General features: G+C 40.9%; 1 pseudogene; it reads right to left on the bottom strand.

The window, feature by feature from the left end:
• Positions 1–18,365: 18,365 nt before the first annotated feature.
• LOC127207640 (actin-4-like) lies at positions 18,366–19,592 on the bottom strand (annotated as a pseudogene).
• Between the last annotated feature and the right edge of the window lie 52,497 nt (positions 19,593–72,089).

Below are 72,089 nucleotides of genomic sequence, written 5' to 3'. Positions count from 1 at the left end.
TAGATAAATGCTTTGTTTATTCACTTACTGATTTACTTTTTCCAGGTGTATGCACATGTGGTGTGTTTGCATGCATGTCCAAATGTGCGTGGGTACATGTGTATGTGTGTGCATGTGCTTGTGCATGTATGTGGCATGGGTGTGGAGACCCAGACTGAGGTCAGGTGTTGTATTTGGTTGCGGTCTGCTGCTCTCTGAGCCTTGCTGATTTGGCTGCTTAGCTATCCAGCTTGTTCTAGAGATCCCCTGTCTTCACTTTGGTGTTTTTGGGATTATAGGCTGGCCACTACATCCATGGAACATCTGTCTGGGTGCTGGGGATTGGAACTCTGGTCCCCGTGCTTGCTCTACCCACTGAGCCATCTCCCTAGCCCTTAGGTAAACAAATGTTCTTAAAGGCAAATTTGGTAAATGATTTTTACTGCTTCCTTTGTGTTATGGGGGATGGCCATTTTGATAAGGGGTGAGGTGTAATGGTTGCTCCATCTCTCATGAACAAAGGAGAGAAAGAGAAGAATGCTTCACGTTTCCTGTCACAGTCCTTCTATGTGCTTTGGTGCTCTTTATAGTAAAGGCGGAAATATGATTTGCAATCTTTTATTCTTCTATTTCATACATCCTCAAAGTGAAACTCTGAAATGATACCCACAACAAATCAATAAGTTAATACCTGGTATAAAATAATGGAAGCAAGCTCTATTTTTTTTATTACTTATATGTCCAAGCTGGGGGATTATGAAGAATTTAGAAATAGGAATATTTTCAAGGTAATGATCTATTCTATGGCATCATTTAAAAGTCCTTACAATACAGAAGGTAGCAACACATTAGGTAATTTCCAATTTTAAATGCCTAACATCTATAATCATGAATAAATTATATAGAATATGCAGAATACATTTCTCCCTCTGTTCTTGTCGCAAGCTAGAATTTATGATAAATACATGTCTCTATCAAGTTGGAGCCATCAAAAGCGACAGTTTAAATGGCAGTGAGGAGTTGGAGAGGAGGGGGAGGAATCACTGCATGGCTGAGCACATGCACTTATGTGGTAATTATACTTTCAGTAATTTCAAATGCTACAAATTGGATTTCTCTAATCCAGAGAAAAATGTTGAAATATGAGCTTTCACAGGTGTTTTATGGTCGGGTCCAGATATTTCATTTAACAAGATTCTTATCAAAGTATTTGTAACGGACATTTATTTGTATCCTGCTCTACTTCCCTCCTTTCTCTGCTATCTGTACATCGGTTAACTTTTCCAAGGGGATAATTCCAGTGACACTCTCAGCTCATGTGCTTGAGGCCTGGGTACCCTCCAGGGAAGATGTCAGCAGTTACAGTGGAGGTGTCAGCATTAGGGATATGGTGTAAACTGAGCCCCTGAGAAGGCCTGGCAGTCATGACACTTGGGCTTAACTACCAGAGAGAAGACCAACTTAGCTGAATGGAGGTTTTAAATTTATGTGTGGTCATGTTTTTGGGAAAAGCTTGTCTGTTAAAGAAGGCAACAGAAGAAAAAGGGCAAGTGTGTGTGTGTGTATGTGTGTGTGTGTGTGTGTGTGTGTGTGTGTGTGTGTGTGTGTAGGTGGTGGGGTCAAGAGATGGCAACAGATTACATTGACACCCTTTGAGTAATTAGATTACCAAGCCTTTGAACTATTCTACCTGTGCACTCTTCATCTCTGCTAACACATTCTTTTCAAATTTAAGGCAGCATGATTTCTGTCATTTGCAAGTGAGAGGTCTGATTAGTAAATGCTCACAACATTGGAAATCTATGAAGTAGACGGAACCCACTTTAAACTCTGACAAATAATATACATCTGCAGAGATCTAAGACTTCCAAGAATTCTTATTGTAAACCTCATATGTGAATATACATGAATGTTTCTACACATGACACATTTATAGGTTAAGGCAGACATTAGGGCTGGCGCTGCTGTGGCTGGCTAGGCTTTGTGTGCTGTAGCAATCTTTTGTGACAGAATGAAGACATAGCTAGCACAAAGGTTTGTTGTGATCGAAATTAGATTTTATCACTGTTATAACGGTGTCCTGGGTAGACCCTCATAATGCCCCAAATCTGCTTACTGACCATCTATTCATTGGTTTTTAATGTGCATAAGAAACAACAACACTGAGGCTGGAGAGTTGGCTCAGTGGTTAAGAGCACTGTCTGTTCTTCCAAAGGTCCTGGGTTCAATTCCTAGCACCTACATAGCAGCTCACAACTGTCTGTAGCTTCAAGATCTGACACCCTCACACCAGTGCACATAAATTAAATAAAGATATATCTTTTAAAAAGAGAAACAATGACACTGCTCTTAGAACTCAAATTTGATGTTCGTATCAGGGGCTTCAGCGTCTCCAACTGCAAGGCCCTCTGCTCCAGCCACTCAGAGCATAAGCGACCCTGTATCCATGAACTTATTTTGGGACATAGTAGTGAGTTTGTCAGTAATGAGAAACTATTTTCAGGATCTGTTTATCATGAGTTTTTTTTTTTTTTTTTTTAAGAGTTTAGCTTAGCTTCTGGGTGTTCCTTTAAGAAGGCACTTACTGTCCAGGACTTTGTTGCTGTTTTAAAGGTGTGTGCCTCTTACTTTTAAGTACTAATTACCCTATGCTTGTAGCCATCTACCTGATGAACATCCCACCTACTCAGCAGTTATTTTAAAGCCATCTTACCACTTTATTTTCAAACACTGCCTCAGTGGTAGAGTTGTAGTTAAATCAACAGAGTTGTAGCCCACCAGGCTCTGGACCACTGTGCCTCATGCCATCCTGGCCCAGGAGGCCAGGGATATCAACATCAAACCTGAATTCCAGGAATCAGTTGTGTTGTTTCTTACACACAGTAAAAAACAAATCAACAGACGGCCAAATAAACAGATTCTGGGAAGTGAGTCTCATGTGATAGTTACCCGGGAGGCCCTGGAACACTTTGTCTCATGTGATCATGACCTTAGTCTGCCAGCTCACCATCAGCAGAGATCGTGGGTAGGAATGCCAGTGAAGCAATAAAGGAAACACATATGATCATCCATGGAATGTATGGGCCACCATTTCCCTCATGGTTCTTCCATTGCACCGTGCCACTACCCAGGAGAAGTGACACTTCAACAAACAGGGATGCTGCCTGATGGAGTCTTCCTCCATCATACTGAATTGGATAGCTGATGAGGAAATTTACAAAAGCATGTGTGTGAATGCCGTAAAGACCTCTGAAAACCTGAGTATAACTATAGTTCATGCAACTATTTACTAGATGGCGTAGCATCCACTTAAAAGTAGTTGTTTATTTAAAAAGGAAATGACATCAACTAGATACTTATATGCAGAACCTGTGCTCATATTTTCCCTTTGATGATTATTCTTTCTATCACCTTCTTTTTAGTGATTCTGACATGAGATATTATATGTTCTACTGCCAATTATTAACTCCATCTCTTCCTCTTTTTGTGAAGTGTAATTGTATACATGTTCATGAAGGAGAGAAACCTGTTCTTTAGGATCCCAAGTATGGGATCGGAACGTTCTCTTGAGAGAACAGGTGATATTAATTCTCTAGAAGACCAACTACCTCGTGCAGGAGCTTAATTGCTGCCGGCTGAAAAGACCCCATGAACAGACTCTGGGAGGAGATATATAAATGAGCCCAGAACTGGCGGTGGTGGGGGATTGGAGACTTGGGATAGATTTGGCTGTTCATCGCTGCCCTTCAAGACGCTCCTAGAGAAAACCGCTTGAGGGCTCCAGCTCCTGCTGAGGCTCTGGGGCCTGGTTACCCCAGGTTCCAGTGGAAGAAATCCTGCTGCTCCCAACTGGAGAATCTTTCCTCGGAATCGATATCCTTAAGGTTTTGTAATTGTGTCCATTAATCCTCATTTCCTCCTGTTTTGGTTAATTGGGTTATAATTGATGTAGGCTCGGTCACTAAGTTGTTAAAAAATATTTTGGTTAAGAAAATTGAGTCAACATGTTCATGTGTGTATTCGTACATGTGAGTACACATGCATGTGTGTACACATGTGTGTGAAATTCACACTACATGTCTATTTCAATTGCTCTGCATCTTATTGTTTTAAGATGGTCTCACATTGAATGCAGAGCTTGCCAGTTTGGCTAGACCGGGCTGAATGCAATTCTTAGGTACCCACATGTCTCTGCCTCCCCAGTGCTGGAATTACAGGTGTGCTCCACCCACAGTGCCGCCTTTAACACAGGTGCTGAGACTATCCATTCATATTCACACACGCTGGTTTTGGTTCTTGCGTTGGTTCCCACAATTTAGTATGAGTGATTTCCCTGCATGTATGTCTGTGCACCATATGTGTGCCTGGCCTGGTGTATGTGGAAGTGAGAAGAGACGGTTGAGTCAGCTGGAGTTCGGTTGTGAGCCGCCATGTGGGTGCTTGGAACTGAACCCAGTTCCTCTGCAAGAGTAACAAATTCTCTTAGCTACTGAGCCATCTTCTAGTTTCTCTTCTGTAATTTTAGTCATAGTTTCCATTATGCCAGAGATAGCCATTTGTGATTTACTTTCACGATCTTCTCCCTGGATATAAGTGCTTATAAATTTTATTTACTGGACCATCACCTTTAATTCATCTTTATATTTAAAGGATTAATTCATATAGAATTGGAGGATGACAATTATTTTCTTTTAGCAGCTGAAAATAGTCTCTGTCAATTCTATGGAGAACTTTACTGTTATTTCTTTGAATTTATGTTTACTATGTGTTTAAAGACGTTAATCCTCAAATATTCTGACATTAAGTGAGGAAACATTAAATAACAACTTCTAGTCATGTTAATAGGAAATGTGATGGGATTAATCTCAAGCTAAATTACACAAATAATTTAAAGTGAATAAAACATTTTATGTGGTAACAAGTCAAATATCAAACACAAACAAGTGAATGGAAGCTTATTGTGCCCCCAAGAGACTATGAGGCCAAAGCACCGGTAACGAAACATGTGTCTGTGTCACTGTTTGTAGCACTTTCATTGCTATTAAAGTTGGTTTTAATGTCAATTGCCACAGACTGGAAACACCTGAATAGAGAGCTGCAACTGAGAAATCATTCTTATGGTCTTGATTGATATGGGAAGACCCGCCCTGTATGTGGATGGCACCCATTGGTAGGAGCCTAGACAACAGAGGGCACAGCAGAAGGGCGTATTTGCCTTTGCTGCAGTGGCTGTCCCCTGTTGCTCCTGCTTTTTCCTTCACCGACAGTAGAACCTGTGTTTCTAGGTCTTTACAGTGGACTAAGTAACTCTCCTGGTGGTCCAGGCTTTGGACCCCAGAAGACCCCCGATGTGTGGATTGAGCCACAATTCAGCTTCCTCACTCAGCATCTTCAATACCATCGGGTCCATAAGTTAGGATTCCCCTGACTCATCCTTTTCTAGAACCTTGGCAGAAGCTTCATATAGATGTGTGTATCTCTCCATATATATCTACATGTACAAATATCTATATCTGTATCTTTGCTTACATAAATAAGCAATGCTTATACCTTTGCATGCCTGCAAAGCCAGTTTCATATGATAACTGTGATGGTCAGAGTAGAAAATGTTGGAACCTAAAGAGAAAGAAGAAGGTTTTAGTAAAAAAGAAAAGTCTTTATACAAATTATAAACTTTTCCAAGTGAAGCAATTTACAACATGAATCTATCTGAGAAATTTTGTTGATAAAAGAATTTGAGATGGGAGTCTGATTGTAAGAGACGATTCTATCTCCTATGACTGGAAATATAGGGACCTAAGCCTTAGAGGATAGACACTTTGCAAAGTAAAACACAGCTGTAAAAAAGTCAGAGGATAAAAGTCAGAGTTCTCACTGCTCCAACCGTGGCCCACTTGACCTGAACCAGTAACTACCTTAAGCTCAGTCTCCTTACATTTCTTCCTTTCAGCATCTGGGTGGCTAAGGTCTGGGGCTCCGGACAGTGGCGAGTCTCTCTCTAAAGGCCTTTCCCTGCTTCCACTCCACCTGCACTATCAGCGTGATTTTCAAGTTTTCCTCCCCTTTAGTACTTCTATTGATCTGATTCTCATCGGTTTCCCCTGTCTGAATTGACTTTGTCTTTTGTTTCCCTGTTGAATATGTGTGTGTAGGATCTTTCACAGCTTTTCTTTTTTCTTTGAACAAGTCAAGGTGATTTATCAGTACACAAAGAGAAATGAAAAGCAGAGTTAGTGGGGTCATCTTATTGACTAGATGCATAAAGGTATGATAGATTAACCCTTGCATCTGAGGTAGAATCGCCAACGTGATGGTTTTATCGGCTTTAAGAGGCTGGAGATTTGGAAGGAGACATCAAGAAATGGAGAAGCTTAGGTTTATTTGCTGGACAAAATGAAAGTCACCAACCATAGTCAAGAACTGTACAGTTATCTAGCACCCACACATATCTGTTCTCAATCTTTGGGATTTTTTTTTGGCGTTTGAAATGACGTAGATTTGCCAGGCTCTTCTGGAGGAACTGAGCATCTTTCTGCTGGAGAAGAGCTCAGTGACAGGAAGAGATGCTGGAGAATATTGGCCCTTAGGTGTGGTTCTGATGAGAGGCAAGCTTGGGGCTGATTGGAACCACTTATGCAGTGAGAGCTTTCACATTACAACAAGCGATGCTGATCAATGGCTAAAACTTCTTTACTTAAAACCCCTTTGGTAATATTAAACAAAGCTTGTTTTTACAAATTCTATGTTCATCCCAAAGCAATTGAAAATGCTGACAGAACTTCCCTTGAAATCTGATTTTCTCTTACTGTCAAGGAAAAAAACTAGCCAGTGGAGACTCTGGGAAACAGAGTCAGTTACTGAAGTCGGGGAAGGGGATACAGGCCAGATGCTTACATGGATTTTTCTGGTAAACTTGGCTTCTAGAGTTCTGAGGAAAGTGTCAGCTTGAAGAGGCAGAATGTTAGGGGCTGTAGCTACCGAGAGGCAATAGAGGACTTATAGCTAGGTGCCTGAGTCTCAGGGAGCTGCTGTGGGGGGCAGCTGAGTTCCAACCCACAATGGACCTGCTCCACGTAGAGCCATGTCACCGAGTAGACAATGTAGGGGAACAGGGAGCATAGTTGACAGATCACATTTGGTTGTTGATTCAGAATAAATTGTGTACATTTGTACACGTGTATGATATATCTAGGCATCATATATCTGCAGGCATTTTATAGGGGTGTGTGCAGTTTTGCGTTAATGAGAGACAGTGACTTTTGCACCAGTCTTGGAGAATTCTTAACATTTGTTTCCTATGAACTCAGAAATATGAATTATTTTTGTTTTGAGATGGTTTATAGTCTCTCAAATAAAAATTTTACTAATTAGATTAGTCTAAAAATGAATGGTGCTTGGGAAAAAATCATGAAGTTTTCTTTCACTGATTAGGCAAAGGGAAAGTTCCATCAGGGAAATTACAAAAAAGAAAGTGTGACTATATTGAAAGGTTCAGACAGCCTCTAGGAAATACTGAGCATATAAAAATATAAGAAATGTAGTGGAAATACAGGAAGCAATGGATGAGTGAATCAAAGTGAGCCTTGCGAAGGCCATAGTTATTAAAATATAATTTATATGAATGCTGTTGTGTGTTTCTGGGTACGATTTAAACATACCAGCATTTAAGGCTATTCATTAATTTGCAGTAACAGTGCTCAGCTGTGCTACAGAAGTAAGTTTATTGCTGCCACACTTGGAGGCTGGGAGTCTGCACTAAGAACTCACATAGAACTTGTACCTCTGTTAACTCAGCTGCTTCTCAGCACTTAGTTCCTTTCTACTCCTTCCCTGGCTACATCACTTCCGTCTGGGTCTTGCTCACTGGTAGATACCAGAGGCTTTTCTTCTGCAAGCAACCCTCACACCAAGGGCACACAGGAAGACACTTGCCCTCTTAGGTCTCCATGTGTCCTTCAGGAGTTAGATCAAAGATCTCCGTGAACTCAAACGATGGGTCTTTCAATCATCATACCTTCAAAAGCATCTTCAAGATGGTGGCTCAAGCCACTAATGCATGCTCCTTGTCCATTTTGTATTTCTAGCTACTCTGGGCCCTGAGGTAAAGCTCATCCTTCTTGGAGTTTCTTGCAGCACACCTGCTACAAGATGTATGTTATTTAGATTAATCACGACATTATAGCAAAGCCCTGGTCTGGAAATTCTAGTTGGGGTAGATAGAAGACCTTTCCTTTCTTTTTTTTAACGCTGCATTTGACACACTGCACGGAAATGGTTTTCTAACACATTTGGTGTCTTTTTGCAGAGTTTAGACTTTGAAAACCTGGTTCAAATTTGTTCTTGTCAGCAGCAGTCTTGCAGAGTATTTTTTTTTTTTTCCCTTAACTCTGTCATGCTTCTTGTTGTGAGTGAAAAGCTCTGCTTTAGGGTGTACTTTGCTATTTGTTCTCCATCACTCCAACATGAGTGTGCCACTCTGCTGTAACTTCATAGATTATTAGGGAAACAACCCTTGGTCCCTGATTATTATTCCTGTTATGGAGAAATCCTCTGGATCTGGGTAGAATACAAACAAACTCACATTCGGAGAAGATAGCTGGAGAGATGTTTTTCTCTTCCCATCAAAATACTTTAAAAATCCATTTTACTGTTTCTACTTCTGAAATCACTCCAGTGATGTTTTTGAAAAGTAGCCATTCAAGTTTGATTGAGCACATACAGTATAAGTTTACTATGCAAAAGGCTCCATTTTCATCAGAGCTCTTAGAAAGCCTTTCTGCACACTGACAGGGCTCTCTTAAATTTTCACACTTTGTTTTTAATTTTCAGATTTGGTGTTTTACAGAATAAGTTCAATCTTACTTCTATGTTCAATAATTCTATAATATATATTATATATAATAAAATAATATGTAATTTATTTAATAACACATATCTGAACAATAATGAAGTCTTTAATTGGTTACCTTCACATGTTCTTTTTCGGGAATAACTACATTCAGTTTCTAACTATTTTGGGTATCCTCTGAACGTGCCTCAACTCAATATCTTTTTTCCTTGTTATTATGAAATTATGTTAAATTCAGAGGAATTTACAAAGGAATGTATAAGAAGTCTTATTCTTCCTTTATCTATCCTATACAAAATTAATATTTTTTATAACTATAGTGCTCTGTCAAACATGTGTTTTATGCAGGTGTGTGTGTGTGTGTGTGTGTCTGTCTCTGTGTGTGTGTGTGTGTGTGTGTCTGTCTGTCTGTCTCTGTGTGTGTGTGTGTTAAACAAGCACTAAATCCAACGGAGAACTAGTGTGGGAAAATGAGCCTTGAGTTTCAAATTAGTTGGCTTATACATGGACTTTTGAAACAAGTTTTAAGTGTGCATATGCTGACTTGTCATAAATCTCAATAGCACAGTTTCATCAAATTTTCAAGATTTCAACAGTATACTTCTCTAGTTGTTGCTAAGACTATATACTGTTCTGGAAATACATTATCTACCATGACAACCATGCAACCCAACAGCAAGAGGTTCTTGACAGCAACACTACTCAGAGTCAAAGTTCAAGTAATTAGTTTGTTTGGAAAAGGATAGTGATCATCATTTAAAGATGTGATGAGAGTACAAAATTTCTGTCACAATAAAGAGATAATTAACAAGAGCTACGCTGAACTAAAGTTTAGTCCTAGGAAACAAACAATGCTCCTTTTGCACCTGAGAAAGCATTTCCTGTAGGGACAAAAGCAGGTTATAGTAGAGTGACCTGCAGAGGCTGAGGATAACTGCACAGTCAGTACTAAGATGAGGCAAGGTATAAAGAGCCCATCTATGGACACAAGGAGTTTTATCTTCTCATGTGTAACACTGCCCTTGCCAGTAATCACTTAGGCACTACAGATGGGTGCTGAGGGCACAAGTAACACTTCCTGTGCACTGACTGTTGCACACATGCTGTCGTGTGTTCACTATCTGAGTGAAGTTCCAGTGACCAAAGTGAGTAGGTTTCTGTTTTCTGCATTGCACAGGTGAGGTATTTGAGTCTTGGCGTGGTTATGTAGCTCAGTAAAAATTTTGTGCTGGAGTGCTGACTCAGGATGCCTCATGCAAAAGCCAGCCCTGTCTTCTAAGCTATTCTGCGATCACAGCAGCGTAGGGCTAGGGAATAATGATCAAGGAATGTCAGCCTTTCACTAAGATGCATGATTCCTTGTAGCTCTCTTGAAGTCTTGTGAAATCACTGCCAGAGTTTTAGGGCTAGACTGGAAGGAATTGAAAGACAAGAATGAAGAACATATAAGCCTTAAGTTTTATAGTTCCTATATGCATCTTTTTGTCATCTTATATTCCTCTGTAAGAAGTTATGTACCAAAAGAAAAGATTGAAATGACTAGTTCTTATGATTAATTATGTGCATGGATTTATAGCCCATCACTAAAGAAAAATTTCTGATCTGGAGTTTTAAACGTATTATCCATTCAATAGCTTATTTATTTTGTTCAATAACATTTAGCTATTTTAACAATCCAACCTAGAAAAAAGTAACAAAATGGTTGAGTGACTGCTGCATGGAAATACTACAGTAGTTAAAAGGAGATACATCTATGAACTAAAACCTGTTGAATCGCTGCTTCTGAGATTAGGGAGGTCCTTCGTGGCTCCTTCAGGAAGTGAGAAGGAGGGAACTCTGTGTGGGGCATAAGAGAACATGTGAAATAGGTTCTTGTTTTATTTGGCTTTACCTGAACCTTTGATGTGTTTAAAGATGGTTTTCCTTTTCAGTGTGATTTGCTCTCCCCTAGACTTTTCATACTTCAATAGTCTCTTTCACTGGCTCTTACCAACTTTGCTTATAAGGAGTTGCCAACGGGCATTCTGATAATAGGCCATGATGTCGAGCATGCCATCAGGTGACATTCTCAGAAGATGGCTATTTGATTGACTGATAAGCTGCAGCTCACCTCTAAGATACTCTTGTAATTTTACCCTACAGGCCAGTTTACATTAGGGAATGCTGCCGTGAAGGCGCGTGGTTGTCATTAAATGAACATAAATCCTGAATGTGTTTTGAAAGAGTTGTACACTTTAAAAGTATTTAAGATTGATTTTGTAGTTATCATTGGCATATAATTCCTAAAATATGACAGGAGAAAATGTCCACGGTCTTTGATTTACAAATGATTTTCTACAGCTACATAATGAATGCATAATTTACAATGAGCCCTGCAAATATAGCAATGTGGTGACACTGATGCTGTGTGGTCTGCTTGGCTAAGTCTTAGGTGACATGTAGGTGATGCAGATTGATTGAAACAGCATGCCCTGTCCCATAAATATGCACTTCTCATAAGACATAGGCTCACTAAAGAGAAAGGCAAAGTTCAAGGAACTTCTGTTTTGTTGTCCAGACCTTTTGGTTACTTTATATCCATACCCAAGCTTATTTTCATGATACTCAGGGAACTGAAAATCTAAGTGACCATCCCAACAGTCTGGGGTGTTAATATGCCATAGACAAGGAGCTCCAGTGTTGGGATTTGAACTCTCACAGACAAAAGGAGGCACTTCTCATCTTCAGTGTTCTTTCTTGTCACTGCTAAACTAAAACCAATGATTCTGTAATGTGTGAGCAACAACAACAACAACAAAAAACAAACAAACAAAAAACAAACAACAACCAAAAAAAATCAAAACAAAACAAAGTATTTTTCTCATTAGATTTCCTGAAAAGAAATCACAACTACTAGTCCCTGTTCACAGTCTAATTGTAACCAGCGGGTTCACCTGCCTCATTGACTATGCAGTTTGCAGTGGTTTCTGGGTTGAGCTTCTAAAGACATTTAAAGTTTAGATTCTCCTTCCCTCCCTCCTCTTCTTCCTCCCTCCTCCCTGCCCTCCCAAGTTGCCCCTGTAGTACTCATCAAAAGTGAACCATGTATTTTTTAATGTGGAATGTACTGTGATAGGAAGTGAACGTCCATCAGGGTGGTAAACATGTGTAGCCGGCATTATGTATTTATTCCACAAATGCAATTCTAGAAAAAGAAACCCTGTGGCAAGCAGTCAAATGATTTAAACACAAAATTTAATACAACAGAGCTGACATATTTTAGTACAAATTAATTAGATTAGTCAAATGAAATGGCCCGAGTCAGAAGAAAAACAAAATGAGCTGCATACATGAGATACTTTGCTATAATTCTTAGGTTATCACTTCTGTTATTTTGTAATTTGAATTCTATATAGATCATTTAAAATCATATAAAACCAACTCCTGCTTCTTCTGGTTGATTATAGAAAAATATGACAATGAGCTCCATTTATTTGGAAAATGAACAGAACATCACTCTCTGTAGTAAAAACATTCTGCTTTGTAAAACAACTTTAATCATCTCAGTATTCCTGGTCTATGTTTATTCTGTGGGCCTTCTAATCATCATGTTTATTTGATATATATATATATATATATATAATTTGATTTATATAAATAATTTGATATATATATAATATATATACTTTGATTTACAAGGTAAATCATCCTTCAGCTTGTTTTGTAAGTAATCTCTATGTTTTATAATTGAAATTAGAAAAAGTAGCCATGAATATATATTAAAGGGTCACATCCATAAAAAACTTATGTTATTAAAATGAGTGAGGAAGTATGGGCCACTGAAACACACAATCTTTGTAGTTGAATTTGATCCAAGGACTAGAGCGATGGCCCAGTGCTTAAGAGCACTGGTTACTCTTGCAGAAGACTGGGGTTCAATTCCCAGCACCCATTTGATAACTCACAGCCAGCTGTCTGTAAACCCAGCTCCAGAGTACCCTATGCCCTTCTCTGGCTTGCTCATAAATTGCAGGCACACGATATAAAAACATGCATATAGGCAAAACACTCATACATATAAAATAAAACTAAGTAAATCTTTAAAAAAATTCTACTGCCACTTCCTGGCAGTGAAAACAAAGATTGTAATATGATTACATATACAGTCTTTTTGATTATAAAGAATAATTCTATTTGTTCATACATGTTACAATATTTTAACTTAGAAGTAAAATAGAAATCAAAACTCAAACTGACCTACCAAACTGAAAATAGTCACAAAGCAGGCAGTAATAAGACATGGTTTAATTAGAATGTGGTTTGACTGGCTCTGTGGTTCTCAGCTTTTCTTTGTTTTAAAGTTTATTTTGTGTGGGTCCCACCATAGATCTCACACATATAAATGGTCCCTTCTTTATTTTCATTTTATTCAGCAGCCAGACATTTATCTCCCTAGACTTATCATGTCATCAATAGCTTATAATAAAAAAAATTCCATGAGTATATTGGCTTAGGTTTAATTTCTTCAACCCAAGAAAACTGGATCAGTTTAAATCAGCATGTGGTCAATTTTATTGAACATTCATTAACACAAACACTGTACACACTCAGACTCAGACACACACACACACACAAACACACACACACAGGCACATAGACACATACACCTTCTAGGAATATGATCTGTGACCTTGAAGACACTATGTTTTTTTTTCCTTCCGATACAGGGTTTCTCTGTGTAGCACCGACTGTCCCAGAACTTGCTCTGTAGACCAGGCTGGTCTCAAACTCACAGAAGTCTGCTTGCCTCTGCCTCCCGAGTGCTGAGGTTAAAGGTGTGTGCCACCGCTATCTGGTATGAAGATACTAATTTTTAAATAATATTATTTTCTTTTTTAGAAATCTGTAGGTTTTTCAAAAGTGTTAGGGTGTTGCCTTGAAATGGAATGCAAAATAGAAAAAAATAAATGTTTCAAAATAAAATAAAATTTAAGGTTGAGTTGCTGATAATAAGCTGATTTTGACAGCACAGATCGTGTCCTTTACCCCATGCTTGTCTTCAAGGACACTCTATGTTCAGACAATGGCTTCAATTTTTTCTAAAGTGTCTTTGGATTAAATGATTCTTTTCTTTCTTTCTTTTGTAGACAGTGGTCTTGGCAGGTTAATCAGTTCCCTGCTGTAGTTTCTGAAATGAAAACTTCAGTGTTTTTTTTTTTTTCTTCCTTGTGGTAGAAGTACAGGTCAGTATTTTTTATTATCTTTTCCCCCAAATTATGACACCCAGTGTATTGTGGAATTGATTTAAGACAAATTTATTTTAAGGTTTAAAATAGAAAACATAAGAGAAAATGAGTGCTTGCACCATCCATAAATGTATCAACGAAGTTGCTCAGGGAAGCTTGGAGATGGGCAAAGTGATGTCACAGCCACAGCAAGTGCATCTCATCTTCTTCATGACTGGTGCACTAATGGAATCCCAGGCTGGCTCAGCTTACTGCTGGTACCTGGTTTCATTTTCCATCCCAAGTACAAAGTAGCGTTCCTGGTTTGACCCGTTGTCCCAAGCTAGGTAGAGTGTTTCCTTGGCATGGGCCCAAAGGACAATCGGGATGCAATCTAGCTAAAATTACATATTGATCTCCCTTCAACCAGCATCCTCTCTAGCTAAATTACTCTGCTCTCCTCAAGGGGTGACTATGAGTTTGCAAAATTTACTCACTCAGCTTCTTGGGTGGAAATTTTTTGTCTTAGCTTCTGGTTTATATTCTTACATTTAAATAATCTTGTTACAAAAAGAGCACAGAAAATTTAAAGTGATAGCAGCAGAGACAATCAGTTAAAAGTATCTAAAAGAGGAGAAACTCAACATTTGCTGATAAAGACCTCTACCATAAAAAAACGCTACGGTAGGAAGCTTGAGTTATCTTCCTGCTTTTCTCACTGTGTACAGTGGTCAGTTACTAAGATTTCTTTCTTCACTGATTTTTAATAATTGTTAAGTCTTTGAGATGTGAAGGAATATTGCTGTGTTTTTCTTTTTTCTTTTCAACTTCAGATGTGCACACTTGAGTTATTCATATCCCTAGGCTGGGGGCCCAGGCAGCCCTTGCCTTGGTGCATGTCACAGGTGCTGGAGAGTTCCTTCATGTGACCTAAGTTTCAGCACTTCAGACACTTATTTCTCCATTATGGGACACAGAAAAGAGGATTGTAAACTAACCAGAATTGCTTCATTTGCCATACACATGACATTACTGGGGTTGGGTAGGAGAACTGCTGCGGCTTTCTCTTTTTATTGCATTACAGATCTAAAAGGACCCATTACTGCATGTCTTAGTTTTCCTACAGCAGTGAGGAAGTACTCTGATCAAATGAACTGAAGGGACGGAATGTTTACCGTGGCTCACAGTTTGAGGGTATTGTCCACTGCAATGGAGAAGTCAGTGTGTCAGGAGCTTGAGGCAGGGCAGTTAAGGGGAATCCACAGTCAAGGAGCAGAGAGCGACAAACGTTGCACTCAGCTTAACATTTTCCCCTTTCCTGCAGTTCAGGAGTTCAGCTCAGAGAACAGTGAGTTTCCCCTCTACAACTAACCCAATCAAGATGTGCCCTCGCACGCATGCCTAGAGGCTCATCACTTTTAAATCTCAGCAGGTTCGCAATCAAAAGTAGCAATTACACTGTGCAAACACAAGGACTGGAGTTTAGATTCTTCACCATCTATGTAAAAAGCAAGGCGTGCCAGCGGACACCTGTAATGTCAGCATCAGGAGGCGAGGACAAGAAGGCCCCTGGGGCTTGCTGATCAAGCCGGTGGAGCTCAAGGGTCAGTGAGATGTTTTCAAAAAATAAAGGGCAAAGTGACGGAGGAAGATGTGCGAAGTGAACCTCTGGGTTCCACATGCCTGGCTACCACCCATCAACCTATATGCCCATTACTCATGAGTGTATCGCAGGCTCAAATGTGTGCATGCATGCTCACTTGATCCAGTTAGCTGATTTCATTAGTTAGTTCAAAGTACTATGGGGAAAAATACTGCCTTGGAAATAGGCCATGCGGAAATAAAGTTTGCAAGAGTGTTTGGTGTTTAAGGGGAGGGGCGAAGGACAGTGGTAAGAACTACAAAGCAGAGAGTAATTTAATCAGTGTGAGATTTATTTTAAATCCTATAATAAGCATATAACTCAAGGTCTTTTGGGTGTTGTAACTCAAAGCATGTACATGAAGGGATACATTCTAAGGATTTACTGATAAATTACTATGCTAAGAATATCTTAACAATTCACATAGGACTTGATAAAAATTAAAATTGTGTTAATAGATGTATAATTATAATAATTAATTGCAATTTTTTTGCAGGAGTAAATTTTAAAGAATTATATCACACTTATAAAATTATACGTGTATCTATAACATTAAGTATATAACAACTACTTGAATCATACAGTCATGCAGTCATCTATTACAAACCATGTAAGTTACATTTTTTCTTTGTTCTGGGTTCTGTTCTGAGTTTCTTTCTGTTTGTTTATTGGCAATTGCAAGGTTTGAAGTGCAACATGTGCTCTGCCCAGGAGGCTGCCATCTACACTATCTCTTGCCTTTCTCTACGTAAGTCAATATTCATTTCCTTTAAGCCCCAGCACAGACGTCATATTTCCCAGTCAGTCCTCACTCAAGAGTAGATTGCCTGTTATAATCTTGGAGATGCTTGCTGTAATCTCCATAGCAACACACTCATTTTGGTCTATGTACTGTTCTTCAGTGGCTTACAGAGTGTCCAGTCATAGTTGGCACTGAAATTTTCGTTGCTTCAGTCAATGCATTCCAATAATTAATGAGGCAGTTACTTGGAAAAAATGTTCAAACCAGCACTTATGACTTGCTGATTATTTCTAGATTGTCCTACAACTTCCTAAATCAGTTGTTTTTCTATAAGCACAAACATGTTCCTCTTTTACATATATATATATATATATTTGATCAGATTTGGCATTAGCTTGCAAAACAAATAATTGCTAGATTAAGGGAAACACAGAATCTGTCTATTATCTATCATCTATCAATAATTTCTTAGTATTCTACTCAGGGATGTATAATGGAACTCGTGAAAAGAGAAATGATTTTAGCACAATATTAGAACAAATTTATGTAGTTGTTATGGTTGTGTGTATTGATTTTCATCTTTCAGAAGCATTCTACCAAGAAGCAGAAAACATGTTTAGGTACTAAAGTGCTTATGTCACAAAAACATGTTCAAGATCTCCTGCAGAAAATCAATGCAATGAGGAATATGTGTTTACTATGTTATTTATAGTTAACTGTTAACCAATATGAAAACTGAAAATTGCAACCTAAGTATCCAACCCTGGCAAGGGAAGGGGAAGCAATCATTTACCCCTCACAGGGACAGCAGTGCGATCAGAAGGTGCCTTTGCCATCAAGTCAGGAAAGAGAAACAAGCAGTAGACTTACGCTGCAGTTGCCCAGGCATTACCTTCCAGTGTATTCTTGGAAGGTGAGAACACGGATTGGCTGCTGCCCATCAAAATTCTTTTGTGCTGCAAAGATGAAAATCTGGAGAAAGAGGTTACATGACACTGCATTTTAGGATTCCTGGAATCTATTTTTAGGCTCATGTATATTCCCTGTTACTAGCTATTTTTCAATATCTTACTTTGAACAAATTACAACTATTTCTGTCTTTTACTTTTTCTTCAAGTGGGTATTGTGTTGCCAAGATAGACACACTCAGGACTCGACTCTGGATTCCTGGGAACCTGGCACCACATGCTCTGTGGAGTTTAGAGTTTCTATTCAAGCAGGGCAGACTAAACTTCAGATAGCCTAAACTTTCTCCTAGCTTTCTAAGAACCAGGGGAATACTTTCAAATCTATTTAGAATGCTACTGTAGTTCTTTCTAAGGAAACATAGTATTCTTTTTTGTTTGTAATGTGTGCAGTTTTATTAAACTTGTCTCAAGTGGGTGAACAGGCAAGCCCTGGCTATCTCTACACCACAATCCATTCCCAAGGGGACTAACCCTTCCATAGATCTTGAGTCCGGAGGGCAGAAATGGGAGGTCATAATGGCTGACTCTTCAAAGTAAAAACAAACAAACAAAAAACCCTTGTTAGAGCAGAAGATTAAAAATTGTTTTTGCATAATTTACAGAAAAGCAATGCTTGATCGACTCAGGGCACTGTCTGGGCCCTTTTCTTTTCCAGAGGCATGGTAGCGGTGGCTTTTGGGAGGAAAGAGGACTTCCTGTATTCATGTGTTTCATGGGTCCTTACAATGACTATTAAAAACAAAAATAAAAATAAAAACAATGTACAAAGTCTTCAGACACACTGTACAACTTTAAAGATGTTTGCTCCGAGAGCAACTGCTGTCACCTTCACTTATATTTAAATTCTGAATCCAAAGTGACAAAATGAACCAACAGCAACAACAACAAAAATCTAAAACAAAACAAAACAAAAACAAGACAAATAAAGTCTTGCCAATGTTCTCCCCCTCCCTGCCTCGCTGCACGAACAAGTTAAGTTTTGTCAAGCAAGTGCGTAAGCCGCAGCCCAGGACTGGACCGCCTGGAAGTGGTTGCAGTGCACAACGGAGGGTTGGGGCTTGCGGTGCTCAAGCTCGCTGATCCATTTCTGGTGGAAGGTAGGCAGTGAGGCCAGCATGGAGACGCGAGTCCACATAGATACTTGCTCTTGGGAGGAGCAATGATCATCCTGCTGGGAGTCAGAGCAGTGGTCTCCTCCTGCGTCCTGATAGCCATGCCTGCATACTGTGGTGCGGCCACACAGCACTGTGTGGTAGCAGAACCACTCATGGCCAGTGGCGATGACCTGGTCATACAGCAGCGCTCGACTCTTCTCCAGGGAGGAGGAGGATGCAGCAGTAGCCATCTCTTGCTCCAAGTCCAGGATCACATGGCACAGCTTCTCTTTGATGTCACATGAGATTTCCCACTCAGCTGCGGTGGTGAGGCTGTAGCTGTGTTCTGTTTGGATCTTCATGACATCATCTGTCAGGTACCAGTCAGCCCAGTAAAGACACATGATGGTGTGGAGGAAGCCTGTGGTGAGACCCGTGCACCGTAGGTAATCTCGTCTCTGGGATTCACCACCATGCAGGTGGTATGACCAGAGGCATACAAGGACAGCACCGTCTGAATGGCACCATACATAGCTGGGGTGTTGAAGGTTTCAAACAGGATCTGTAGGGATAGATGGGATTTTGTCAGTGCTGATCGTTGTGTAAAACAGTCTGGAGATTCAGCAGTCTGGTTAAATGTAGGGTGGTTTTTCTTTCAGGTTCATGCAATTTTTTCAGGTTTTTTTCTGTGTTGACTATTTTTTGAGCTTTGGTAGACTCAGAGAAGTTGAGGATAAGGTGCGGAGATGCCCTCAATTTCTTTGCTTCCACGTGTGCGTGGACTTGTGCATGACCAATGCACTCCCCAGAGTGGTTTACCAGATGCAGTTGCTCAGCCTGCTCAGACACATCCCTCCCTCAGGGGCTGGAGTCACAGGAGGCTTTTCTCTTGGCGCTATGTATCCTATGTGTTTGCAAACATGTATAATTATGTGTTTTTATCGTTACGGTAACATAAAGAATGGTTTTACTGCCCAGAAAACACTCCATGCTCTGCCAATACACCCATCCCCACTTCCTAGCCCCACACCCACAACCTCAGGCATAAAAGAACTTCATGCTGCACCCACCTGTTGCCTTTTCCAGAATGTTGTGCAGTTGAGATCACACAACATGCCGTTCCTTCAGACTAGCTGACCCCACTATTACCTGTTTCTTTCATGTGCAATACTCTGATGCTTTCTCTAGCGGTGGCCAATTTGAGTCTGAAGCCTGTGCTGTATTGTAGTGCGTGCCTAACACACCAAGTCCCTGGGTTCAATCCCTGTCACAACCCTATCCCTAAATGACTACCAGCTTGTAGGTTATCCAGAGTTCCATTCTCAGCTCTGCATTTTATATTGTGATGTCCATTTCATTTTTAATTTAATTTTGGGAAAGTTGTTAGGTCTCTAGTTAGCTTCTTTCTTTTGTTGTTTCAGCCCTGGAAGGTTTTAGTGTTAAGCTTTTATTTATTTATTTAAGTGGGTTTTTTGTTTGTTTGTTTGTTTTTCTTTTTGAGGCAGGGTTTCTCTGTGTAGCCCTGGCTGTCCTGGAACTTGCTCTCTAGACCAGGCTGGTCTCGAACTCAGAGATCCACCTGCCTCTGCCTCCTGAGTGAGTGCTGGGATTGCAGGTGTGCGTGGCTACTACCACCACTGTCTGGCTGTACGCTCTTATTTTTAAGAGAAATGTCATGGACAAGATGATGCAGGGGGGCTGGAGAGATGGCTCGGTGGTTAAGAGCACTTGATTGCTCTACCAGAGGTCCTGAGTTCAATTCCCAGCAACCACATGGTGGCTCACAGCCATCTACAATGGGTCTGATCAACTCTTCTGGTGTGCATGAAGACAGACAGAGAACTCATAAATAAAACACATGAATAAACAAATCTTTTTTTAAAAAGATGAAGCATGGAGCATCCTGCTCACCCCCGGGGATGGCCCTTGGCCCTCCTGGAAGGCCTTAGGCTTTAGGGGGTCTTCAGTGTGTCTGTGTTTGTGTCAGTAATACACATTCACTCAGGATTTCACTTAATCCCTACAACCATAAGGGCTGAGATATAACCCTCAAAGGCTTGCCTTTGGTAATGCACCACCACCTTCCCCATATAATCTTCCCCAAACAGTGCCACCCACTGGAGTTCAGACTGCGGAACATATGAGCCTGTGGGGGAACATTGCAGATCCAACTCATAACGGTAACACATTTATACTATAAACATATTGATATAAATGCACAGGGCTGTGTTTTGCTTATACTTTTATCCCCCAGGTCTTACTCTTGTGTCTGAGGCTTTAGGAGTACTTAACACACAGTTGCTGAGTGAAGAAAGAAGTTTAAAACAACTCTTCTCACATATTAATATACAATATACTATTTAACTTGTCACACGGTGCTACATCATATGAAACCTGTATTGTATTGTTTCAGGGTTTTATACTTCTGATATTCCTTTCTTCATTTGGTTGCTGTAGAAATGGAAGCTCATTTCCTTTCCGCCTTGGATAGTACCTCTGCAGGATGCACACAGAGGCCACTGGGCAGCAGGTCTCTTAGGGGTCACAGGTTGTTTGCACATCCTAATGTCCGATGAGAGAAATGGAGGGGGGGGGGTGTTGATGGAAGAGGCATCTCCTGGCTTCTAGTTTTCGGTTCCATGGTGACTGTATTTTTACTAGAACATTTTCAGCACTTTCTCCCTTTCTGCTGAGCCTTTCAGAGAAGGTAGAATGCTGAATGGCTTTTTCAATAGGCAGCTTTGTCAGGGAATTTATTCTAAGCTACCTGGCATTGCTTTAGAACTACTGTGCTTTTCCCCTGCTATGCCCCGAGGCTTCAATTCGCTGACGTAAAAGAAGATGCATTGTATATATAGAATTGGGGTAGGTCCCAGTTTTCCCGTGACAGTTCTCATTAATACCTGCTGCATGGTATAAATGTCAATGGTGTCTCTTTGACTTTCTTAATTCACCTTGATTAGGTAATAACGTGTAGTACTGCCTGTTAGTTTGATTCTCTCCCTCCTAAGTGTTCTCTGGCCTATCTGTTGGGGAGGACTCACACTGCTGAGATTAGGTCCTGACACAGGCCCCTCGCTCCTTACCTCATGATTTTCCTCAGGCAGCAAACATAGAGGGCAGCTGGATACTCACTTATTTAAATATCTTGAAAGGGGAAAATCAGCTGAATAAATCCATATTGAAAAAAAATAGGCAACTGTTATTTTCCAAGGTCCAGTGTGATAGAGTAAAAATGATCATTAAGCTATAAATAAATTTTTAATTAAAAGAACTCTACTAGTTTCTTGATGTTTAAGGACCAGTGTGCAATTGAAGGCATTATGAAATGCTGATGAACTCTTTACTTTCCTGGAACTGTCTTTCTCATGCGCTTTCACCTGTGTTCTCTTACAGTCCACTTCAGGGATGCCTTGATGAGAAGAGACTTACGGCTGGGAAGGTTATGTCAAGTGCACATATGACACAGTTGAACAGGAGCAATGGCAAGGGGATGTCAGAAGAAAGAGAAGAGCCAAGTGCTGCAGCATTCCCCAGGGATTTCGAATTGGAGGAAGGCACAGATGATTGGGGGTCATTTCTGCAGGTAGGCATGTCTGCTGCAATTCTGTGGAGAAGGGTGTGACCTTTTATCTTTTAGTGAGCCCACCCCATTTAAGCCAGAATCTTGCAGGTATCTGTCTCTCCATGATACGTGCTTTCATGTTGGGTTTCCAAGTATGACTTCAAAACTCATATTTCTTTACAAAAGTCTTACTCGTAAGACAGGTAAGGATCAGATTGAAGGTAAAAAAAAATGTAATGATTCTTCAAGTCTCTCTCATTTTCTCTCCTTCCTTCCACGCCTCCCCCCCCCCCCCCCCCCCGGCAACATACAGAGCACAAGAGATAAGGAGGGGAAAAAAAGTATTGTACACGTATGTAATTTGGCCGCTGCTGGTTTGCTTGAACTGCCTGTGTGTCTCCAAGAAAAGTGCAGGCTTTGACATGACTATTAGACTCCAGCTTTGGGCACATATCTCTGGGTTCTGTTGCAGACACGAGAATTCTGCAGGGACCGTCATTATCTGTGGTGGAGACGAGAAAATGAAGAAGAATAAAAGGCATCTCTAGGATGCTCACCTTTAGAAGGGCATGTTGGAACCATTAGGATGCTCACCTTTAGAAGGGCATGTTGGAACCATTAGGATGCTCACCTTTAGAAGGGCGTGTTGGAACCATTAGGATGCTCACCTTTAGAAGGGCGTGTTGGAACCATTAGGATGCTCACCTTTAGAAGGGCGTGTTGGAACCATTAGGATGCTCACCTTTAGAAGGGCGTGTTGGAACCATTGGGATGCTCACCTTTAGAAGGGCGTGTTGGAACCATTGGGATGCTCACCTTTAGAAGGGCGTGTTGGAACCATTAGGATGCTCACCTTTAGAAGGGCGTGTTGGAACCATTAGGATGCTCACCTTTAGAAGGGCGTGTTGGAACCATTAGGATGCTCACCTTTAGAAGGGCATGTTGGAACCATTAGGATGCTCACCTTTAGAAGGGCATGTTGGAACCATTAGGATGCTCACCTTTAGAAGGGCATGTTAGAACCATTTAACCCAGCCAATTAGTGTAGCCTTTGGGGCATCAGTACTGAGGTTTGGATTGCCCATCCCAGGAACCTACTTAATGCCCAAATTTGGAATCCTTCCCCCCCACCCCCCCACCCCCGCCAACTACTTATATTTCCTTCAAATTTTCTGACATCTTAACTTCTCCATGACAAATACCTCCGGGCAATCTTGTAGTATATAACTGTTCTTTATGTCAATTCATTTTATGTCATTTTTCTTCATCTATCCTAACTAATGCTACAAATGTGGATTTATATTGGCATACATATGAGGAAGAACTATAAATTTCTCCATTCAGCAAGTATTTATGGACCATCTTCTTATATACCCATTTCTACTATTTAGGTGCTGTAATGTATACGTAGATTTTAAAAACAAGCAAAGATTCAGGGGAAGGAAGAAACTATAAAGTCATCAAACAGATGATAAGTAGAGGAGGCAAGTTATGTAGGATGCTAGATCAAGGACAGATGCTGGAGCAGAAAGAACTCCAGAGTAAGAGGGAGGAGGAAAGGAAACAGAAGGGCAGCCGCACCAGTGAATGGCGCGATAGCGAGAGGCTCATTGGCAAGGAGCAGCTAGAGCCACAGCTGGCCAAGGAGTCGCTTCCCAGAGAATTCAACAGAAGGAGGAAGAAGAAAAGCAAGGTTCAGGGAGAGCTGGCCTGGTGCGGCTAAGGAACAGTATCCAGTATCGAGGAGGCGGGGAGGCGGGGAGGCGGGGAGGCGGGGAGGCGGGGAGGCTGGGGTCAGTAACTGGGTGGCATTGCTAGGGCACAGGACAGAAGCACCCAGGGACCCGGAAAGACCTTTGCAGGTGCTGTGGCTGCTCTCTGTCTGAGATGTGGGAACCGTTTCAGAGTCTGTGTCACAAGAATATCATCATTCAGTTATGCTCAAATGGGTCCACTGTGGCTTCACATTGCAGACAGACTGGGTGGGTAGGAGATGAATAGGGACCGAGGCAGGAAGACCTGTCCAGGGGACTGGAGTCCTCTGTTGAGAGGTGTTGGTCAGTGGGAATGAGGGTCAGATGACAACCTGAGAGTGTCTGTTCTTGGCAATTGAACTCCAGTCAGCAGGCTTTACTGCAAGCTCCTTTACTCTGAACAGCTCATGGGTATGTTTTGAACCTAAAGATCAAATATGTTTTTTGATGAATTCCACATGGGAGATGGCAGACAGAAAGAAGTCAAGGACAGTTTTAGATTTTGGCTTATGTGTTTGAGTGGTGGAATTATCAATAATGTTAGATGCTTTATTAATGTAATACCTAGAAGTGTTTTCACAAATTTCCCTCACAGTGTTTCTGGACTGGGGAGCAGGCCAGAATGAAAAGGGATGTGGCAGGTGAGCTAGTCTCTGGCTTGCTGAAGGTTGCAGTTTTAGGTCCCGTTAGACAGTTTGCACCTGAAATATAAGCACTATGCGTTCTTTATCTGTGTTTTGCTACTGACCATATTGCTGTTATATATATTATTTATTCAAATTATTGATTTTAAGATGAATTATCATATTATTAAGTACTTATATATGTTATCATTTTAAATGATTTTTATAATGTAGTATGTAAACAAAAAATGTAAGTGTAAGATGTAGCACTACTTTCACCAATACATTTTTATTTTAATATATGCATTTTTATTTTATTTTTGTGCCTATTATCTAGTGCTAGGGATTAAACCTCCATCCTCATGAATTCTGATCATATTTATATATTTTACCATTAAGCTCTACCTTTGGTATTTATTGACAGAGGTATTCTGAACTATGTAGACAGTTATTCGCCATTTAGTGTGTTACTTTTAGGGACATGGCACGTGAGAGGAAACACTTTTCTCATACATCAATAAGAGTGTAATATGACTTTATCTCCATGCAGATGTCTTTCATTCTTGGGATTCAAGGAGCAATCAGTGCCACTCCTCTAAAACTAACCATCACGATTGTCCTGTTCCCCGCCCCAGCCTCTAAGCATCACGATTGTCCCCCTCTGCACTGCCTCCCGCCAGCCACCCCAGCCTCTAAGCATCATGATTGTCCCCGCCCCAGCCTCTAAGCATCACGATTTTCCAGTTCCCTGCCCCAGCCTCTAAGCATCACGATTGTCCCCCTCTGCACTGCCCCCCGCCAGCCACCCCAGCCTCTAAGCATCATGATTGTCCCCCCCCCCCAGCCTCTAAGCATCACGATTGCTCCCCGCCCCCCCTGCACCGGCCTCCCCCCGCCAGCCATGAGTGTCGATATTTTAACAGTCATCAGATTCCACAGGTACAGGGTTAACCACACACACAACTCAGTTGAAGGGATGACAATTGGAAGCACCCTGACTGAGTTCTGTGCAGGCTTTGAAGACAGCATCAAAGCTGCCCCCTGACTGGCAGCAACTGTGGGATGTCACCCATGGTAGGAAACATTATGATAACTGAGTACTTAACGTGTGGAGTGATTCTTAGAATAGTCAGAGAGCATAGTTGATATCCAACTAGTGCTGGGCCACTTCAGGTACGTTCCTGACCCCAAGGGGGCTGGCTGTTTTCCAAACCACCTCTGCTACCGACCTTGACACACTATTTCTACATTTTATCTTATTATTATTTTTTTTCTGCCCAGCATTCCTTCTTATGTGAACCACCCTTTGCACCTATGGGGCTCCATTTCAGTGCTAATTTCTTCTACGCTAGGACTAGGGAGGCCATGTCATGGAGTCAACCAGCCAACTCTAGCACATGGCAGCGATCGCCTTAGAGATGGCTACAGCATCCAAGTTGGGCCAGAACCTGACTTATACCAGAACAAGGAGGATGTCAGCTTTCTTTCTCTTAGGGAACAATATTCTTTATGACCTTGAGTGCCGGCAGATTTTGGCAGCTTCCTTTCTGATGCAAGAGCATCCCAGGCAAGCAAAACTGAGATCTGAAGGAAGCACACTGGCAGCTAGCAGCAAAACAAGGGCTATTCTTGTTACAGGGTTAATGTGTTTCATTCTAAATTAGGCAGATCAGTCACTTCAGTTGAAAACCAACGATGTCCTTATTCACATAGGAACAGAAACATTTTCTTTTCTGCCATGCTCTCTCCTGCCTCCACAGGAAACATCCCCTGCAGGATAAGGGCTGACATCCCATTATGGTCCTCACTCTGCATGGCTCCAAGCCTTCAAAGTCTCACTCCCACCCTTGACCCATTTTTCTAAATTATTCTCCTATTGTACACCGATTTTATAGCTCATTTCAGAACCACGTGATGGTAGCACCAGCTTTCTTCTGGGCCTGGTTCTCAGTGCTGAGTTAGTTTGAGGTTGGATGACTTTCTTTGACAGAAACAGACTTCTCTCCTTAGGGTCATAAATGTTTCTCTGAGGTTTCCATGAACCACTGGCCCCTTGTGGTGATGAGCATCTTAAACTCCCAGCTCATTTGCAAACCATGAAGACCTGTGATAGCCATGACATCCCAAGGTCAACACTACCAGGTCAAGGTATCTATTCTGCTCCCTGCCTCGACAGGTGACATGAGTGGTTTTGCTGTAGAGATTTCATTCTTCACTTTTCATAACTGGAGTTAAATCGTTGAAGATTTTTTTTATGCTGCTAGGGAAAAGTTTTGAAGCCAGGGAGAGTAGTTCTAGTTCAGATAATCTTCTATCTATCTGTCTGTCTGTCTAACATTTATCTATCTTTCTATCAATCTAGCAGTCATCTATCTATCATAGCTATCTGTCTGCCTGTCTCTCTAGCTATCATCTACCATCTATCTACCTATCATCCACCTCCCCACTTCTATTTTGTATATCATCTATCTATCTATCTATCTATCTATCTATCTATCTATCTATCTATAATCTATCCTTCTATCTGTCTGCCTATCCATCATCATCATCGTCATCAGTCATCGATCTATTTTCTATCTGTCTACATATCTGTCATCTGTCTTTCTATCTATCTTCATCTTCACCACCACCACCATCATCACTATCAATCATTGATCTATCTTCTATCTGTCTTTCTACCAAGAATCTCTCTCCATTTATTTATCTGATGTTCACCCCTCTGAATTTCTCGTCCCTGCCGTTACATTCTCATGAAGTTGCAGTTACCATCAGAAAGTTGCATAGCATTTTATCTAAACACTTTTCTGTCTGATTTATCTTGAGCTTTATATCATACATGTTTACTTATTAGTTCTTTTCTCATTTCTTTTCCAATTTGCAAAATGCCCAAACTCAAAAATTGTCCTCTTTAATCTAGGGAGGAAAACTTGGGATCCTTTAAAAACTAAAACCCCCTAATATTGCAGATAAACCCACACCACATATTTTGCACTAAAATAAATATAGAGAACACTCTGAAGGGAGTGAGGGCGGTGGTACAATTTATTACGGAAAAGACAAAAGTTGGCCAGGTTCTGCGATCTCTTATAGGTTCAACACGTCTCTGTGGAGTTTTTAGCTGCAGATAAAGTAATCTTGTTTGATTTATATGGCCTTGGTTTAAGAAAAGTACAGAAGGAAAGGTCTATACCAATTTTTTATCTTAGGCAGTTTGTTGGCAGTGTCTTTGTGTTAAAAAAGATATGGGCTAAAAAAAAAAAAAAAAAAAAGAAAGAAAAAAAGAAATCTGAAGAGCTGCTCTCTATCGGTGCAGTTTTCATTTTCTCAGTTCCATCCTCAATATGTGGTGGTATTTGCTGAGCTATATTAATCAAGAATTTAAAAACAGTTTTATTAATCCTTGAGAAAAGTGCCAGATTGATTGCCAGGAAGTTCACATCCTCTAAATGTAGCATAATTAACTAAATTAAGTCTCTTCTTTGCCTGCTTCTTATACCTACTAGGCTGGCGCACACTAGGAGGAGCTGCTCTCAGCCTGAAGAAGCCGGTCTTTGCATTTCTTAATATCATGGAGGAGGGAAAAGTGATTAAAGACTTGAATCTCAAGTAAAATTATTAAAAATATCATCAAATTTTATTTTGTTATGTATCACAGATTCCTTCATTGAATTAATGAAAGCTGCAGATATATCACCCCAAACGCATAACTGGAACCTGGTAATAATTCTGCACCTACTTTCTGAGATGTTGTGAGTCTCCAGAAGCTAATTTTGGCTAAGAAGCTGAAAGTGTTACAATGACAGTCTTAGAGGGGAACATGGCTTTAGAGGTCCCCAGGTCACTCCCCACTCTAACCCAGCTTTGTGGACAGTCGCGTGGGCTGATTCCTTGTGTGAAATTGTCCCACGAGCTGTGCATTTAGAAGCATCCTTCTTTCCTTAGTCTCACTAGATACTTGGTTGTGGTGGGGGCAGGTATGACAAATGAAGAAGCCTCCACTTGAGAATCACTGGTGAAACTTTAGAATTCCAGCTTCAGTTTTGATAACAGGTGATAACAGTTTTGATAACAGGTAACCACAAACCACAAACTGAGACATTGAGGATTAGAGTTTACAGAAACTAAAACCAAAGACAATGCTTTGAGGGGTGCTATGTATTGGGGAAGAGATTCTTTGAAAGTACAAGTGGGAAAGTAGAGACAGGAAGGGAGAGGAGGAGAACAGCATATCTCGCCTTAAGGAGAGATGTGCACTGCAGTACCACATGGGCAGTTGGAGCAGGGGCTACCCTGAGAATCAACCGAGGCCTCAATTACAATTGTCACCCTAAGAGAGGCACTGAGATGTTTATTCCTCTCTGACTGTACAGTGAATTGTCCCTCTGCACTTCCAGGGGGGCAGTGCAGATGTGTGGTGCTGGCTCCATAATGCGAGGGAAGGCCTTCAATGAGTGGCAGCATAGCAATATTTCAAATTGGCCACATTTTGCAAGGAACCATTCACTGGTCTCAGTGTCACCCAGGGACGTGACCAGGTTTCAAAGCACTTGCAGGGGATGCCATCTTGTGTCTAACTATTGCTATTTTATTATTATTTGAGTTGATATTTGCTCTCTTGTAACTGGGGCCTAATCCTTTAGGCTGTCATCCACGAAGAGGTTTGTCTTGGTGTGTGGGCCAAATCTAGACAGCTGCCTGTTAGTTAAGAATGTTTTAAAACAATTTAGACTACTGAAACAAAAAAGGACACTCAGAGCACTGACATGTAGAAATTATACATGATTCAAATTTCAGTATTTATAAGGATTTTTTAAATTGAAAGTATCCATGGACATTAATGCAGTGCACATGCCTATTTTCCTGTCGCAATAGTAAAATGAGAGTTTGTGAAAGATACCATACACCCTGCAAGGCCAAAAGCAATTGCTTTCTAGCTGGCCTACTGCAGAAGAAGCTGCCTAAGGTCTGAACTGTAGCAGCAACTAATAGATATCCTTGATTTTTATACGACATTGTGAAATCATTGCATGATAGTTTTCATTTCCTCTTTCAGGACCTTCTGCCCCCCCCCCCCACCACCGAGCATGAGTGTGTATACGTGTGCGTTTTTAGGATTGTGTGTCTGATGTATACATGAGCGTGTGTATGTGTGCACAGAAGCCCGTGGGCCTATTTTCATGTAGGTGAAAGCCAGAGGTTGACACTGGGTATCTTCTTTCTAGAGATAAGGTCGTCACTGATGTTGGAGATCGGTGACTTTGAAAGACCAGCTGGTCAGCAAGCCTCAGGGATCCTTTTTCTGTTTCTCCGCCGTCGGGATTACAGATGCTGACTACCGTACCTGGAATTTTACAAGGGCTCTGGAGATCCAATCCCAGCCCTGCCTGCTCATATGGCAAACACATTACTTACAGCCCATCCCCCTAGCCCACCCTTTCCTGCTCTAAGATGAGCTTCCAAATGGCTTTCAGTGTGTATTATCTAGTGTTAACCCAAGACCTTTTATTCTCCGGGTTGTCTTCTTGTGCATGCATTTAATTTTATCAGTCTCCTTTTAAAACACTGTTCTCAGAATAGAATATGCTTTGCAACATGTGACTTGAATAGTTAGAATAATAATGACAATATTTTCACAGTGAGATATTCTGTTTTTTTTTTTTTTTTTTTTTTTTTTTTTTTTTTAATGCACCCTGACTCCATTAGGCTTTTTGGAAAGCTCATTACTATGTCACCTCATAATGAGCCTGCGTCAACCAAAATCCACTTTTTGCACAAATTAGTTTCTGTGTATGTATATAAGTTCTTATTATTAAGCACTTCTCCCTTTTTCTTCCTCAACAAATTTTAACTATTAATAACAACTTGAAGTTTACTTAGTGATTTAAAGTTTTAATACTCATTGATATAAATGAAATTCCTTGTATTTGTAGTCAATGGTCCCAAATTTGGGATCCAGTTGGGATCCTTTATTTATAGCCTTAATGTGGATTTAGTGGAGCTCAAACCTGCTTTTCTGTGCACTGTATTATAAAGTGAGGTGAGAGCCTTCTGGCAAATTGAGTGGCTGGCTCTGTTGCTTTGCTTTTGTTCTGAAATGGAACTTACTGCTGCTGTGGCCTCATGTTGGCTTCACTATAAAGCATTGCTCTGTTTTTTGACTTAGGACTTGGTCACATGACTTGATTGGACAGACTGGATGGTGGGTGAAAATAAGCAACAGGAAATGCAACAAAACACAGTAGGAGGGCACTGACCCTTTCGTGGAGCAGGATGAGAAAGCTCGGATTTGCTCCATTAAGTTCCAAACTGTGTAGGGGCCACCGGTGTGTCTGCCATTCTCCTGCTTTCTGGAGTCTTTATTGTAGTTGTTCTGTGTCCCTTAACACCACCGGGAGCAGGCCTCTTTAAACCTTCTACATCTGCAGATGAGGGGTGAAAGTGAGGTAGGACAAGACTTTGATGATGTGCAAGCTTCTGAGAGCCTTTGGAGGACGATGAACACGTTTTGCGGGCAACAGATATCTTTTGGGCATGTGTCCCCATAACAAAATATCACCTAAGAAGGATTTTGTTGTGCTCAGTTGTGAGACCTGGGAGACCGAGACAATGGTGTTACCATCTGGCCTCCAGTGAGAGCTGTCTCAGTGCTCCTGTGCTCTCATGTTGGAGAGGACCAGAAGGCAAGGGGACCAACACTGTGTTCCCACCTGGCCGGAGAGAGAAGAAGAGAGCAAACCGATTCCCACAAGGCCTTTATACAATAGCGTTAATCCATCCAGGCGCACAGAGTCCTTATCACAAACACTGCTCCACTTTTCAACACCATTGTTTACATAATTAAATTTATAATTCTTGAGTTTTGGAGACATGTCCAGATCTCAGCGGTAATAATATGAATTATTATAAAGGGGATAAATTGTGGAGATTAAATTGGTTTTCTCACTTTTAAAAACTTCCCTATAGTAACATTACCATGGCTTAATCAAATGACTGACAAACTATAGCCTGCGGGCTAAGTCTGTCTGCAGCTTTGATATGAGGGGTATGGAGTAGAACATTCAGCTAATAATGATTGTCTTTTAAAAAAAAATGTAAAAATTTTCATAGAATAATATGCAGAAGAACTGTACTTGGCTTGTTAAATCCAAGATTTTGTTTTTGTTTTTGGTCTGGACTTCTAGCAACAAAACAAAACAAAACAAAACAAAACAAAACAAAACAAAACAAAAACCCCACCAGTTGTTAACGTCTGGCTTAGCCAGGGTTAGGAGTTCTTGCTAACTTTTGCCTTCTGGCTATACCATGTGACTTGCTTTGGCCAATAGGATGTTGATAGACTGGTGTGAGCAGAGGGATGGGGAAACAAACAAACACACAAACAAACAAACAAACAAAAAACAAAAAACCTCAGAAGTTTGAGCTTGGCCTTTGGGGATCTTTTTGCCAATTTGTAACAATTTTATGTGTAAAATAAAACATATGCAGAAAAATTCAAAACTGTTTAGCTCAATAATGTATTTCAAAAACATACATAAAGTTATCACCCAGGTTAAGACAGGAGTTTTCCTCCCACATCTGAAATGTCTCTTATTCCCCCCTTCAGAGACAATTCCTAGTGATGTGTGTGTGTGTGTGTGTGTGTGTGTGTGTGGCTTTTATTTTTCAAAGTTAAAGATTAGTCATTATTTCCTTCTTCTTGGAACTTTTCGTTTTTTCTTTGAAATTTCTAAGGCCCACGCCATTTCCAGTCAGCTTTCTTTGCTTCTTGCTTTCGTCGTGAGATGTCAGCTCTCAGCTCTTCCCGCCATCATGCCTTTGTCCTCTGTCACTAAACTGGATGACCAACTAAATGCTTCCTTTTGTAAGTTGTCCTGGTGACACTGTTTTGCCATAGCAATAGAAAAGCAACTAAGACCCAGATAGAACAGAGTGTCTTTATGGATTTAAGGACATGCATGTTTAGAGTAACAACATAAAAGAGGCCACATATTTGAAAGTGAGCAAGGGGGGGAGGGGCAGATGAGAAAGTTTGCAGGAAGAAAAGGGAAGGAAATGACATAATGATCTCAAAATAGAGAATAAGTGATTTTATTTTATTTTCATATTTTATTGAAAATAGATTTTGTACAGTTTATTCTGATTCTGATTTCACCTCTCCTACCTCCTCCCAGTTTCTCCCCCATTCCCGTCTCATCCCCGTTCTGTCTATCCTTAGAAAACTAAGGAATAATAAAACAAACAAACAAACAAACAAAAAGCCACAAATCGCCAGGTGGTAGTGGCACACACCTTTAATCCCAGCACTCTGGAGGCAGAGGCAGGTGGATCACTGTGAGTTCGAGGTCTGCCTGGTCTACAAAGCAAGCCCAGGACAGCCAAGGCTATGCCGAGAGACCCTGTCTCGAAAAACAAAAACAAAAACAAACAAACAAAAAGACACAAATCAGAATAAGATAAAACAAGCTATAAGAAGAAGAAAAAAAAAGCTGACGAATCAGCACAAAACCCATATACAGATGTGGAGACACAGAGAAGTCCCATAAAAACACAAACCCAGAAAGAATACAAACTTAAAGGACCTGTAAGGTTAAAGAAAATCCCTGATGCAATATAAGGAATCAAAAAGCCTCCAAAGATGATACTGAATTCATTCTGCGTTGACTGTCTAATAAGTGTCCCTTGGCGAAAACTAAGTTTTCATGTCATCAACTAGAGACACCGCCTGGGTTAGGGACAGGGCATGTGTCCAATTCTCTTCTCAGCTCCAGGGCCCCATCTGCTTGCAGACCCTGTTTCTGTTGCCTCAGAGTCTGAATTCATGTGTGTCAGTCCCGCTGTGCTTAAAGGGCCTTGTTTCTTTGGGGTCCTCCATCAGCTTTGGTTCTCACACTCTTTTTACCTCCTCCTCCAAAGTGCTCCTGAGGCCTGAGGGGAGAGAGTTGATGGAGACATCCCTTTTAAGGCTGAGTGTTTCAAAGTCTCTCCCTCTTTGCACATCATACGGCTGTGAGTCTCTGTATTTGTTCCCATCTGCTGCAGGAGGAAGCTTCTCTGATGGTGGCCAAGGAAGACTCTGGTCTGTAAGCATACTAGACTATCATTAGGAGTCATTTGATTGCTATGTTCCTATAGCGTAACAGTACTGTTTGGTTTTCTCCTAGGACCATGCCTATCTAGTTTTAGGTTCTTGGCTACCTGAGTAGAGTCATACATGGGTTTCATCTCATGAAGTGAGCCTTAAATCTAATCAGATATTGGCTGATTCCTTTTCACGAGCTTGTGTCACTATTGCACCAGCATGTCTTGCAGGCAAGCCACTAGTGTAGACTGAAGAGTTTGTAGCTGGGTTGATGTTTACATTTTTTCTTTTGGCAGCAGGCCGACTACTTTTCAGTTCCATAAACACTAGTCTATTAGGCTGTAGGCTCTGGATAGCCATCAGCTTGACTTCCCCATGTTCAATGAGTTGTGTAGGTAGGTGTTGCCTTCAGCAATGAAACCTTACTGTTAGTTTGTGGAAAGCAACCACTAGTCTTGGCATAGCCTAGGTTGTTTCGGGATTCCCACGGGATTCCTTTGGCTAACAATTTGATTAAATATAACCCATTGCTGGTATGGGAGGCTTCATTTGGTGACAAGAGATGTTTAGTTGGGGCTTGGTTTTCATGTTATTTGGTGATTTTATTTAGAACACCCCCTCTCTCTATCTATCTCTGGAAGTTTCTACTGTATTAGGTTCCCATATGACCCTCAAATGGCTCTTAGTTCTAGCTGTCCCTCACTGTATTCCCTCTTTACTCCCCCTCTTTCTTCTTCTTCTTCTTCTTCTTCTTCTTCTTCTTCTTCTTCTTCTTCTTCTTCTTCTTCTTCTTCTTCTTCTTCTTCTTTCTGTCTGATAACCCCATTACAACTCCTGTCAACCCTGTCCACCCGTAACTATCTATTATATTTCCCCTTCCTGGGGGCATTTTTTCCCTCTTCACTAGTTTATTACTCTATACTTAACCTCTGTGGTTATATGGACTGCAGCTTGCTTATTAACAACTTAACACCTAACATTCACATGTAAACAAATCCATACCATATTTGTTTTTATGATTTTTTTCTAGTTCCATCCATTCATGGTTTTATTTTTTAATGGCTGAGTAATAGTCTATTGTGTAAATGTACCACTTTTTAAAAATTCATTTGTTGAGGGACATATAGGTTGTTTCTAATTTCTGGACATTATGAATAGAGCAGTAATGAACATGTTTGAGCAAGGGCCTTTGTAGTAGAAATTAATTTCTTCTGAGTATATGCTTGAGAGTGGTCTAGCTAGATATTGAAGAGGTTTGATTCCCAGCTTCCTGAGGAAGTGCCACAGTGATCTCTACAGCGGCTGTACGAGCTGTGTACTTTAGTGTTTGTCTCAGTCTCTGGAACCCTTGAATTATTTTATCCTACAAAATTATCCAAATAAAACTAGGTAATGGCCATTTTTGATAAACCATAATATGGGTAAAGAAATATGTTCGGTAGGGAAGACATGAATAAACAGTTACTATGAAAAACATATGAAAAATCATTGCATAATTTAGCTCAAGTAGGAGAATTAGGCCTGCAGTGCTTAAAAAGTCCTGGATGGGGGAGGGGTCTGGTTGACAGGCAGCACTTGGTTGGAGTGTTCTACACTGGGATTTGGAGGCTGAGTAGCACCCTTCTGGAAGGATTGCCATCAGTTAGATCTCCCTTTGTTGTAAACTTTCTTCAACAGATTTCTAGATCTGCATTACATGTTACCTATCTGTATGAAGAGTCATATATCTAACAAAGTTTGAGGGTAGACAAAAGTTAGAATTTTTTTCAACCATTTACATATATGTAATATATATTTTTTATTGGAGCAGACAGGTTTCCAACACGAATAAGTTGCTAGGTTCATGTTAGTGAATCATGGATTAAGTATTAGGCATGTAGGTCTTGTTCTTTGCCTGTATTGATTATACCACAATCTGCTATATTCCTTATCATTTGACTTAGTTACGATTACTCTAGGATGCAATAGGGAAGCACTTGAGTTATATATGTTTAGCATATACATTCTTGAGTTTAATCTACAGTTTCACATTAAGGAAAAATTATTACTCTTAGGAACCTCATATTCAACTTGAATATATACATTTTTCATTTTACCACAGTGCCTTTCTGGGAAATAGCAAAAAACCATTTTGTCGCAAAGAACATTCCATTAAGTAGGTTAAGATTGAACTGCATAATCCCTATTCCATTTGGTTCTTGGTCTCTGGCCATGCTCTTGTTCTTTTTGCTTGGATGCCCTTGAACTTAATTGGATTTTCTCCCTCTCTCCTGCACTAGCTTTCCCCCTCCCTTTCAGCTCTCCTTTCTTCTCCTTACCCCCTTTCTTCTCACAAAATTTCAAAACTGATTTCCACAAGGAGGTGTTAGCCTCCTCCCACAAGTCCATGAGCATGTAGCTCTTATATTCCACTGTACTTCACAATCACAGCCATATTCTTCACTGGACTGTGTCTCCATGAGATCAAGGTCTGTGGGGTTTTTTTGGCAGTGCTGTAGGCTCAGGGTTCAGGCACATATGTGCATGTGTGTTTGGGTTTTTAGACAGGGTTTCCTGGAGCCCAGAATGGCCATGAATTCTGCATGGCTGATCTTCCTGTCCTTGTCTCCCATGTGCTGGGATTGCAGCCATGTACCTTTATGTGGAGCTTGTAATGATAACACAAGAGGAAAAATGTATACAAACATTATACCAGTGATAGAAAAATCTTCACTAGGGTTTTAAGACCTAGTTGTTTTGCAAGATGGATTCTAGTTCCCCCAAAGGAACTATATGGCATGCTGGGAGGGCATTTAACAAAGCAAGAACTACACGTTGGTAGACACACAGATGAGGGGATGAGGGAGGAGCAGTTGAGAGCTGATCTATCAAGGGAATGGTACAAAGGAGCCGGAGTGCCCTGCAGCTCAGCGTTTCCACTGGGAGACATTTTGGTATCAACTTCTACAGCATTATTAGGAATATTCAAAAAATTTAAGTAAAGTGATAAGGTTACCTTCTTATTATAGGAAAAATAAATAAAGAAAGATTTGAGGGAATGAGAACAGACTGAGGGGCTTCCTGTATCACGGTGTCACGGTCTACCCTGCAGGAATGAACAACGTACTAACTAAAGGTAGGAAGGATCACTGGGGATGAGAGAAATTGTTGGCCTTTTATAAGCGCCATCTCTAGGATGTATGGGTGATGGGAGGCAGGAGGCGGGCTGTGTGGTCTTCTTCTGCCCAATAGAAGGCAGAGATGAGTGAATTATGGACAAAGTTGGAAGGGGAGGAGTTGATTCGGTCACTGGGAACCTTGCACATTTTACAAATGCTTGTCACAGCCCTTGATTTCCACATGGCTTTGAGGCAGAGAGGAAGAGTCACAAAATCAAGGCAAGGAATACTTTTAAGTTGGAAGATATCATCACTAGGAAATTTTACTTTAGGCATTTTAGTTTGGGACAGAGGTTGCCTTCTTCCTTCTTTTCTTTCTTTCTTTCTTTCTTTCTTTTTTCAGGAAAAGAAGTTTCACCAGAAAGAGAGATTTTCTGTCTAGCCTCTGGCCATACATCCTTGAAGGAGTATGAATGAATGCATTATGCATTATGGAAATAATTGGTAGGTGAGGTTTCATACTAAGTTGCAAAGATGGCTGAGGCGCTGTGGTTAGATGTGCTGGAACGGTGTGGTGACTTTAGCACATGTATTTAACTAGAACAGCATGTTCTAGAGGCCAAAGGCTTGGTGGAGGGCTTATTGTGTTTAGCCTGTCACAGGAGAGCCACAACAGTGCTACACCACTCCTTAATTGAATGACGATTGCTGCGTCCCTGTCCATAGTAGATTTAAATATCATGGTTTTAGCTTGAAATAATAGCTACCACAAATTGATTTAATTCATCACTTCCAAAGCCTCTGCTTCTCTCTAGCACTAGAGCATGTAAAGTTAAGCAGAATTTAGACATGAGCTAGGCAGTATGGTCCCTGCTCATGCTAGAGACCCAGCACGGTATTTCTAATAGGCTTCTTTCATTTCTAATCCAAATCCTTCAAACTGATGTAAAAGCAGTTAATTGGCTTTTAAAGGAATATTGCCTTAAAACAAACTCTAATAAGCAGCATAAGTAGCTCACTATCTACTAGAAAATAAATTTTCCCAAGACTCAAAAGAGCTAGCTTACTTTCCTGGCTCTCCAGGGACTGGAAGTGAAACTCCTCTCAATCTTTAGTGGCTTTATTTGCCTTTATCAACATATAATCATCCTCCCACTGGCACCTCTCGTTGGCAGGTTGTGCAGACAGATGTTATCATATCTGCAAGATGCTGTAAAAGAAAATCTCCTTATGAATACAAAAGAATAAGCACCTCTGCATTGGCCCAGGAAGTTCTATTCACTGTTGGATGCAATATGTTTCCAGCACATTCTTTCTCCAATGGTTCTATGCATCTAAGTGAGAAAAAAAAAAGCATAACTAAGAAAATTTTGCTCCTGGAAAATCTTTCTGACTGTAGGTGTCATGGCAGCCTCTGAGAGGAGACAAAGGCACAGAGTATCCCTGGGGTGAGGAGCTGGAGCTGGTGCTTGCAGCGAAGCTAAATGACAGAGTTACAAACAGCCGACCCGGTGAATGGACCAAGCAGGCTCCAAGAGATAGTGCATATCGGTGTGCCTGCTTACCAGCTGTGCACAGCTTAGAGCTAATCCATCTGACTGTGCTCAGCATTCCGGTCTTGGATTTATATCCAAGAGATAACAAACCTTTAGGACAATGACAAATTGAAGTGGACCTTCTTAGGATTTACGGAGGCTGGCCTGTCAGGTGGCCATAAGCACGGCTGCAACATCTGGCAACAATCCATCCATCCGGTAATAAGGGAAAACAGATCATTGGATACTGCGATGTGATTGGGATGAAGTGTCAAGGGGAGAGTAAGAAATCCAAAGCTGCCGATCTGCCTAGGCTGATCTTCAGTTAGATGCTCGCAAAACCTGTGCTTTAACATGCTGGATTTGGCACTAAAAAACTATTTTAAAAGATTGATAGTTTTAGCCACGGACCCAAACTATATCTAATGTACTTACCTCCTTTTCTTAGCTAGGTGAAATGAAAACCTTTTACAAAGAAAAAAAGAAAAAAGAGCCTTACTTGTGGTGACACTAAAGTTAGAGCTATGTATATTGTATTTATCGCAGTATGAATCACTACTCAGCAAAACCGAGGAAGAAACTTTAGAAGGACACATTTTACATTACAAACAATTATATTTGTTTGACTATTTCACCAAATGTATAAAAAATTAAGTGGTACTTTTATTCTTTAAAAAATGGGTGGCTCTGGTGTGCTCATGTTTTGGATGGTCTACTTACTGAATTTATATTGATACTTAATCTTGAGACACTTCAGAGAATATATGTGTCCATTAAGATGGTTTTCAAATTGCTGGGATCATTTCTAAGCCATGGCGCATTCAGAGGTTTTCCATTCCAGGGGTAGGGGGCGGTGCCACATGAGATCTGAGCCTTTTCTCTTTTTCTGCTCTAATGACAAACTGTGAAGTTTCATTTATTCTTATGCTTACCGTACTGCTTAGGTTGGACGTGATAAGAAAGAAAGCCTTTCAATTTGTACCCGATTTTACAGCACCATTTATACTAAGTAACATTTGAGTATAATGAGGTGATTTTTCTTTTTTAGAGGAAAACAATCTCAATTTGAGTCCTCAATAATAGCATAAGTGATCGTTGAAGAACAAAAGGCAAACTGTTAATATTTCTTTCTATAAATTGAAGTTTTAGCCGAATCATCAAGAAGTTAGGGTCAACTCTTGAGGTGTACTTATCACTTTACATGCGTGGCTTTTTCTAGGGCGCATCTGAACACACATATGGTCAGCCAAGATGTGGCATTAACATCCTAACATAGCGGCCATCTCACCCAAGTTAGCTGCAGTGAACCAGGATATAGCAGCCATCTCACCCAAGTTTGCTGCAGTGAACCAGGGAGCTTATAGGGGTTGTGGGTGACTCAGTGGGTGTTGCATGCCTGGATAGCCCACTCCACCATAGGTCACAACTCAGTGAAAACCACAGTCCTTAATCCAATTTCTTCATGTCACACTGCACTGCCCGCCCCCCCCTCCCCCCAGCATGGCTGTCAGTTGCTCTCTATGAAATGAACTTTCCTAGTTACTTTCGAGCACAGTGGCATTGACAGGGATGCTAAGGATGGTCATTTTTTTCCTACAGCTTTTCTGTAGCTTGTTATTATTTGGGACCCTAAATGTAGTATTTATGTGATTGTTATGATGATTGTATAGTTGACAGTATTTCAAAGTCTGTATCTAAAGTTTTAGGTGGATTCTGTTGTAGGCTTGACAGACCTTAGTAGACAGTTGTAGGAGCAGCAGCAGCAACAACAACAAACAAACAAACAAAATGGACCAACAGTATGTAATTAGACACAGTTCACTCTCTAAACTCTCTTACTACTGGGAGGACACTGAGAATAGTTTACCCAAGTAGATTGTATTCACTGGTCTAGAACAGCGCTCAACACTAGAGGTGCCAACCATAAATTCAACCAACAATTCAGTTTGGGTTCATTTCGACAAAGGGGCAAGATAAGAGTGACTTTCCTGTGAGTTTCTGGGGAGGCAACACTGTAGGAGAAAGTAGTCCCTGCTGTTTTGTCAGACTAAAATTTGTGGTGAAATAGGTACAGAAGATTAATTATGAATATGAAATAATTTATTGTATTCTTTCCATATAGCAGATACACAGTAGTTGCAAATCTAAGCTTGTATAAAGTAGTAATAGAAAGACTATTTTTTTGTATAGAAAATTGAATGCTGAATAAATACATCTTCAAAAAAAAAAAAAAAGATTTATAAGGGGGCTGGAGAGATGGCTCAGAGGTTAAGAGCACTGACTGCTCTTCCAAAGGTCATGAGTTCAGTTCCCAGCAACCACATGGTGGCTCACAACCATCTCTTCTGGCCTGCAGGCAGAATGCTGTATACATAATAAATAAATACATCTTCAAAAAAAAAAGAAAATTGAATGCTGAATTTTGGTTATTTGTAGTTGGATATTTTGCACATATTATTGGGAAACTTGCTAGAGCTAAATTCCATATAAGCAGTTTTACATCAGTGATATAATTCCGTCTTGTGCATGCTTGATATCAGCCATTCTTAAATAGCACATTTTGGTATATAGTAGCAATTGTTTTCCTTGGCTTAGAAGCAAATACTATTGCAAATATTTTCATCTGTTTCATTGGGAATGTAAGGAATGGAAATGTAGAAGGGATCTGTCAGGATGCTATTGTGGGTCACAGCGTGAGATTTTATATTATCATACTGCGCCATGCTCAGACCTTCTTCCGCATAGGAAAGAGCAATAATTACTTCATTAGTTACATAAGGGAGTCATAGGTCTTAAGCATAAGTTGATTCTGATTCTCAAGGATGTTATTAAGCCGTCAAAACCTGTCAATATGCTCTGTGACAACAACATGTAAGATTCCATTAAAGGGTCATTAGCAAGGTCTTCAGGCGCATGCCTAGCATTTTATCTGAGTTCCTAATGGAACTTTGCTCAAAACAGGAATTAAGTCAGATGCCTCATGAACTTTAATGCTGTTAGAATTTTCCTATTGGAAGAAAGTATTAGGTTTTCTCTTCTTCTTCTTCTTCTTCTTCTTCTTCTTCTTCTTCTTCTTCTTCGTCGTCGTCTTCTTCTTCTTCTTCTTCTTCTTCTTTTTCTTCTTCTTTTTCTTCAGGTTTTCAGTTCTTTGTGAGACAAAATGAAACTGTAGTTAAATGAAACCACTGCAATTTCCAAATGTTGACAGTTAAACCTATTATGTCTTACAGTCTGGTGAGCTCTGAGGATGGGCTGTGGTTGATGACATAGTAGTTTGTATAGAGATTTAAGCACTCCTTTGATGCCAACAGTCATTATTAAATTTTGCTTTTAGTTCGATAGATTTATTTTTCTCTGGAGGAAAAGGAAGGACAATTTGTGATGAAAACTTACTTTTTCTTTTATTACACTGTCAATTGCTAAGATTGGTGGTATTTTCAAATAACTGTGTCCAACGAGAAAGTTAGTGGCATGAACACACACACACACACACACACACGCACACAATTTGCTTTCTGTAGAGAGACCTGACAACCTTAGAAAGAAGTGAGTGATTACCATTTTTCTGACTGCTATAAACATAACTGAAGATGCCAAATTGATGGGCTTGGCATTGTAGGTGGTGGCAGTTGTGATACACATAGTTTAGTTCTTCATTTAAATGGCAGACAGGCAGAAATTAGAGCCATTCTGTTGTTTTAATGAACACCAACGGTGAAGGCTATTTGTGATACAGAGGACCACAAGTTGTTTCTGTTGAAAACAGTAAGAGTTGGGAAGTGCCAGAAAAGCTCTGTGAAACTTTGACTTAGGAAACGTAACTTCCGATGCTCAATCCCTCATATTTTCAAAAGCAACTCAGGGGTAGATTGAAAAATAGATGAACACCAGGTGAGGATGCATCCTGGAGATTTCAGGCAGGATCATCCAGATGGAAGATACCCAGGTATAATTTAACTTGATAAGACCCTGAGAGTTGAGACGGCGTTCACCCCATGGAGGGAGACGCTGGGAAGATGTGAACACTTGCCAAGTAAGGATTAATTATAATTGTGGGTGCTGAGCCAAGCGAAGGAGTAGAAGTTGCAGAATAACCTTGAAAATGATCATGGGTGTAGCCTGGAGGGTGATGGGGCTGGGCAGGAGTGGGGGCGGGAGGGACTTCTAAGCCACTGACAAGGTATTTTATATGGCATAGAAAAATTACCTGTTATTTAGAATTCAAGTCAAAGGCTCCTTTTGGTCTTAAAAACAGGACACGATTTCCAGCCTGAATAATATCTAATAAAAAAATTAACTAATTTATTTAACGAGGCTGTGCTGGTCCCCTGACCACTGCTGCTTAATTAGAAGCTGATTGCTGATTACACTGAACTTTTTTTATACCTTGGAAGTTTCCAAGGGTGTGCTCTGAACTTTATTTCTACTTTGTTATTGATGATAAGTATTCACCGTAAGGGTACGAAGGCACCGGAGCAATAAAAGAGTTCCTTTTATGCTCAGATGAGACGGGATATCTCTTGCACTGGGTGTTTAGCACTTGGGGATTAAGGTGACTCATAGAAAAGTTGACAAGGAGTATGGCCCAATTTGTTCACCTGATACGGATTAAGAAAACTTCCTTGGCTGATCACATGGCTTCAGGGGGTGGTATTGATTCCACTGAACAGTTGCCACAGTGTGCTTCTCAGCTAAGAGAGCCGAGCTTCCGTTTCTCAGTGCATATCCAGCATGCTGTAGAGCAGGTGCTTCTCCCACTTCCCAAAGCTGCAACCCTTATACCACAGCTCCTCACATTGTGGTGACTGCCCCCTCCCAACCATGAATTATTTTGTTGCTACTTTGTTACTGTAACTTTTCTACTGTTATGAGTTGTAACGTAAATATCTGATATGCTGGATGTTTGGATATCTGAATATCTGAGGAGATGCCATCCCAAAAGGAGTCACGGCCTGCAGCTTGAGAATTACTACTTTAGAATGAGAGCTTGGACAAAAAGACTCCATGCGTGAGGAGTGGGCATCCTTGAAAATATTGGGCAACACTGTGTTGGCTAAATTACCATGGACTGAAACTGTTCAATGTGTCATGGCTTCTGGAATGATCCTTTTGAGACACCACGGCCAAGTACAAGTCCATTGAGTGCCATCGCCCATCTTCCTGCAATAAGCAGGGCAAAAAAATCACTGCCTCATTAAGTAAGTTAAATGAAAATATTGAATGATTTTTGCCAAAACTTTAAACATGTAAATGTCAAGTAAAAATGAAAATATCTATAAATTGTGTTCCTTTTTGCTCTTTTATTCCTAGGACTCAGAGAATGCCATCCCTGTTTTTATGAATAAGGGGAGAAATATTAGTGAGCATAGTTGATTTGTACTAATAGCTGAAAAATAAAAAGGAGGTTTAAAAATATTATTGTTTAGAAGAATGGTTTGAGGATTGGGACTATGCAGCTGCTTGTCATGAAAGTAGAAGAAGATGAGAATAGCAAAGGCCCATAACTGCACAAACTGATGAGCCTCAAAAATAATTATTCTGGAGAGGGCTGTATGAGAAGTTTGGGTTCCCAGGATTCCGAGTTTTTGGGAGGCCATGATTTTATACTAGTCTCCCTCAGTTCAGTCCCAGCAGTCCAGACTAACCACAGTGAAGCCCGTTACTTATACTGAGGGCAGAGGTTGGTCTCCTAACAAACTGGTTTTCTGCAAAGAGGAGACCCATACCAAGCTCCTGGCCTACCGGGCTCTGTGCAGTGAAGAGTGTCTCTCTTTTTTGAGCCCTTATTTCTTGTAAATGAAAGCACCTTATGCAAACCAACCTACCATTTTTATGCTTTAATTATATAATATTATATCTTTATTGTTATGTACATAAAAATAATTACATTTAAAAAAATTTACTCTCACCTTGCCCTGCCCAGCAGACTATTCCTCCTCTGCACGATGGCATGTGAACAGATTATAACGTCACTAAATTAGACTGTCAAACTAAATCTCTTCTAACGTTGCCTTTAGACAACCCAGCCTCCACCCTTTACCAATCTTCTGAAGAAGCTTCTGGAAAGGCACGGTGATGGCTCCTTGTGAGGACATGTTTCCCAATGGCCTCTGAGCTCCTTAAGCTTGGCTGAACATTTCTGAAGACCTTGAGGACTGAGGCCTTCAATGCTGTGTCTGAGGCTTCGTTTTGAGAGATGGAGCCTGTAAACAAGAAGCATAAAGCTCTGCGTAGGGACGGAATCTCCTCGGAAGTGTTTCCAAAGGATGCCATTAGTTATTATGTTACTCGCCGTGTGATCATTTTGTGGTAGAGTCAGTTACAGTTGTCCTTTTGATAGCTGGCAAACAACTAATGTAAGGATGGGAATGCCATTACAGGAAGCTCAAGGCCATACGTATGTATGTTTGCATTATTTTCCCAGGTACCATTTCTATACTATTCTCTGGCAGCTCAGTGTTCCAATACTGATGCAAACCACAGGCTCAGCAGGTAGCATTATCATGTCCCACTGTTGGTACTTGCGTGACTTGTTTTAGGGGCTTCTAAGTGACTCTTCACTCTCCTGCTTTGCTCTCTGGGGTCACTCTTCTTGCTCTGCCCACTTTTTCTTAATATTGGAATTTCTGAAATATGACAAGGAGTTGGCACGCTGAACCCTAAGGTCCAAGTCTAGACCCTAGTTTGTTTGTGTACTGCTACTTTAGAAATATTACATTGAAAATTAAATATGCGGTAGACATGTACGCAGCCAGGACTGCCCAGGACATAACTGCCCCAGCTTGTGTGGAAAAGTTTTCCAGCCCTTCTTCTACGTGATAAAATTCAGATTACTTGATTTTCCATCCTCTCGTAGCGGTCTCTTCCGTTTCCTGTGTACAGTTTAGTACATAGAGCTGTGTGGCATACTCTACTGTGCCAGACAGGCTCCACCTCTCCTTGCTACCCCAAGGTTGTGTTGTTGGGGTTCAGAAAGTCATACCCTAAAGTATAGTATTCTGGATCTCAGTGGCAGATCTTAACAACTATGCATTTAGATTCCTCTTGCCTCCTATTTTCTTTGCCCTCTCCACCCTATCACCAGATAAACAATAGGAACTGGAATTTCTTTTCTTTAATTCAGAGCAAAAAACTGAGAGCCCTGCTTTCCTCCTTTTTGGGACATATGCTCTAAAGTAAACTAAAATGCTCCTGTAATATGCCTCTAGTTTTCTGTGCTAAAAATAAATTCTGGCTATAAAGAAATTATCTGAGTTACCTTGTCCTCTTTTAGAAGGGGTGAAGGGATAGTTGGAAGGAAGGAGTGTTGTGCAGAGAAGTCTAGAAGGTTGGCTACAGGGACCTTCTCTGGGTTTCTCCATTCAGCTGAATCTGGTAGCATTAGATCAGACCCTTTTGTAAATCATACTTCTATGTGGTTTCCCATGTGACACAGAACATAATTATAAAAATAATTATTCACAATGGTTCTTTGAGTCGCTATTTTGAGGGATCTGGTGCAGATTATGAGACTACATAACTTACTTTGGTTTGGCTGGTGTGTCTTGTTATACAGGCATCATCTGTGACCCCTATAGCAGCGGGCATAGACTAGTCTTCCCTCCCTCCCAGTGTTTTTGTACGCACTCTTCCTTCTTTCTGAGATACACACCTTGCACTTGTTGTGAGCTGTAGCTTTTCTGAAATTTTCATACTTATCTTCACCTCTTTTAAAATGACAATGTGTACAATACTGCATCTAATGAACATGATATAATGAATAAATTATGCTAAATGTTTACTATCTATCTGAAGAATACATCATGGATACCAAAAGCAAAGCCAGTGAAAAGCCTGTGGGCCCTTTCATTACTAATTGTATTGTTGCTGTTGACATCCTCCCATTCTGCTTAGGTTATTTACCATCAGCATAGATAACACAGTGCTCATTGTTTGGCCTGTCTCTGCTCACTCATAATTTTTAAAAAAAATTTTTTATTATTAATTTATTCTTGTTACATCTCAATGGTTATCCCATCCCTTGTGTCCTCCCATTCTTTCCTCCCTCCCCTTTTCCCTTTTATTCCCCTCCCCTATGACTGTTCCTGAGGGGGATTACCTCCCCCTGTATATGCTCATAGGGTATCAAGTCTCTTCTCCGTAACCTGTTGTCTTTCCTCTGAGTGCCACCAGGTCTCCCCCTCCAGGGGACATGGTCAAATGTGAGGCACCAGAGTATGTGAGAAAGTCATATCCCACTCTCCACTCAAGTGTGGAGACTGTTCTGACCATTGGCTAGATTTGGGTAGGGGTTTAAAGTTGACCGCCTGTATTGTACTTGGCTGGTGTCTTAGCTTGAGTGGGACCCCTGGGCCCAAATCTGCCTATCATAATGTTCTACTTGTAGGTTTCTAGGACCCTCTGGATCCTTCTACTTTGCTATTCTCCCATGCTTCTCTCATCTAGAGTCCCAATAGGATGTCCTCCCCTCTGTTCCAGTTTCCTGGTAAGTGAAGGCTTTCGTGGGACATGCCCCTTGGGCTAATATGCAGATATAAGTGAGTATATACCATTTAAGTCTTTCTGCTTCTGGGTTAACTCACTCATTATGATCATTTCTAGCTCAATCCATTTATCCACAAATTTCGGGAATTCCTTGTTTTTAATAGCTGAGTAGTATTCCATAGTGTATATGTATCACAGTTTCTTTATCCATTCTTCTACTGAGGACACTTAGGCTGTTTCCATGATCTGGCTATTATGAATAAGGCTGCTATGAACATGGTTGAGCAAATTTTCTTGTTGTGTGCTGGAGCATCTTGTGGGTATATTCCAAGGAGTGAAATAGCTGGGTCTTGAGGAAGCCCTATTCCCAGTTTTCTGAGATAGCACCAGATAGATTTCCAAAGTGGCTGTACTAGTTTGCATTCCCACCAGCAATGAAGGAGTGTTCTTCTCTCCCCACATCCTTGCCAGCATGTGGTGTCGCTTGAGTTTTTGATCTTAGCCATTCTGATGGGTGTAAGATGGAATCTCAGAGTTGTTTTGATTTGCATTTCCCTGATGACTAAGGAGGTTGAGCATTTCTTTAAGTGTTTCTCAGCCATTTGATACTCCTCTGTTGAGAATTCTCTGTTTAGTTCCAAGCCCCATTTCTCAATTGGGTTATTTGGTTTGGTGGTGTTTAGTTTCTTGAGCTCTTTATATATTTTGGATATTAGACCTTTGTCAGATGTAGGGTTGGTGAAGATCTTTTCCCAGTCCGTAGGCTGTCGCTTTGTTCTCTTGACAGTGTCTCCAGCCTTACAGAAGCTTCTCAGCCTCATGATGTCCCATTTATTAATTGTTGACATTAAGGCCTGGGCTGTTGGTGTTCTGTTCAGGAAGTTGTCTCCTGTGCCAATATGTTCCAGGCTCTTCCCCACTTTTTCTTCTAAGTGACTTAGTGCCTCTGGTTTTATGTTGAGGTCTTTAATCCACTTGGATTTGAGTTTTGTGCAAGGTGACATATATGAGTCCAGTTTCATTTTTTTACACATAGACCTCCAGTTAGACCAGCACCATTTGTTGAAGATGCTATCCTTTTTCCATTGAATGGATTTGGCTTCTTTGTCGAAAATCAAGTGACCATATGTGTGTGGATTCATATCTGGGTCTTCGATTCGATTCCACTGATCAACCAGCCTGTTGCTGTGCCAGTACCAAGATGTTTTAATTAGTATTGCTTTATAGTACAGTTTGAGATCAGGTATGGAGATTCCTCCGGAGCACCTTTTATTGTACAAGATTGTTTTAGCTATTCTGGGTTTTTTGTTTTTCCATTTGAAGTTCAGAATTGAACTTTCAATGTCTTTAAAAAATTGTGTAGGTATTTTGATAGGGATTGAATTGAATCTGTAGATTGCTTTTGGTAGGATGGCCATTTTTACTATGTTAATTCTCCTGATCCATGAGCAAGGAAGGTCATTTCATCTTCTCAGGTCATCTTCAATCTCTTTCTTCAGAGTTTTGAAATTTTTTTCATACAAGTCCTTCACTTGCTTAGTTAGAGTGACTCCTAGATATTTTATATTGCTTGTGGCTAATGTGAAGGGTGTGGTTTTCCTAATTTCTTCCTCTGCAAGCTTGTCATTTGTGTATAGGAAGGCTACAGACTTTTTTGAGTTAATTTTGTATCCAGCTACTTTGCTGAAGGTGTTTATCAGCTGTAGGAGTTCTCTGGTGGAATTTTGAGGGTCACTTATGTACACTATCATATCATCTGCAAATAGGGATAAATTGACTTCCTCCTTTCCCATTTGGATACCCTTGATCTCCTTTTGTTGTCTTATTGCTCTGGCTAGAACTTCGAGTACTATATTGAAGAGCTATGGAGAGAGTGGGCAGCCTTGCCTTGTTCCCGATTTTAGAGGAATTTCCTTGTCACTCATACTTTATTGGTATATATATTTCAAGGCACAGAAAAGAACCAGAGCCCAGGACCTTAGTGTTCAAGTGCTCTAAGTAGTTGCGGACAAGGAAGATAACACTTCAGGAGACAAAAAAACAACTTGGAACAAAAAGCGGTTGGGCATGGAAGATCTGTGGATTGCATGTTTGTGCCGTGGAGAAAAATCGATATGGTTAGCCACAGTCTGCCAGTTTAAAGTCTTTAGTGTCACTAGCGCTACGTTAAGAAAACTTTGTGGCTATGCCTGTAGCACATGTAAGAATAAAGAAACTTAGGTGCCTTATACTCAAAGTATAAATAGAAAGAAGTTTGGTTTCAGATTGACAGAAAACAATGGGATTTAGAGATTGACATGAAACAAAAAATAACTGATGCATAAGCTAGGCTACAATAAGACGGGGTAGTTCATTGTTAATCTTTAAAAAGCCAATGTAACATTCTATTGTAAAGTCTAGAGAGGCACGGCAAACATGAGTAAGAGGAGGAAAAGGCAGCATGGAATGGAGCCAATATGGCTCCATAAAGCAAAAGTGCGAAAACTGTGCCTGCACCTCAGCACTGTCCAGCATCTCCAGCAAAACATAAAGACTCTTGAACGACAGCCTAGTGATGAAACAACAAGGCAGATACACTATCTCTTCTCGTCCTGATGTCAACTGTTGACAACACTCATCATTTTAAGCTATTCAGAAAAAATCCTAGGTCACTGCCTACTTTCCCCTGACCTTTAGGGACTGGAGATTAAACTCTGTGGCCATTTTCCTCCTTGCATCAATCCCCAGTGGTGCTCTTCTTTAGTCCATGTCATGATGCCCTTATTTTTTATCTTGATTTGACCTCAATTTCTTTTATGATCCTTCCCCTTGGCCCCTAGAAGAGCTTATTTTAAACTCTGACATCAGACTTACTCCTTCTGAGGGCAAGACTAGCAAAATGTCAGTTTGTATTCATCAGATTCTCTTTGAAAACGTAGCCATCTCATTATTTATCTCCCTTCAGGCTGGGATATGTGTTGTAATTTCTATGAAAATCCACCTTTCTTCATTTTTTAAGGACATGCCAGTAGACATATGATGCTCTTTGCAGGCCAGAAAGTTGTATGTGGCTGGAGATTTCTGACACTGAAATTATGTCAATTACCCAACTTGTAAAACCTCTTATCTTATTACAGAGTAAGGAGGAAGTTTTAATAAGGATTAAGAAATCCATTTACTATAATTTTTGAAGAGCACATTTACCAAATTAATATCTTTTAATTAAAAAATAAAGTACATCTAGTTTTTAAAAATATTTTTGTCCCTATAGTGCATATCACTCATATGCATTTTCCCCTAGTGATTTTAACTTTGGCCATTGCAATGGAATGTGAGTCCAAAATTTGAATGGAATTTAGGGAATGCTTCCAAATGCATTAATCAGATATATGTACCTTTTGACAGCTGTTGCTCATACTAGCAGCTGCACTTCGTGAGTCAGGAGTTGCCAGCAGCTCTTCTATCTTCTACCTTTAATTCTCAGAGGTTTTTAAATAAAGCAGTTGGCAAGCTTTTTCATGTACACATTCCTTATGGTCTGCTGTGGGCTATCAATCTGTCCCTCCCTACCTATTCTATTTCAACTAGTTGACTACTCTAACTCACATCATCTGGGAATGGTAGGAGGCCTTATATAATGTCTACATGAGTAGGTGAGTTTAGAACATCAGATCCTCTTACAGATTTTGCATTAGGCTACAGTGATCATAACAAGAGGAAGAGGAGAATCATACAAAAATAATGCATAAAAGGGAGCTACATCTACAAGGTTGAGGTTGTGGAGATTTATAGGAAACAGGCATCATAATCTAGTACATTTCCCCAGAGGTGGCAGGTAGGACCATGTGACCTCTGGGCATGACTGAGAGGACAAGTCTCGGAGGTGACTTCGTGTCTGACTATGGTCCATTTTCAGTTTCTGCTTATATAGAGTAATAGTCTTCCTGTCCCTGATGGTTCCCTGTGAGGTATCTTGAATTCCTCACAGTCGAAAGACTTGGCCAGGTACAAATGGGTTCCGTGTCATTTGGACCTTCCTCCCCAAGCAGGAATAGCATTGCCCCATCTATGATACTCCACAGCATGTGCTATGGACATGGATCTGACAGCCAGCCATTATCCATTCAGGCAATGCGCTGCTGTTCCTGCTTTCCCTTGGACAGGTAATCCCCAAAGAATTGTAGCGCTGTCCAAACTTAACCACTGCCTAGTTCTCCTTAAATGTCCCTCTGTGAGAAACACAGTCTCGTTGTGCTTAACAGGTGCTTGATCTAGCTATTACAGGGGCTGAACTGAATTGTTTATGTGCCACACACTTGGTTTTCCCTGTGTGAAGAAAGCAACATCAGCAGAGAGCCTCCTTTTGGGTAGTTGAGGACCAAAGACCCTAGGCATCCACATCTTGACTTCCAGGTGCCAAGGTTGCACCTGTCTGCTTGAAAAACTTCATATGGCTGAAGATGCTTGGAAGTGTTTTGTGAGGATGATTTGTTTCCACTAAGGTCGTTAAGAACCAACCTTGCTGACCACTTCCTCCAGCTTCCTGACATCCCCTGACCTTTATCACTGCTGCTCTGACTTACGTATCACATGGTGAACATCTAGAATGTTCCACGGCACATTGGACATGGCACATGGACAGATGGCAGATGTACTATGGATGAAAAATAAGTCAGTGGTTATAGAGTGAGTTTTGCTAGATTTGTAAACTTCACTTAACCATGTGAACCTCATTTTTCCTTCTTAAGAGAATCTCATTTTCTAGTTCATTTATTGCATGGAGACACCTAGTACATACATAAGCAGGGATACAAAATTGCTTTTAGGTTTGCTTTGTGTTTCAGCTCATTTAGTCTTTATAAGAATTCTGGGAGGTACATTCTTTGACTCGCATTTACGCATGAAGAAATTGAGATGTACAGTCATTAATGAACATTGCTCAAGGGCTGTTAAGAGATAGATTGGGACCCACATCTGATTTATTCCAAAGCCCATAATTGTCATAGAAATATTGGAATACAAATGAATCATCTCAGCATTGGTTAGAAGTTTCTTTAAAGCTTCCATTTAGCTTCTTTTTCTTTTTCCAATTGATTAAAAAAACCATAAAACCTCATCTTCACCCATGACATCTCATTTCCTTAAAAAAAAAAAAACCTCCTAAACTTAGAGGCATTGGCCCTGAAGTATGGCAGGCTTCGGAGGGTATAGCTCACTGTTGCTAATCAGGTGCAAGAGAATTCTTCTGTTGCCTTGGCTTTAAGTAATTGAGTGTCTGTCTATTGATGAGAGTGGTTAGTCAGAGACCCAAGTATTCAAAGTAGCAGGCAGAATCCCCATGTCAGGCTTCCATGCCCCATCCACCAGTTCTCAGCACTTTAAATGATTTCTTACCCATGACTAAGCAACAGCCACTCGCAGGATGATTTACCCACACTGGAGAGGGCGTTTCAGATGACTGTGCAAGAATCAGAAAGAAAAATGGTTACAGTAAAGATATTTTTAACCGGAAAGCATTCAATAGCTTATACCCATAGCATGAAACTACTGGGCTGCACACTTAAAATTTAAAGAGCATAGAATTCACAAAGCAATGGGTATAGTATTTAATTATGTTAATAAAAGGCCCTCTGTGTAAAATGTATTTTCTCAAAATGTACATTTTTGAGTGTCTCAGAATCAGCGTCATGGCCATTTCCTTAGCTATCTTTGGGTTGATAAGAAACAAGAAAAACGACAACAAAAATCTTCCCCCAAACCATAAAACCAAACCAAACTAAAACAAACAACTAGACCCATGGTTTCTAGGAACTGAGATTCAGAAAAAAACTGAACTGGCTTTGACAAAAATGTCAAGTGGCTGTTGAATCTGAATGGGATTCTTTGGCTGAGATGGTGGGGGTAGAGCTCAGAAGGAGTGTCTACATTAGCCAGTAATTAAAGTTCAATTACTCTGTAGTTGATGATGGCATTCATTGGGGAGACGCTGACTGAGGTTCAAGGGACTTGGCTTTTGGTGGCTGGTGTGTGACTCGAAAAGAGAATGGTGGCCCTTACCAGTGCAGAGTGGTGGACTCTGCAGTGATTTCTAAGTGAAAACTCCATGGGATGCTATAAAAAAAAAATCAGGACTTTGCCATCTTCTGAAAAATAAATCAGAAGTCTATGACAACACAGGGCATATTATCCCTTTCTGTGGAGATGAGGACAAATTCTCCCAACTGACTTACTCGTTGAATTACCTGGCTGCGTCTGTAGTATTTAAATATCAGTTTATATTTAAGGCATGTTTGACTCTAGTTCCCCAAACACATATTTATACATTGATTTTGTTTTTTCATGCATTTTCTTAATCTTCAGATGATGATTATAACTAGTATTATAATGTGGCTATTATGAATTCTTTGGTGACCTTTTGAAGTCATAGACCTTAAAATAGTAGCATTATTGACAAGAAAAAGTATAAGGTGATGATGTGATAAAATGCTGCAGCATTACCTTTTGTGGCATTTATATGTTGGAAAAGGGCTGGGACATAGGAGAATCCAAAACAATCCTGGCTATGGTACACAGTGGAAGTGATGGTGGGAAGGCGACAGGTAAGTAACTCTGTGTTTATAGCTTCATTCTTCTCCTCATCGTCCTCACCGCCTTCCACCAAAGGCTTGCTAATGGGATTTTGAAATAAAAATTCATTTCATGATGCTTAACATGGCTGATCTTGATATAGACAAACACACAGTTATCAGATTTGGTAGATAAAATAGAGAGTGCTTGATTAAATTTTAATTTCAGGTAAGAACAATTTTTAATAGTTTAAGTACATTTCATGTAAAATTGAGGATCTATTAATTGAAAGATGCCTCAGTGGTTAAGAAGCCTGGATGCTCTTGCAGAGGATCTGGGTTCTGTTGCCAGCATCTACATGGTAGCACACAACTACTGAGACTTGAGTTCTAGTGGCTCTCATGCCGCCTTCTGGCCTCTGGAGTCACCAGGGATGGATGTGGTGCACAGACACACTTGCACACACTCCCATAAATAAAGCCTGAAGTCCAAACACATCTGGGGTTCCCTGTGTTTTATCGGATAACAAAGGAACAGGGACAATACTACAAAGAAGTCTTGGTTGTTATCATCATAAGCTCAGATGCTACAGAGCTCAGAGGGAGCTGGACCCGCGTCAAGAACTGAGACCCCAGGCACTGCTGGTGCGAAGGTCACACTATCACACCAGGCACCAGGCACGAGCAAAGGGCCAGGCTTGCTAGGCTGTAAGTGGGAAGGCATGGACGTTTCAAAGGAGCACTTAAAATACTGCCCAGAGAGATAAGAGCAGCCATGCCATCTGCAGTGTGTATCACACACTGGTCTATATTCCTCTCATAGAATGCTAATAAGCTTCATCTTTATATCAGTCCTATGAAATCTATACTGTTCTTGCCTCATTTTTAACTAAATATATGTGAGTAACAAAAATAAACTAATTTGATTGACTTGTCCAAATGATAGATGAAATGAAAATTTGGGTTTGTATTTATCTCATCTTGCGGTACCATGTAAATCAAGGTTATTATTCATCACATGCTAAATACCTTATGAACACACCACATAGCTTTTATGATAACTGCTTAAGGTTATCATGAAAGACAGCAAACAAACAAACAAACAAACAAACAAACAAAACCCCACCCACCCACCAACCAGCCAAAAATAAATCCAAAAGAAAACAGAAGTCTATATATTGTGTTTAGTGGTGAGAGTCTTAGAAGCAATAGTGCAGGCTTCTTGCAACATGAAGATGTTGAGGGAAATTCAGAGTAAAATAGTTTTCAAACTTCAGAAATGCTCCCAAGTTTTGCTTTCAGAGGAAGGCTAGACAGGAGTAACAACACAGATGCCTGAGCTCATTTTTTAAATACTATACATGATTTACACCATGAGGGAACAATTAAAAAAAGAGAGAGAGATTTATTTTTATTTTATGTGCATGGGGATTTAAAGATTTTTAAGCACTTTATTATTTTATATGTATGAGCGTTTTACTTGCGTGTATGCCTGTGCACCACATGTGTGCCTGGTGCCCATGCCAGAACAGAGCCTTGGAATTAGAGTTGCAGATGACTGTGAGATACTATGTGGGTATGGCAGGAAAATTTTAATCCAGCAATGTTACTAATAGATCATGTGACCAAATGCTGCACATACACACATGTGTACACACATTCACACATACACATACATGCATGTACACACACATGCAGATGTACATACAGTCCCATCATGTCTGAGTGTACGGGCACACATACAGACTTTGTATACACTTTAATGTACATTGCACCTGCTACTGTGAACACAGCTCTGTGAGGAGACTCAGCCTTCTTTGGTCTTGGTTACCAGCACATGGGGAGGGCAAGAGATCCTGAGGGAGAAAAAATGGGACACTGAATGTAGCTTGCAGACTAGGCAGAGCTCTGCCAGGGAGCTTAACCACCCAACACATGCTGCTCGTGTCTTGGATAGAAGTCATGTTCCGACGCCTCTGAGCAAGGAAAACCTTCCTGTGCCTGCCTCTCGGTCTACTTTCATTCGAGCTGACCTATGATTAATGTGGACTCATAGTCCCTATTTTCTGTTTTACAGGGCAAGATGTTTTTATTTTGGTTTGCTATCGTGCTTTAGGGGCCGTCTTAGCTCTGGTTACATTCTTTGTTGGGCCAGACTCCGATTCTTTAACTGCAGTGAACAGCAATGGAAGCGAACAGAGCAAGGCTGACCAAACAGGTCCATGTGACGTTCTGTGCTGTGTTTCAATGCAACTCTCGGAGAGTGTTTCAGCTCTCTGCTAGGAAGTGGAAGATTGTCACTCTGTGTTGCCCCTCTGATAAGGTAATGAGAAATGCCAGTGTTTACAGTGGGAAATTCGAGGGCGGTACCCCAGGTTGTATGTGGGACACTGTAGAGCATTTGGAGGTCTTCTGCGTCCCTAATCAAGCTACAACAGGGCACAATTATTTTTGTGCTGTTTTTATCTTGTGCTTAAGGGAAAGGAAAGCAATAAACATGTGATTACTCTTCTCAAGATAAATCGACTAAGACCTCTATTGTTTCCTACATGTATGTATGTTGTCTTACAAGGGATTTACACGGTTTATTTCATAAACCTCATGCCCTGACATAACATACTTTAAACAGCTGCTGCCATTTACTGAAACAGTTTTATAAAGGCATTGTACTCTTCCTATCCAAAAGACAGAACTGGTGCACCTGCCCTTAATTTCCTCACTGTAGGTTATTATTTTATTTTATGAAAGAAAAAATTGAAGCCAGAGAGGTCAAGTGAGTGTGCCTAAGGCTATATTTGTAGTACACATATAGGGAGGGCAAAGATTAGAGATACTGTCTACAAGCCTCCACTGTGGCAACTGGCTCCTGAGATGGTCAGAGGGTGACAACTTCTCTTCCCATGTCAGTCAATAGGTAAGTGTCACATCTGGTAGGTAGACAGGGCATAGGAAGTGTGGCATAGGAAATGTGGCATAGGAAGTGTGGCTTAGGAAGTGTGGCATAGGAAGTGTGGCATAGGAAGTGTGGCTAGGAAGTGTGGCTAGGGAGTCCTACACAGAAGGTGCGTGAGATGGTAGGAAGGCCTGAGGGTGTATGAGAAGAATTCAGCTCAGGGAAAGCATGAACCCACCAGTATTTCCTGGGAACAATGAAGACCCCACTACAAATCCGGGTGTGTCACCCAGAAAGTGACTATTAAGTAAGTAAAACAAACATGTTCAAAATAATGCATTTACTAAAAACAGAATCCAACCCTTTCTTAAAGCTTAAGCATTGGTGACAGTAAGGATCACTATTTCTTTTTTTCTCCTCCTCTCTCTCTATTTTTTTTTTTTTTTAAGATCATGATTTGGATTTGGGATCGAAATAAGTTTGAATTTGTCATCCTACTTGTAATCACAACTACAATTTTCTCTAGGTTTTTAAAAATGTAGTCTAATAGAGGTTTGACGTGTTTAGAAAGTGATGGTGTGTGACAGCAGCAGCAGCGCCTTTGTGTGTGACTCTAGAGCCTGTCAAGGAATCTGCGTCAGGTCTTTGTGAAGTACTGTCACTCTCACTCACTTTAAAGGCCCTCAAGGCTCTAGCTGTCCCACCGTCATGGCTGTCACCCAGTCAGCAGCGATTTCATCCATGTGTGGTACCGCTGATGCATGTCGGGCTCTTGTTAAATTCACCGTGGGTCAACTATCTAAATGTTTCTTTTCAATGACTGAATCATGAAACATAAGGCCCAGAAATACCTGCACAAGTGTGGCAACTGGCATTTTTATGATAGCTGCATCAGGAACCTGACAGGTGTGGACAGAATCTGAGTTGACTACGAATGTCAGCAAGAATGAAGTGAAAACTTCAGTCAATTAAGTTTGTATACTCATATATTACGCAAAAAGCATTTGGTTTGATTAGGTAGTAACTGGCTCTCTTCTTATTAACATGGATAGTTTAGAGTCCAATTGAGAAGCTTCAAATTGCCATTCATGTATTCATTTTTATCAGACTTTCCTTGTCACAGGTGTTGGCTCTGAGGATAAAATAAAAACTAGCATCCGTTCTCTGGGGCCTCACGACTGTCAGAATACCGAAACGTCACTGGATTAATAACAAATATTTTTGTCGTTCCATTTTTTGAAAATTTCCATTTTGGTTAAAATAAAAACCCTTGGTTTTGCCTGACAGAGTGCTTTGGGGACAGAAGGGCAGAGAAGCAGGTTCTTTTCCGAGTGGCTCCTGGTCTATGCCGTTCTGCTTCCTTCTACTTACTGTTGAGCTCCTCTGGGTTTCGTGGGGATGTACCCAGCAGAGTTGTCGTCTCTGGGGTTTGCGTTTGTTTTTTAGTAGACATCGCGCCACTTCTACTTCTCTTTTCTAGGTGTGACTCCCTCTCTATCACGTTCTCATGGTAACACTGGGTGGGATGCCTATAAAATTAACTCTTGCTTCCCCTGGAACATTGAAAAAATACAATTATGGGGGCTGGAGAGATGGCTTACAGGATAAGAGAACTGTTTGCTCTTCCAGAGGTCCTGAGTTCAATTCCCATCATGCACTTGGTGACTCATAGCCATCTATAATGAGACATGGTGTCCTTTCTGGAGTGCAGGCATATATGCAGGTGGACACACTGTGTACATAATAAATCTTAAAACAAAATACAATTATGCAAGAGTGCTGGTGTCATAAGCATGCACATGGCTACATTTGACTTTTGCATGGGTACTTGGGATGGAACTCACACTCCTGTCTGCTGAGCTATGTCCCCAGCCCAGCCTTTCCATTTTATATAGTTCTTGGGCTTTTAATTGTCCATTTGTTGTCTGCTTCCTATGGCTTGCAAATGTCATTTTAGGTTCAAGATACTTAAAAAAACCACTTTTATTGATTCTTTGTGAGTTTTGAGCACAACAGTTCCACTCATCTCCCGCATTCTCATGTATCTGCCCTCTGCCCTTGCAGCCTCCTCCACAAAATAAAACTCGCATGGCATGTGCACGCACATGACACACACACACACACACACACACACACACACACACAAACAAAAACAAAAAACAAAGCATAGAAACATCTCATTGTAGAAGCTGTAGTGTGCCACAGTGTGTCCCATAATATACCTCTCTGTCCACACATCTTCACTAGTGAATGTTCATTGCAGTGAGACATTGGTTTGGTTCGAGGTCTCCGGCTTTTGTGACACTATCAATATTTGCTCCTCACAAAGACTCTTCCTGGTTATCCTCTTGTTTCCTTGAGTCATGGAAATCCTACAGCATTTGACCAGTAGGACCAGACCTTTCATACACCTGTAACAGTTCACAGATGATGTCGATGTTGGGGTGGGCCACCTCAAAGCTTTGTGTCTGAGCCTGGGTGGTAGCTGAGCAGGTCAGTCCACCAAGTTTCCCTTATCCAAACTACCAGGGCAAGCTCTCCAGTATTGCTGTGGCTAAGCCACCCAATGCCACCATCAGGCAGGAGGCAGGGTCAGCTCTCCTGCTCTCACACCCTCGGGGCAGCTCACCTTGATCTCCAGAGCCAGCTCCATTGTGCTGCCCAGTTGAGGCACAGGGCCCACTCTCCCAAGTGCTGCATGTGGTGAGGGGGTATGGGTCATCTCTGCCACTCTTACACCGTCCGGGATGGCTCACCTATGTCATCAATATCAGGGCTTCCTCCACTGTGTTGCTCACACGAGGTGGAGGTACACAGCCCACTCTCCCACCAATGAGGGGCACCGCCAGCTCTCGAGCTCTCATGACCTTGGGGCCAGTTCTCCTGACTACAGGTGGTGCGGGGTAAGCTGTGTGTGTGTGTGGGGGGGGGGGGGAATTCACTTCTGCAACCACTCTACCTCACAGCAGAGGAGTGGCAGGGCCAGTTCTCCGACACTCACATCCACAGGGCCAGCTCACCCGGGCCCTTTCCTTCAGGACTAGCTCTACTGTGCTGCCCAGGTGAGGCGAAGGGCCTGGTTTATGGAGGGTTGTAGCTGACAAGGGGCAGGGCCAGCTCACCGGCTCTCACAATCCAGTGGTCAGCTTTCCTGACTGCCACAGGCGGTGAGGGGTGGGAGGGGAGAGGGCATCGCCTCCTCACCCAGCATCTCAAGGCAGTGGAGTGGCAGGGCTAGCACTCTGTTCGTTCTCTCATTCTTAGGCCGGCTCACCTGCACCCCTATCACCAGGGCCCTCTCCAGTGTGCTGCCCAAGGAGGCGCAGGGCTTGTTCTCCTGAGTACTGCCACCGGTGAGAGGTGAGGCCAGAGCTCCAGAGTGCCACAGCCACTGAGGGCCGAGACCATCTCTGCACAGCCCCTGGACATCCACGTGGTTCCAGGTGGCTGCGCAGACCAGGGGTGTCCTCATGATCTCTAATGTGTGCTATGGACGTTGACATTGATGTGGCCCTCAGCGGCAGCATGGGTGGAGACTTCACCATGGCCTCAGGTGGCAGGGCTGGCTACTCATGACAGGCTACTATTCTCTCTGCTCAGATCTCCACTTCTAGCACCGTTCACAATGCTCAAACCGCTCGGCTTCTCTTTTTCTCCCATGTTTTCACTACACACTTGCACACTGTGGTGGCTCCCACTGCAGGTGGGCCACACAGCTGGTGGCCCTCTGGGTGACTTCCTCTGTTGGAGGCAACAAGCAGGCCTCTAGGTGTCTACAGCCTACCGCTGTGGCATGGCGGCTGGTGGGTTTATGAACATCTCTCTCTCTCCTGGCAGTAGGATTCTGTGTGTCTGTGGCTCGCCTGTGCAGTGCAGTGGCAGGCAGGTCTCTGGTCATCTCTCCCTGACTGCGCCACATGACATGGTGGTGAGCAGGTCTCTGGGTATCTCCTGACTTTACTTTTAACTTTCACTTCCATCAGACAGCCTTGGGAGACTGCGATGGCCTCCTTGACACTTACCTCAACACAGCAATCAGAGGTTCCAGCCTAAGGCAGGTCAGGTCAAAAGAGTTTAAAAATGTTAATTTCTGATTTTCCCTTATAACTCAAGAGAACTTGCTCGATTCCCTAGGATGATTGCATTTTTGCTTTGGATGTTTTTTCACTTGTCAATCAGTTTTCTAGTATCAATGCACTAGCGGTTTTTTTGTCACTCATTTTCTAGTTAGAAAGTAAGCTCCTTGCAAGGTATGCCTGGATCTTTTCACTAATACATCAACAAACCAGCTCTCGATGCTCACCATCTCCTGTAAAACTTTCTAGGAAAGTACAGCTCATGCCTCCACAGCTGTTCAGTTAATTGCTCTCTGACCAGGAACTCTGTGAAAGAATCACTTAGTCAGCATGGCAGAAATCACCCTGAAGATCTCAGGCAAGATGGCACTTAACTCAGAGATTTACAGGCTTGTCTAGCTGAAGAGGTTTAGAGGACCAGTGATTGGCAGATACATAGACACCGTAGGAACCAAGGTTTCTATTTACACTTCGTAGCATCCCTGGTGAGACATAGGTCATTTCCAAAGTGAGCATCCGCCTCTTTATTTGCATGTTCGCATCTCAGAAGCCCTCCATTCTTCTGAGAGTCCCTGCTTTCCCTTAGAGTCTGCAAGCATTTTTCATACAGAGCAACGTCCACTTCACTTCTGAGTGGCACACTCAGGTTGGCCTGTCTGCTGCTACTGCTGTCTCCTGACAGACAATGACAATATTATGCTTCTTGAAGTTGTCTCTGTGCGCTCTTCTGATGCTCCTTCAGTTCCCCCTTGTTTGATGTCACCCTTGCTCAAGCTTCTGGAGAGCTGGCTCTCATCCATGCTCCTGTAATATCTACCCTCTGATGGTGAGCTGCAGCGAGCAGAGCTGCGTTGTGAACTGGCTGTGCTCCAGGCTTTAGCTGCCTGATAAATGCACCTTGGCATTTGACGGTAAGTATAGCTCTCAGAAGATGACTACTGGTTTTTTTTTTTTTTAATGCTGCATGCAGTATTTTCATAGGCTGTTATTATAAACCAGTACCTAACACTAGACACAGAGTGTGGAGGAATTTTCCATGCTCCAAACCCCGTTAGCAGTGGTTGTCCTTTTCTGCACTTATTAATGTAGAGTCTAAAGATTTTTTTTTTTAACAGACTGTGAAACCCAAATCAGAAATGACAGGCTAAGGCACAATCACCCTCAGGGTGACCTTGGTGGCCTTGGAAAGCAGCATTATCAGAAATCTTAGCTAGCCTTTGACCTAAGATGTCCTTGAAAATATGGATCGTTGTCTACCATGCAAGCCCTCAAGGGGAAGAAGTGTCTGATACAGACACAGACGAGGCAGAGGTGCAGCTAGTTCCAGCAGCGAGCAAGAGCCTCTGCTTTTGCTAACTTAAGGTCAATGTTTCCCAAAATGTCCCTTTAACCATAAGCCTGAAGATGGACCCCCAAATATGTCTTTACTTATTTTTTGAAAACATAATTTTACCATATCTGCGCAGTCACAATATTTTAAAACTTGTGACAAGTGAGCTGGAGATAAACCTGATTCCTTTCGCGAGTTCCAATTCTGCCTAGGTTATAGCTAAATAAAAAAGTTACATTTGTCCATCTGTCAGCATTTTGATAAAAGTAATGGGGCCTCCTGACACCATTGCCCCGTAAGCATTTTTTTTTTTTAAATTCTAGATGGTTCTAGAGAAGTTCTAGAAGTGCTTCTGGGCACTGACTCCAGAGTTTTCTGAAGCCAGAACTCTTTCAATCATACGTTTTTCTCTTGATGAAATGAAGGTTTTATCCTTATTTCTGATTTCTAATATTTGTCCCGCAGGTTTGTGATTCTGGGTGTAAGATGCTTTGCATTCCTTTAGTTGCCATATGGTTAGGTTGCTTGTGTGTGTGTGTGTGTGTGTGTGTGTGTGTGTGTGTGTGTGTGTGTCTGTGAATTTAGGGAGTGTACAGCTATTCTTTCTTTGAATATATTTTCTTCTTCGACTCACTGTTTCTTCTCTTGCTACTTCCAGAAAGACGAGATTTGTTCGCGTGCCTAGTGCCACAGCATGTCAATCAAGCTCTGTTTCTTCTCTTTGCTTGCATAATTTCCACTGATTTGTCTTCTGGTGTGCCAATCCTTTCCTTTTTCTGTGGAGCCCCATTTGTTGAGTTTTAAAAAAATGATTATATTATTTATGTATCTACTTTATTTTGTTTGATATAGCATTTTGCCAGGTAGCCTCGGCTGGCCTTGAAGCCATGATTCTCCGCTCTCAACCCCTGAGTGCTGGAATTATGCACGTACAGCACTTGCCGGGGTGTTGGCACAGTCGCTATGCTTTTTACTTTGAGAGTTCAGTTCAGTTGATTTTACCCCTTTTGTCTTATGTTGATAGTCTTTGAAGCCATTGTAAATGCTGGCATGAATTGTATATGGAAGTCGGCTCGACCCCTCAGGCTTTGGGATAGGTCAAGGGTGAAATCCTTTCCTGGTAACAATCCAAGCTCTGGAAGGCAAATGCTCAGTGGAGGGGAAGTCCAGAGGCCTTGATCTTCTTGGCTTGCTTTTCCTGGCATGGAGTAACCACTTCCAGAGTTAAGATGATGGCCTTTGGGGTCCCCAGGGGCACCACACTCAGGGGCAGGGTTCCATTTTGCTCATGGTGTTTGGGCCAGAAAAAAAAAGGCAGGAGTCCCTATGTCTCCATGGTTCTCGCCAGCACCCTCCTGTGGCAGCTGGGATTAAGATGAGAGGTGCCAATGTCCTACTCCACCCTGGAAGAAGGTTTTGTCTGAGAAATGGATGCAGCAGCCTGGACTGGAGCTGTCATCTTTCTGCTCCACAAGAGAACAGGGAAGGTGCTGACTTAAGTACTACAGACTCCTTCATTTATTACAAAATTTATATATTCTTTTTCTTGGTGTTCATTTTCTATCCAACAAAGTACTTGACTATTTTGTTTTCCTTTGGATATATTTTTATTGTTTTAAAATTCTGTGTATTTGTGGGTGTTCATATGTGAGTGCAGGCCTGTAGAGGTAAGAAGAGGACATAGGAGCCATTGGAGTGTGGTTTATAGGCCACTGTGAGCCACCTGATGTGGATACTGGGAACTGAACTAGGGTCCTCTGCAAACACAGTATAAACTTGCAGCCTCTGAGTCATCACTCAAGCCTCTGAGTAATCCCCCTCAAGAACAGTCATAGGGGAGGGGAATAATGGGAAAATGGGGGGGGGGGAGGAATGGGAGGATACAAGGGATGGGATAAACATTGAGATGTAACAAGAATAAATAAATAAAAAAAAAAAAAGAAAAAAAAAAAAAAAAAAAAAAAAAAAAAAGCTCCCTCCAAAAAAAAAAGTAAGTTGTATTTAAAAATAGCTTTCTCCAATTTTATTGAGGTATGGGTCAGAGGGTCTTCTCATTCCGTAAGCCTGGAATCCAGTTTCTTCAGATTAAATATTCTAAATGCATAAGACCTCACACATAGGATTGCAAAAGAAATAAACTGTATTGAAAAACAATTAAAATATTTAAACATTCTGGGATATAATAGTATATAGACTTACTATATTAAATTATAATATGTATTCATGCATCTTAATGTTCTGTTTCTACAAATGACACCATGATCAAGGCAACTTATAGAAGAAAACATTTAATTAGGGGTTTACTTATGGTTTTAGAGGGTTAATTTAAGACTAACACAGCAGGAAGAAGACATGAATGGCACTGGTGCAGTAGCTGAGAGTTTTACATCCTGATCTAAAGGAGAGAGAGAAAGAGAGAGAGAGAGAGAGAGAGAGAGAGAGAGAGAGAGAGAGAGAGAGAGAGAGAGAGAGAGAGAGAAACTGGGGCTTGGTGTGGGCTTTTGAAATCTCAAAGCCCACTTCCTCCAAAAAAGCTACACTAAGTCCAACAAGGCCATGTCTCTCAATCCTTCCCAAACACTTAAACTAACTGGTGACTAAGAATTCAACTTTCTGAGTCTATGGAGGCCACTCACAGTCAAACTACTACACTATGCTTTTAACAGTAAGTACACCTCAAGATAGATGAGGTGCTTCAGCATAAATGAAGCACATGTCTTACAATATACAATTACAATAATAACATGGTACGGAAATATCTGTGATTGCTCCTGGTGAGAATTCATGGCAATTGTGGCCCATGCTCACAATGCCAGGAAACAACAAACTTCAGTTAGAGTTTGGTGCAAATGAAACTAAGATTTGCCAATCTGAACTTTCTGACCCCAGACACATTATCCATATTATTGTTTGGGATCTGTGCATCCAGGAAAACTGCACATGATCCTGATGCGACAGAATCTTCTTCAGACATCAGACATCAGAGATAGCTCTGAGTTTTATTTTCAATGTACCTGGGGACAAATCCAGTCCTCTGTGGCCTGAAGTCACCTGGAGAGCTGGTGGGAAGTTTTGTCACTTCTCTACAGTTTGGATGAATCTTGACAAAGATGGCAAGAGCAGGGACAAGGGATGGTAAAAGCTGTGCCATTTCTATTGATAAAAGCTGTGCCATTTCCATTGAAGCAACAACAAAGTTTAGTGACTTGGAAAAAAAAAAAAAGAGAAAATGATAGCACTGATTCGGGAATACTCAACTGTGGATTCTTTAATTGTAAATACCAGGTGATACAAGCCCAAGGAAATTTTACATTAAATAATTGCATTCTAAAATTTTATTTTATTGAACACATCTCTATGAAAATATACTCTTAGAAACTGACGATAATTTATCTGCAAAGTCCCTTTAAGAGGGAATTTTATTCTACAGATGAAAAAAAATTACTCTTTAGTTATATTCAATTCAATCTTTTATTTGAATTAATTCAGATGTGGCTTCTACTGCTAAATGTAAGTATTTCTATGATAGAAAGTTGCCCTTAAAATGACTGCTCAGCCATATACATTATGGTTGCCTAATTGATGTTTTTATGGGCCCCCTAATGGCGGGAGTGGGGGGGGGGTACTTCTGATTCTTTTGCCTACACTTAGGACCCTTTTCCTCATGTGCCACCTTATCCTGCCTTGATAGGAGGGTCTGGTTTAGTCTTACTGTAGTTTCTTATGTCATGTTCAGTCAATATTCCTGGGAGGTCTGCTCTTTTTTTTTTTTTTTTTCTAAAGGGAAATGAAGGAGGAACCATGGATCTAGGAGAGAGGAGGGAAAGGGATGGTGGGGAACACTGGGAGGAGGGGAAGTATGGAAAATTGCATCCTGAATATAATGTGTGTAAAGAATAAATATTAAAATTACAATAAGAAATGAAATGACCATTCAGGTTTTATTTATTTATTTATTTATTTATTTTTCATTTTTCTTTTTTTTTCTTTTTTCTTTTATTAATTTATTCTTGTTACATCTCAATGTTTATCCCATCCCTTGTATCCTCCCATTCCTCTCCCCCCCCCATTTTTCCATTATTCCCCTCCCCTATGACTGTTCCTGAGGAGGATTACCTCCCCCTATATATTCTCATAGGGTATCAAGTCTCTTCTTGGTTACCTGCTGTCCTTCCTCTGAGTGCCACCAGGTCTCCCCCTCCAGGGGACATGGTCAAATGTGAGGCACCATAGTACGTGAGAAAGTCATATCACACTCTCCACTCAACTGTGGAGAATATTCTGACCATTGGCTAGATCTGGGAAGGGGTTTACAGTTTACCTCCTGTATTGTCCTTGGCTGGTGCTTAGTTTGAACGGGACCCCTGGGCCCAAATCTGCCTATCATATTGTTCTACTTGTAGATTCCTAGGACCCTATGTATCCTTTTATTTTGCTATTCTCCCATGCGTCTCTCATTTAGAGTCCCAATAGGATGCCTTCCCCTCTGTCCCAGTTTCCTGGTAAGTAAAGTGTGAATCACACCCACTGCACATGTAATTTTACTCTTATCACCACAATCACCAAAGAAATCATTAAAAACATTATTAGCACCATGATTTGAGAAAGTGAGACAAAGCTCTAACCCTGTTGTAAACTTGTACCATAAGTGATTCAGGCTCAGAAGGAGATTTTATTATTTGTTTATTTAAATCTCAGGATTGTTAAATATTAGAATGATCCTAGCTCTTCACTAGATGTTATTTAACAATTTCTCTCTTCAGGATAATCTGAAGGTATCTTTCGGTCTGAAGATAGTGGATTTGAGTGAATTCCTCCTGAGTGTCTTAGCTGGCCATTTTATTTATGACTCTGGGTTCTGTTGTGCAATGACTTTTCCATGTTGTTGTATAAATGATCCAGTTTGAAGAAATCACATCAAAACATTCTCTCTGTTTCATTATTTTCTCACCTATGAAAAAAGAGACCTATTTTAGAGAGGGAAAGAACAATTATTAGCATCTGCAGAATATTTCATAAAATGAAAAAAGAAACTCAAGAAGAGCAAATCCCACTCTTGCTGTAGAAAGTCTGTTATGTGGTTGTATTGGCAGACTATTTCTCATTTCCCTGTACGGTGGCTTTTTTTTTTCCAACACTAAAAGTTACCAGGGAACAATTTTAGTGCTAGTGCTGGGAGAAACACACTCATTTTCCCCCTTCCTGGGACCAGGAACCTAACTAAGATGCTTAGTGCTCCAGGGATGCATGAAACCATTGTGATGGTTTACGTTTCCGTGAGAAATCGCCCTTTTCTTCAAAATCTGAAAATCCCGCAGCGTTCTGACTCACCTGGCCTACTGGGAGAGCAGTGGAGGGGATGGCATCACACTGAGAAGCAGGAATAATTGAGGGCCATGGAAGCATTAGCGGATGGACTGCTTGAGTGGAAAAGGAAACATGAAAAAGAAATACAATGAAAATGCAATCAAAGTCTCCCTAAATAAATTGGATAATAAAATAATATGGCTTAATGGCTCAAGGCTCGGAAACAGACCGAATATTCCAATACAATACATTCGGATCGCAGCCTGGTGATTAGCTCACCCCCGTGTGTCTGCCTGGGCAGATCACCTCCTCCGGTTCCAAGTGTGTGAGGCTCAGTTGCACCAGCAGAACCCATTCATGAGGTGGTGCCATACCTAACAGGTATAATTTGCTCTTCAGGTAGGGATTTGGAACGTAATTGAGAAGTCAGGAAAAATATGACTGCTTCTTGACAGCCTTTTCTGTCCACTGTTCCAATCTCTTCCTGTCTACTTTGCTATTGAAATCACAAGGAACTGAACATTGAGACACCTGGCGGAAGCGATAGCCTGAAGTACATTCGCCATACTAAGCAGGACCAGAATTCACTGTTGTATTTAGCCATGTCTACATCAGAATCCTGAGAGCGACCTGAAGACCCTCCCAGGATAGGTTCTCACTGTGTGGCTTTGCAGGGATCCAACTCAGCTCTTGGAGTATTGATTTCTTTATTTCTTCTCAAGTTCAAAAAAGAGAACACGCCTTTGCTACAATAGAGGCATAGCTTCTCTCTGATACCGGGAAACTCAGGTGGGTTGAGATAAAGGCACCCATATTCTGCCATTATAGTCTCACATGGTCAGAAACACGTGGTGAGAGAAAATCACAGGAGCAGGGGACATTACTGTTTCCTGTCCTCTTGCTATCCCCTTCTTCCTGGTTATCTCTTTGGTTTCCAAAATATCTCCCCTTCAAGCCACGGTTTCTTTGTGAAGCCACGACTGTACTAGAACTTGCTCTGTAGACCAGGCTGGCCTTGAACTCACAGAGATCTGGCTGCCTCTGCCTCTGCCTCTGGAGTACTGGGATTAAAGGCGTGTACCACCACCACCAAGCAAAGCACTTTTTCTGTTTTTTGTAATTTTTAGAAAACTTTTTGAAAGTTCATTCATTTATTTATTTGTACTAAAATATTATGTGAGATGAGTCTTCTTTTAAATTTCCTTTACAGTTAAGACCAGAGTGCTAGTCACCATTTCTATGCATGGTCCTTCCTTTTGAATAAGACAGGATGAAGTTTGCTTTCATTTTACTAGAGCCCACAGGTAAAAGACTTTGGACTCTTAAGTGCTGTATATTTTAAAGACTGTGGGAAAATTTAAAACTTGGACTCTGTTTTCTATTGATACACAAGACCTTGGAGTTTAAAGAATTTGGCTATGATTTAAAATGAATGTGTTCATGTGTTAAGTTGACAAGGCATCGTGTGCCCTACTTAGCTTCAACTTAACTTCAATTTTCAACTTTGACACAGCTTAGAGTCACCTGACAAAGGAGTGTCAGTTGAGGGACTGCAGGACCCATTTTGGCCTATGGGCGGGTATGTAGGGGATTGTCTGGATTGTTAATTGATGTAGGAGGGCTGAGCCCACTGTCCCGCTCCCTGCGCAGCTGGCCTTAAATGTTGCTTAGTGGGTCCATAGTTTTCTGCTTCTGCTTCTTGCTTGGTTTCTGTCCTGATGTTTCTCAAGGACAGACTGGAACCTGGAAGCATAAACCAAGTTCATCATTTTCTCCCCCACAAAACAAACAGAAACCCAGAACACTGTGACTTCCTGGAACAGTTCTCAGAGCACAAAGGCTCTGTTCTGGAAAGTGTGGGGAAGTTCTGCATGTCACTAGTACTAGTCACTAGTCACTAGTAGCTATGTAACTATGACTCCCTAATCCACTAAGAAAACAATCGGGGGCAATTAGATCATAATCTACTCCTTTCACTTCAATAATAACTTTTCACCCTGCTCCCAACGAAACGTTAAGGTTCTATATTTAAACTTGTTAAGTACTGAACCATTAGTATTAAGTGTTTTCCCTGTGTTAGGCACTGACTTCAGTGCTGGGAAAACATCACGAATGAGATACAGCTTCTGGTGTGGATGAATTATAAAAACAAAACCAAGCAAAAAAAACCAAACCAAACCAAATCAAACCAAAAACAAAACAAAACAAAACAAAACAAAACAAACAAAAACAAAAACAAAAAAAACAACCCCCCCCCAAAAAAACCCTAATAGGGCCTGTAAGGCAAAGGGGTCGAGTACTTTGAGTTTGTGGCATTGACACAGAGAGAACAGCCACAGTTCTCTCTATGTCAAAGGGACGCTTGGGATGCTCACATCCTAAGTATGTCTTCTCAAGTTGTTTTTATTTTTTTCTACAGATTTTTTTTTCTCCCCCTACAGGATGTTGCCCATTTCTCTCATCTTACTGGTGGTGAAAATCTGAATGTTTGTACCCTCCCAGTTTCATATGTTGAAATTTCAATCCCCAAGATAATAAGATTAGGACACAGAGCCCTTATGATTAGAACTCGTGCCTTCTTAAGAGATTCCAGAGAGACAACTGGCCACCCTGCTATGTGAGGGCGCTATGATTAGATATCATCTGTGAATTCTCTGTGGACACAACCTGCCAGCACCTTGACCATGGACTGCACACTCTTCAGGTCTGTGGGGGGAGTGTCGGTTGTACATAAACGTTCCAGTTCATGGTATTTTATTGCAGCAGGTCAGTATGCTGGTGCATGTATTGTCTCTCCCACCCAGGCTGACCCCATCTGAGTGTGGTTAATGCTCATCATTAAGGGTCACCATCTAAGAATTTCCCCACAGTGTTACTTCTTTCTGACTTAAGACCCATCACTGCTGTTACCCCAAGTCCAGAGGTCAGATCTCTGCGAAGCACCTTAGCGTGTGTTGTGCTCATCTTTAGTTAGTAGTGCCCAGCCTCAGCTGCTCTTCCGAGTCTCACCTCTCATTTTAAACCGAGCACATCTCTCTGCATATTCTGAAAACCCTCCACCCACAGTAAAAACATCAAATTCATTTTATTTGCTCTGTTAAATTTTCAAAAGGTATATCTTTGATATGACAAGGTATCTTCAAGAAGTATTTATTGGCTCACCATTGCCTACTAAATTACACACAGCGTGTCTAGCATATGCTCAAGGCTCTATGTGATATATTTCAAGCTATATTTCAAATCCTTTCTCTTTTATTGCTTCTCATCACATAATATGTCCTGAAGACCAAGTAAAGGGACTGTGAAAATTTACATGTGCACACATTTTCTGCTTCCATTCTTTTGCTCATTCCTGTGTGTTGATATTGGATTCTACCTAATTATCCATATTCTTCTGTCATAGTGATTCCTTCTAACAGAATTTTCTCAATAGGCTCCATGAACTTTTTCTCTCCTTCTGTTCTCTCCAAAGAGAAATATTGTCTTTCCTTCTGAGATGCTGTAGTTTATTATTTTTCTTTGTCATCTATTTTATGTAATGCATATGTGCTTTAAATATATGTATGTATATACGGCAAGTGTATATACTGGAAATTTATGCATATGCCTGCTCATGCATGCATATATACACATATAAAATAAACTTAGAAAGTTTTCTATAATATTTTCAGGGCTCTACCTATACAGTTTGCATATATTTCTTCAAAAATATTTGTGGAGTTGCATTTACCTCCTTTAAATCTTCATAGTTAATAATAATCCATTATTAATGATTTTGATTTAGACATATTTTGTCTATGTAACTTGAATTTAGAAATAAAATTATGTAAGACAAATTTAAGAAGTCTATGATTGATAATCACATGTTATCGATAAAATCTATATAAAAAATCAGGTTTAATGTTAATGAAAACCATGGTTAGTGTATTTGTCTAAAACAAACCACTGGCCAAGAATTGAAGAAAAGAACAATGGCTGTGCAGTACTTAGTATAAAGAGTCCTTAAGTATTTGACTTGTAAGCTCTAAGCTAAATAGAATCAGCTGTTCACCTTTCTGTGGACTCTTTTCTATAAATAGATATAATTCTATAAAAGCATTAGGGGAAGAATAAGAGCCTAAAGCTGATCTAATTCTCATCTGTATCAGAATCCACTGAACGTTAGTTGGATAATACATCCTAAAAGATTGTGTGCTTTCATTTACAGGATTGGAAAAGTGCAGCAGATGTGTTTTAGGTTCCTCAGCGCTTCCTCAGGTTGTTGGGACAGTGAAGGACGTATAAGTGAAGTGTAACAGACACAATTCCCCTGTGCTGGAATAGACCCACACACTGTGATGCCACACGGGGCTGCATGTTCATCAGCATGACCGTATGTATGTGGGCTTACTTACGGATTGTTACAGAGTAACCATATGTATGTGGGCTTACTTATAGATTGCTATCTGTTTTTGTATTATTATTTCCCCATATATTGCTGTAGTACTAAGCTAGTACTTAAAAGTTTTTCTTTTGGTACAAATTCAATTACTTTGATCTGGTAGACCTATCTTCAAGCTGCCTAAAAAGCTCTTAACATTTATGGTTCCAAGACCTTCCTGAGACTCCATCGAGACTGGAGAACTTTTTTGAAGATGCACTTAGACCCATCTTCCTATATATAAATGTAAATTTTGGGTGAACTTCAGAAGGGCGCAGGCGTCCCTGGACTATGTGGCTTCCTAAAAGTCACATACATTTGAATCTATCATGTATAACTCATACATCCATACGTTTTAAAAATCTCATGCCTTTGAATATGCACTAAGCTGGTGTCCTGGAATATACCCTAGAAAAACAAAGGTAAGTGGGAAATGACCTTTGAGAGGAACTCACATCTAGACTAAAGGAAGTACACATGCTCCACATATACAAAATATGCTAAGGCATTTGTAGGGTAGGCCCAAACAAGAAATAACTGATTCTGTTAGTGGTTTATTAAGTAAGAAATTCAAGAAGCATGCGATTTTCCTAAAGGTATATCTTTATTATTCTACTTTTACACTAGAACACGTCACTGGTGGTTCATTAGGAACTTCAGTCTCTGAGCTTGAAAAATAAGGACCTTGTTAACTCAATTTTAATCTACTTGAGGGTTCAGTTATATAGCATTTTAGGATTTCACTTTTCTCATCTAACGGCAACAACATGCACAAACATTTTACTTAAAACTTACAGTTCTTAATCTTTGCCTTATTTAAATGGCTAAGGCTTTGGGGTTGTTGATCTGTCTTGGCTTTGTCCATTGTGTCTGTCTGATTTAGGATAGATGGTTGCTTTGCTT

The sequence above is a fragment of the Acomys russatus genome, chromosome 24, assembly GCF_903995435.1.
Source record: "Acomys russatus chromosome 24, mAcoRus1.1, whole genome shotgun sequence".
Classification (NCBI taxonomy): Eukaryota; Metazoa; Chordata; class Mammalia; order Rodentia; family Muridae; genus Acomys; species Acomys russatus.
Note: the sequence above shows the minus strand (reverse complement) of the source record. Positions and strands in the feature narration are given on the sequence as shown.